Here is a 72,089-nt window from a genome sequence, read left to right on the forward strand (position 1 = left end):
CTGTAACAAATTATCACAAACTTTGTTGATTAAAACAATGGAAATTTATTCTCTGAAAGTTCAGGAGCTCAGAAGTCTGAAATCAGTTTCACTGGACTGAAATCAAGGTGTTAGCAGGGTTGTGGTTCCGCTTCAGGCCCTAAGGAAAAATCTGTTCCTTATCTCTTCCAGTTTCTAGTGTCTGCTGACATTTCCTGGCTTGTGGCTGCATCGTTCCAATCTGCCTCCATGGTCACATTGACTTTTCCTCTTGTCTGTTTCAAACGTTTCTCTGCTTCTCTCTCATAAGGACAATTGTGATTGAATTTAGCATTCACACTAATAATCCAGGGTAATGTCCTCATCTCAAAATCCTTAACTTAATTGCATCTACAAAGTCTCTTTGTCTGAGTAAGGTAACATTTATAGGTTCCAGGAATTAAGATGTGGACATATCTTTGGGGAGCCATTCTTCAGGCTACTGCAAGCTTCATGGTCATTTGCAGAAATAAGAATGGTAGGATGTATCAATATTTTCTTTATGTATCCCAGACAATTGAACTAATTGTCTTCTTTTTTTTCCTTTCTTCACCATCTTCCACTGCTTTATATCTGTTTGTTATAATTGTCTTTACAAATTAATCTGTAGATTACAGGATATTGAATGGGAGATGGAATCATGACATGACCAGAGGAGAATGGACATCACTCAGGGATCCTGGCCTTGGCATGGAAGCAACAAATGATAATGAGACTTTGGGTTGACTGTTTTTTAAATATTAGGACAAAGGATGAGCTTGTTTTCAGTTGGACAAGGGATGGTTGGCTACATTATGTTATGTAGGAACACTTGTTTTGGAAATGTAAATATAGAAGAAGGGTGGATATTGGTGTAGGACACATAAAGGGGTGGACTTCATTGGACACTTTCACCCTTTGCAATTGCCCAGTATCTGAACACTTATCTTATGTTTAGAAGATCCCTTACTTATAAAACAGAATCAGCCTCTAATACTGAAACTGAAAATGCCAAGCATTTGCTTACAACTAAGGCTTCCGCATGCTTTGAATTAGCATCTAGTGACAGGAAGACTCAGGTGCCTTACAGATCCATTCTGGTGAGTCTGGCAATTGTAGTTGCAGCTAATTCCAGCTTCCAGAGGTAGAGTGGAAGAGATTCTAGTGACAGCAGCCAGCATCCAGTGTTGGTGGAATTGGCAGTGCAAGCTGTGGTGACTGTGCCCAGTGGTGATGAAGTAGCATATTGATAGAACAAGTTCTGTAACGTATTTGGGTATTTGAGTTTCTTGGCTGTTGTAGCCTCCAAGTCTGTTCTCTAGTCTCACAAATACTCTGTAAGCTGCCCCAAATGTTTTATGGACATTCTTTTATTGTTTGATTAGCTGGAGTTTGCATCTCATGCTTGCAACTAAGTACCCTGACTGGTACAAACAAATTGGTTAATTTTATGAAAAATACAAGTATTAGATAAAATAAGGGATATTGTCTCAAAAATAGAATAAAAATATGAAGTGGTAAAAAATTGGAGAAAAAAGATAAGAAAATTGGAGGTCAAACAAGGAAAACTAATATATCCAACGAAGAAGAGTTCCAGAAAGAGAGAACTGAGAAAACAGAAAGAAAGAAATAATACAGGAAAGTTTCCCTCTGAAGGCCGAGCATTTCTAGACTGAAAGAGTCCACCAATTACACAGACTGACGGATGTAAAAAGGCCTACATCAAAGCATATTATCTTGAAATTTGGAAAAACAGAAAGAGAGAAAAACAGGCCACAATCAAAAGATAGTAATTCAAATGGCCAGACTACAAGACTCTAGAAGACAGTGGAGAAATGTCATCAAAATTCTAAGGGAAAATGACTTTAATTTAGGTTGTTATACCCAACTAACCTATCAATCAAGATACAAATCAAGAAGTCAAAAAACTATTTTCCCATGTATCCTGTCTCAGGAAGTTACTGGAGAATATTGTTCAGTTAATTGATAGGATAGAAAGAGAAAGACATGGTATCCAGGGACCCGGGGAGCCAATAAAGAAGAGAAATGAAGGAAAGCTTCAGGACAAACAGCTGAGAGTCAAGGTTAGCGACTTACTAGGTCAGGATGAACAGCTCTATCCTCAGGGAGGAAAAATATAACTAAATTAAATGGTTGGAGAGTATGTGAGTTGGATAATTGTTGATAAGCGCATATCAAATCAGCTGGGGCATTTGAAAAAACTTGGAATGCCCACACAGAAAACTAAGCAATGAAAAACAAATCAATAACTAACTTTCAGGAAAAAAATCTTCTTAGGAAGAAAAGAAAGTTGTATGTAAATGGAAATTTAGTCATAGTAAACTCTTTTGGCTTAGAAATAAATATTTACATAATCAAAAATGTAAACACTGTTGATTTAGTAAAAATATTGTGATATGAATAAAGAAGGAGTGTAGGGAGAAAAAAGGGTGAGGGGTTAGGAGTGCAATAGAGCTAAATCCTCGCTTAGCAGAAGTCAGTGGATAATGTATAAAATAGATAAATAAAGAAATAAAGGCATAAGCACATTATTTAGGGAAACGAAGTTGAATACCAGAAGACACTATTAAATATGTTGGAGTAGTTACCTCTGAGTTGTCAGACTGAGACGTAGCAGAAGACAGCTTTATTTTAAGTTTTTTACTACTATTTGATTTAGTTCTTAAGGAAAATTATAAATGGATTTGTATCACACACCCCATTAACTTAAATGCAACCCAGCGTCAACTCTGCTCATCCTCTCTCCCTTTCCCACATCACATTTAAACAGGACCTCCCCTTCCTTAGGTAAAGGGAGCTCTCACCTGAAAGACAAAGAGAGATAAAAATCACTTATTCTTTGCCTTAGAGCTTGCCAATCTTCAGGTTTTGATGATTAAGGATTATTCAAAAGTAATTTTGATTTGGCTTGAGTTTTGCATTAATAATTAATTTTATAACCTAATCCCAAATCATATAAATTGTTGAAAGAAAAGATAGTATTCATCATCATAATAATATTTAAATATTATTGAAGGTTTGTCATGTGCCAAATCCGATTCTAGGCATTTTATGTATTTTATCTCATTTATTCCTCATGAAATTCCTAAAAGTAGTAGCATAATTACCCTCATGTTTAGTGGAAACTGATGTCTAATATCGTCCTTGGATTGTGTGTGGGAAGATTCCCTGCTCTTGTTTGCTGATACCCTAATCTGAAATGAGGCACTTGGATGTACTTGAAAAGGTTGGGATGTTGTGAGTTTCTCATCCGGCATGCACACCTTACAAGTCTGATGATTACGATTCCCGTTCTCTGTTTATGAAACCTTTTACTGAAACATGAAATGGAGCAGCCACAGATGCAGAGCCAGGTTGCAGGCAGGGTGTGTCTTTCTGTAAGTGTTCGAGGTGGGCATGAGGTCCAACAAACTTCTTTAGACTATCTGAGACTGTAATGCCAGGCGTGAATGCTGTAATTCTTTCCCCGTCTGTACTGATGGAAGACACAACTAATTTCTCACAAAACTCTTTCTCTCTGAGTCTGGGCACGGCTTCAGGATTCTTTTTCATGGTGCAGCACTCCACACAGCAGTTCCTCATCAAATGGAGCTGTGCCACCAGGTGAAATCTGTTTGCCTTGCTTAGTCAATGAGGCCCTTATTCAATGTAATCCTTAGTTCTAAACATTTGCATCCCAGTAAGGTCTGGCTTCCTCCCACTCTCAGATAACTATATAGACTGCAAAGCGCTTTCACATATACTGTTTTGTTTTATTAGCATAACATCCCTTTCAGCTCTCATGTATTAAGTATTTATTACCCAGCCAATCTATCAATCAAGATACAAATCAAGAAGCCAGGCAGTCTAAGATATACTAACTTTAATCCTTCCAGGTGGGTATTGTTATATCCATTTTATTAATGGGAAAATAGCCTCAGAGAAGTGGAATGGCTTGCAAGAACCCACCAGTCAGTAAGTATCAGAACCAGAAGTAGAACTCAGATCTCTTACAGGGCAAGTTCTCGGTTTCCTTCAAACACTGTAGCTACCTCTAGGTTTCCGAGCGTTGGAGTCAATTCCAGTTCTTTAGCCAGATGCCTGGCGGAATGCTGTTTTTCAGTGGGAGTTTTACCCCTCCACATACTTCCAGCCTCTCCTTCTCCTTGTGTGTGTGTATGTGCGTGCGTGCATGCTAATCCACTTCTGTTAAGCCCTTGAAATCTAACAAGGTTAGATTTGGCCAACCACAGAGTTTAATAGCCTTGCAAACAGAATTATCTTTCTTATGAGAGCCAGTTCTGTACCTCTTAGAAAGACCTGTATATATAACTGAAAAATAAATACCCAACACTGCTCTTAATCTGTGCAAAGATTCTGCTGACAGAAGCCCAAGGAGTATAACTAAAGGGTATGTAGATGCCTAACCTCATATTAACAAAGAATCAAGGTGAATAAACGTGCAGACAGCCTTTCTTCCATTTTCTGGACTCTGTCTTTGCCATATTATATCTAAAGCATTTGGATCCTTACTGGAAAGGTATGTTTTAAAATGGAAACATGGTTATTATATCAAATTTTCTGTCTCTCTCACCTTTAGGTCTTTCAGTCAAAGTTAGATTTCCAGGCACTTTCTTCTACTGAAATTGTAATACTCAATTCTTTTCTTCTTTCTTTCTTACTTTTAATGCAAGTAGAAACTGTCACAATATGTTAAAGCTGTTGGGTTTTTTCTTAAAAAAATTTCTTTTTAAGACTTACACTTTATTAGAAGCAGCTATCTTGAGGCCAATGGGAGGTTATGCATGACTGTTGTCCTTTTTCTTTTGTGCTTTTATGTATTTTGTAATTAGGAAAAAAAGTTACATAGGAATGTATTTTATTTCAGACCATGCTTTTTAAAATGGTGAGGAATATCTCCTTAGAAATATACATGTGCCAGGTTGTACCTGAATCTGCAATTTTTTTATGTTAAGCAAACACAGATATAAATGAAATAGCAAAATTCAGATGAATTTTTGAGCAAAAACAGCTATATTCAGAGGTATTTGCTTTTGCAAATATGATTTGTACTATACTTGTAACTTCTTTGCCGGTAAAAATTATTTCCGTAGGGCACTTTGGAGGAAAAATCTGAGAAGCACTGAGTGTAAGAGAAGTACTCAAGAAGGTCTCATGGATTGTTCTGAAGAGGATTTCTATGCTGATAGGAGAAGGGTGATGACCTCTGAGATCCCTCTTAAGTCTGAGGTTTTCTAAATGCCTTTAACAAGGCAGGGGGAGCCTTAAAAAAAAAAGCAAGAAGGAACTTTAGATTTCTAGTCTTGAGGTGCTTCTATCTCAAGGAGGATCATTTGTGTTAACTACCATTTACTTATGCATCAATCTATACAAGATCAGGTCATAAACTAAATGATGCTTTTCAAGGGCCAAATACTCCTCCTCCAGTTGCTACAAGAAGTTCAGCATGTTTCCCCACATGTCCAAGACACACATCAACTCTTTAGTTGGTGTTTATGGAGTTCACACCTTATATTTAAGCTTCATAGTCTTAGCTCAAGTTTATTTGGTGTTCTGGCCATGACCCATCTTCTTATATCCCTGGAGCACGGAAAAACAAAAGTGGTTGCGTCGGTGGATTCCCCATGTCCACCACTAGGTCCCACAATTCACTAACAGAACTCACAGGACTCAGCATATAGTGCTACTCATGACTATGATCTATTACAGTGAAAGAATACGGAGAAAAATCAGCAAAGGGAAAAGGAGCATGGAGTCAAACCCAGGGGAAGCTAGGTGCAAGTTCCAAGGGTCCTTTCCCAGTGGGTTCACACAGGACACATAGGTCTCCTAGCAACAAGTCGTGACAACATGTGTGAAGTGTGGCCAACCAGAGAAGTTCATTAGAGATTCATTACCCAGGGTTTTTTTGGGGTGCTGGTGACGTGCTCCCCCTTCCTGCCTCTGCCAGGCGTGCACCCAAAATCCAGACTCTCAGAAGGAAAGTAGGTGTTCAGCACAAATCATATTGTTTGTACAAACAGTGTAGGCATAGTGAGCCACTCCTATTTGCTAATGGTGGGAACCCTTCCAAGATCTAAGTTTCTAGAAGCCAGCCAAAGGCCAACCTTGCAAGCAGAGCTTTCTAAGAAAAGCAGTTCAGGCCTGCTACGTTAATTCTTTTCTGCACAGTAGTCCTTTCGACATTTTATGAAAAAGAGTTCTGGTCTTGTCAGCAAAGGAAGGACCTCTGGCCCTTCTTTTGTAGTTTTCGGAGTGAGTGTAACCAGTGTACAACTTCTCTTCCTTTCTAAACCAGAAAGAACAGGAAGAACTACAGTGGGAGAATCAGTAGGAGGATTTTTAAAAAAATCCTTCAAATGGAACCAAATAAGTAGAGGCTTGTTCACAGGAGCATCCCAGCTTGGCCCAGGTAAACAGCCATAAAAGAGATCCCTCACCACAACCCGCGTCTGCCCTAAGTATGTGTTGGAGCAGGAAAATATACACGTGCAAGAGCCACAGTAAGCACTTAAGAGGTATCGTGCTGGCTTCCTGACAGGGGCTAAATGCTGATTTCAGGTTTAATACACAGTCATCACATTAAACAATGTTTACTTGCCAGGATCCTATTGTGTCTGGCTGGTGCAGCTCCTTGATGTTCTTTCCCCTCCTCACCTGAATGCCCCATCTAGCCCATCAACTCTCGGCCCTTTTAATTGCCTTCTTGAATGCTCTGGGTCCCCTGTGTTGATCCCCTAAGGTACCATCACTCCAGTATCAAGAGAATTGCCACAGTTTCCTTCCTCTGTTACTTACTGGTATCTCTTGGGAAAACTTGGCTCTACCAGTTGTCCAGTAAGGGGATGGTGGTGGGAGAAAGAGAAGTAAGGGGACGGTGATGGGAGAAAGAGAAGCTGGTGGGGAATAACCTCTGAAAAGTGGAATGGGTTGGACTAGATAGAGAATGGCGAATAGGTGACCAGTCCCCTCACTCCAGCCTCCTGGGCTGTTGGCAGTCAGAGGGCATTATGACATTTTTTCTTGTTGTGTCTGATATAGCATTCCAGGCAGCCATAGCCAATTCCTCAAGACTGGCACACAAATCGAAGTCTACTTGTGCCAGGAATAAGTGGCCTTTAAGGTCTTTTTTTAATTTATAATATAAATTAATTATTCTGTCTTTTTTTAACGAAATAAAATTTTAATGTGCTTGATTTTCACCTATGTTGACAGAAATTGTAAAACCAACAGTAGTATTTTAATTGTATTATGAACATCCCCAGGTTATGTTTGTTAAACAAAGTGAAAAGCAAAATGCAATAAAATAAATATGGTACCAGAAATGGTACCTTTTCTTTAGCAAAGGGACTCCATGGACATGAATAAACACTTGAATTTACGGGAACAATAACTCAGCTGCCGTACTGGATTGTTGTATTTGTGTGTAGAAGGTACATTGATCCTGTGTGAAATCCGGTGAATTTGTGTCTCAGAAGTGATGTTCTTTGTGCGAGACCAGGATGAGACTTGAGAACATGCTCAAAATTCTCAGCAAATGGGATTTCATAATATGTAAGTGGAGGCTGATATTCTCACTTTATTTACTCTGAACATAAGTAAATTTTCAGTCTTTGGTTCCCAGAATAAAATTTTTCAGACTACATCTTCACTGTAATATATGCCCATAATAAAAAGAAAACTCTGCCTCTCTGGAGAATGGCTCAGTCAAGAAAAATCCCATTTTTAGGAGGAAGCATGGTTTCCCTTGAAAGGGTTGATTGGGTTGGAATCTAATAATAGTTCCCACTGGAGTATTGATGAGAATTTATCTAATGGTCCTGTATTATTATGATTTGATTTTGATAGGACAAGTTATTATTAAACTGCTCAAGTAATAATTAAAATATTGATTTATAGAATACTTTAACATTTCTCACAATATTATCCCATCACTTACTAATTTTAATTCTCCCTATAGTACCAAGAAGAGGTGTAACATTAATTCTTCCTATAGTATAGGGAAGAGGTGTAGCATGTGGCACTATTCATATGTAACAGATAAAAGAAAGTAACTGTTGAGTGAATCACCGAATGTTCTGGAGCAGTGAAGCAGTAGACCAAAGTCCAGAACTGAGGTCCTATGAACTGAGTCCTGTTTTCTTCTAACCACACAGTTCTAGAGCTCTCTCTCTCTCTCTCTTAATCTCTCTCTCGTTCTTTTATTCTTTTGTAATTTCTTTTTGCTTTCTTACCCTCTCTTTTTTAATTGTGGTAAAAAAAAAACAACCACTCATAACAAGAAATCTACCTTCTAAACAAAATTCTAAGTGTACAGTACAGTGTTGTTAACTATGTGCTCATGGGTGTAGAGCACAACTACTTCATTCTTGTAAGGCTCATCTCGATGAAAACAAGCTAAGCAGCATGGCTCAGTGCCGTGTTTAACAAGGACTGTGGAATATTTGATACTTTTAGGTGAAAGATGGACAAACATTTAAAAATTATATATATATATTTTTTAATGTGAGTAGGATACTTGGTCAACACATCAATTTCATTTGTGAAAGTGAAATGAAGTTTACGTTTATACTATGTTGATTTAAAGGAAAAAGAGCCCAATGAAAGAATATTTAGTAAATAATAGTACATGTGGCAAAAATCATGTAAGTGGTATGCAGTTGATTGAAGTTTGGAAAGGGAGACAGCTTTGGGTTCAAATCCTTGCTCCAGCACTTCCTGACCATGTGAACATGGGAAGATGCTTCACCTCGGTGGGCCTCAGCTCTCTGACCAGTTGAAGGAAGAAAATACTACCTCCTTCCAGCTTTGCTACTACAAGGATTGGATGTAACGTATGTCAAGTTTCTAATATCACAGCTGACATATAGCAGACACTCAATAATAATTAGAATTAATTGAATGCTTACTATGTTTCAAGATTTTTCCACAACTTTACATATATTAACCTAATCATCCACAAAAAAGGAAAGAAACTTATGAGAAAGGTAATATTATTAGCACCTTTTTGCCCATGAGGAAACGGAGGCACAGAGACGTTAAGGTAATATTCTCCCAACCCACACAGCCAGTAAAGGGTAGAAGGGAGATTTGAACCCAGCCAGTCTGGTTCTAGAATCTTGTGTTAATTAATATTTTAACATTTTAAGTCCAATCTACCATCATGTACTAAAGTTTATCAGTTAGGGGTCTTTCTCCAGGGGTACTAGGGTAGTCTCTGACATGTGCTAACATGGACACCTGGAGTATTCAGCCTGGCTGGGAGAGCATGGGACATGTAGGGAAGTAATTAAGGGACATGCTGGTGAATTTGAATGATAGGGCAAGAGGCTTGGAATTTATTTGGTAGGTAATGGGGACCATTATGGGCATCAAAATGCTCCAGATCCATTTTTAGATACTGAGCATTAAAAAAAACCCCAAACAAATGAATGATATGTGATCCAGGCCTCAAAGACCTTCTTATTTAGTGAGAAGCAGTTGGCTAAAAATTCATTGCAAGAAAAAGGGATAGATGCTATCAGAGAAGTGTACATGGAACACAGTGCAGACACAAGGTGGAGAGGGTCACTTCTACTCAGAGAACTAGGAAGAGAGAAGACTTCATAAAGGAGATGGAATAAGCTGATCCTTAAATGGTCCATAGAAGGTTTTGAGCAGAAGGTCACAGTCAGAGCTGTGCATTTCATCAAATAGCCTGTTGCAACAGCCTAGGGAAATGAGGGCCTGACCTGGGGTGGTGGTCGTAAGAATGGAGAAGAGGAACATAGAGGCATGCTTGAGGTAGGATTTTTAGAGGGTGATGATTATATATGGGGTCTAAGGAGAGCAAGCACCTGAAGTCCTGTGACTGGGGTGCTGTTATCAGGGACAGTTTATGGAAGAAGAGAATGAACTGATTTGAGTTTGAAGCACCGATAAGACATAGAGGTGTAGATAAAAGACTACATACGTGAAGGAGATGTTGGCCTTTGGCGACAGTTTCTCTCCAGAATGACTATTAAAAGCCATGTTACTGATAAAGAAAGAAAGGGGTCATTCCTGATTTTTCTCCATTATCAAGGATTAATTAGTTAGCCTTGGAATTGTCATTGGAGGCTCAAGGAATGTAGGAGATAAGACGTGATTACCAGAGGTGAGCAGTGAGGAACCATTGCAGCATCCAGCCTGGGCTGGGTACACATAGAGTCTCTCTCGCTCACTTGCATCTGGGTTTGCTTTCTTGAGGAAAAGAGAAAGGCTATCTTTTCAACTAGGAGATTAGTAACTTTTGAGAACTTGAGTATTCTTTTTTAACTTTCATTTGACAAATATTTATTGAGGAAATGTTTATTATTATGTAGTAGGCACAGTTCTTGTGGTTGGGGATGCTAGAGGCAACTAAACAGAGCCCCTGCTCTCCTGGGACTTATATTATGGAGGCAGGGCAGTAGGTAAATACTTAAAGGAGTGGGCTATACGAATGCCTGGGGGAAGAGGATCCAGGAAGACGAGACATCAAATGCAAAGGCCCTGTGGCAGAAGCAAACTCAGGTAAGCTGAGTTAGTGCCGTTGTGGAAAAAGTCATAAATTGCTCTGCTGGACCATCAGGCCCTCCCTCCTTGAATTTCAGGAAGGGGCCCTGAATTTCTTAGTTACTGAGTGAACAAATTCTGTTTGAACGGCCACCCTGTGACTTAGTCTTGTTGTAGGCCTGATTTGTAAGGTGACAGCCTTGGAGAAGCCTTGGAGATTTTACTTCCTTCAGAGCTCAAATGCTCTGGGAAGCAATCGCCATCTAGTGGCAAAATGAGGAAACACATCTGGTAGATTGGAAGCTCAACTTTCCATCCTTGGCTATGAAATTACTCTGAAAATTTGCTGATTTCCCACTCTTACAAAATCCAAGCAGGTTGAACAATTAGTCCCAAATAACTTCTATTACAACTGCTTCCTGACAGAAGGCATCGTTTCTTTAACATTTACTTGGCATTTTACACCTTTCCACGTTTAATCTTCATAGCAACTCTGAAAACTGGCCATTTTCATAGTCCTTATTTTGAATATGAAGATATCTAATGATTACATCACTTTCCCAACGTCTTACAACTTTTAAATGACAGCGTTTCATTTAACCGTAGTTTGGAGACAAACTTGGGTTATATTGCCTACTTGTAGGCAGCTCTGAGCACTTAGTAAAGGAACTGGTTCTTAACTGGACACCAGCAAGTCCAGTTAAACTGACTCTGAAACTAAGTCACCTAAATCTCATTATGAAGGAAATGCTTAGAACTAGAGAGAAATTACTACAGGTAAACGTCAACTCAGCATCAGAAACTTCCTAGCAATCAGACTTGTCTACAGTAGAACAGGATGCCTTAGTAAGCAGACATGGATGGGGTTGCTACGGGGGGCTGGCAGGACATAGATGTGTTTTGTGAGGCCCAGGACATGTCTTGTAAACATTTGTATCTGAATACTTTGTCTTGGAGTTCTTTCCAGTTTGTCACAGTCTCAACCATTTCCTGAATAATATCCACAGCCCAATTCACGCGTCCACTTTACCTCCCTGGCCTGGTAGGCATTCGGGTTGTTGACTACCAAGTAATTTACGGAAGAGATGTCCTATTATATATTTGATGGACATCAACATTTTAAAACTAATTTATCAATTTGTTTTCAGTAGGAGGGTTCATGCAAATAACTTAGTCCTTTGTTACCATAAACATTTTTTTTTTGGACAAGATAGATAAAAACATAAGGAAAAAAAGATAATAACAATGACTGACATTTATTGAGTACCTTACTGTCGGTGACCATAAGTTCTGATTCTCCTAGTTTTGTCCTTGTCAATGCTGTTGTCCCCATGCAGCTATTAACAGAGCCCTCTGTCAACTTTAAAAGTGTCTCTTACTCTGTGTTTCCCCAATCTCTCTCCTGCCCAGGGGTAAGTTCTTCTACTAGTTTCGTTACTATTTGGGAAATTCGTTACATTTGGGAAATTTCTGTAGCTGTGTAACCATATATACATTCATATATAGCCTTGCTAAAAGAAAAAAATAAATAGGAGCATATTACATTAGACATCATTCTTGACTTTGCTTTTTTCTCACTTAGCATCTTTTTAAAGATTTTTTTGCAGTATGCAAATCAAATGTTAAATTTAACAGGAATATTTGTCATTTTAAAAAAATCTTTTATTTTAAAATGATTCTGGATTCACATGAAGTTGCAAAGATAGTACAGAGAGAACCTATGTACTTTTCCCCGAGTTCCCCCATTGGTTACAGCTTGCACAATTGTAGAACAATATCAAAGCCAGGAAACTGGCATTGGTACAATGTTAGCATATTGTTCTATGTCATTTTACCACATGTGGAGACTAACGTAACCAGCACTACAAGCAAGATAGGCCACTAGCCCATCACCAAAAAGATCTCCCTTGTACGACCCTTTGAGAGCTACACCAACCCCCTTCCCCCCAACCTTCTACCATCCCTAGACCTTGGGAACTATTAATCTGTTTCCATCTCTATAATTTTGTCATTTAGAGAATATTATATAAATGGAATCTTACAGTATGTGACTTTTGAGAGACTGGCTTTTTTCACTTAGCATAATGTCTTTTTGAGATCTATCCAAGCTGTCGTATGTATTAATAGTTCGTTCCTTTTCATCGCTGAGTAATGTTCCATGGTAGGGATGTACTACAGTTTATTTAGCTGTTCACCTATTGAGGGACATTTGAGTTGTTTCCAGTTTTTGGCTGTTACAAATAAAGCTGCGGTAGCAATTGTTTACTGATTTTTTTCTGTGTGAACATAAGCTTTCATTTTGCTGGTATAAATGTCCAGGAGAGCAATTGCTGGGCTGTGTATGTTTCATTTTTTTAATAACTGCCAAGCTCATTTCCCAAGTGTATCATTTTACACCCACCCATAATGTATGAGAGATCAGTTTCTCCATATGGCCAGTGTAGGGGAGGAAGACATTTCCTCTACCCTCCCTGGGTTTGTCTGGCTGGAGAACGAGTTAAATTCACATGAGACAGAATAGCAGGAGAAAATTAAACAAAGCTTTATAACATGTATACATGGGAGAGGTCAGGCAAGCTCAGCAACTTGCCAAAACGGCTGAAGCCCCCACCTTAAATATCATATCCAGCTAAAGACAAAGGAGGATGTTGGGAGTGGGGGAAGTCAGTTACAGGAGGTAACCAGAAACAGGAATAACATTATTATGCAGATTTAAGTCCTTGCCTTTGGTACTGATTAAGAGTTTCTAGAGATAAGGTCATCCCCCTTCTTCCTGGTACAGAGAGGGAGACAACTTTACAGATGGAGGTTTCCCTTACAAATGTAAATGTTTCTTAACAAAGAGTAAGCAAGTTCCACTCCTCAGAGCCTCCTTCCCTGTCCCAGTTTGTTAAAAGTAACCAGCCCCAAATAATCCTCATGTCAAACAGACATATCTTTGGGTGGCCAATGCCAGTCCCCCACACCAGCATTTGGTATTGTCACTATTTTTCATTTTAGCTGTTCTAATAGATATGTAGTGACAGCTCATTGTGGTCTTAATTTGCATTTTCCTTTTGGCTACATTGGGTATCTTCTCCTGTGCTCTCCATATATTCTCTGTAAACTGACTCTTCATGTCTTTTGCCCATTTTCTAATTTGATTGTTTTTAATGGAGCCTTTGTCAGATAATGCAATTTGCAAATATTTTCTCCCAGTCTATAGCTTGTTTCTCTACCCTCTTTATAGGGTCTTTCAAGGAGCAAAAGTTCTTAATTTTGATGAAGTTCTTGGAGATTTTTTAGAATAACAATAATACCTTATTCTTTTTGGTGGTTGCACTGTATTCATTTCTATGGATATAAAATAATTTATTTTATCAATCCTTTATCTAAGTACATTCAGTACATTATTATTCCCAATAATTTGCAAGTAAAAACAATGCTGCAATGATTTTCTGTGGATATTCAACTTTGTGTATGGGTGTAAATATTTTTCTGGGATAAATTCCTGGAAGTGGTGTTGACTGGATCAATAGATGTGTGTATTTTAATTGCCCAGCAACTGCATTACAACAGTTTATATCTGAACTAACAGGACGTGATAACATCTTTTATCCTATACGCTCATCTACATTGTGTTAAGACAATGAAAAGCAAACAAATATTGATGATCTGAGAGATTAAAGTATCTCAATGCTTTTTATCTTCTTTATGAGTGAGATTGAGGCTAAATTCCTATGTAAGCCCTCCTTCCGCTGGCCATGAACTATTCCTGTTGACAAGAGATTTTCACATATTGAGGTATATGGGTTAACTATTCAAGTTCAAAACTGATTCAGCTTGAGCTAGAAAGTGTCAACAAAAATAATCCATAACCAATCTATAAATGAAAATTTGGGAGAGTTTATTCTGAGCTAAAATCTGAGGACCATGGCCCGAGGCCTTTCTTCCCAAAGGAAGAAAGGGCACCAAAGAAGTGAGGTATACAGAATGGTTATATACCTTCAAACAGGATGTTTCACATATGATTGAAATGTCCCTCCCACCATAGTCACAAGATTGTCTTGTGGGCACAGCGCTTGATGGACACAGCAGGTCTGCTATCTCAGCAGGCGTAGCAGGAGGCAAGTCTATTGTCTCGAGCTGGGTGGTCACAGGTGAGTGCAGCAATCAGTTCCTAGCCTAAGGAAAGATGCTTAATCCTTAAGGAAATGCCAATGTTGGGAGGGGGAGGGAAGTTGCACCTTTATCTCCAGGGCCTTTGTTCTTGTCATAGGGAATGTCTAAAGCAGATATGCAATGCATGCTCAATGGCCACGGTCAGGCCCTTTTGGAAAGACAAGGTCAGGCTGAATTAGGTTTACACCAAATGGCTTCCTCATATACTCCAATATATCCTATTGCTTGCCATTTTTATTTGTCAAAAGTATGACTTATGGCCTATCAAACATACAGTGTACATCTGCTTATCCATTAAAATAAGGAATCTCTCTTGAGATAAAGAATGCATAATTCCTCTCCTACGCCCCATTGGTAATGACACCCTATTGATAATGCCCCAATTAGTCCCTTTCCCGGCATCATGGTCATGTTGACCTGATAATTTGCAACTGAATACCTCTTTGAAAGTGTATCCTGTGTTTAATATAGCTTCTTTGCTCTAAAAAGATATAAAAGACTGTACTGAAACTCATGCTTCTCCGGAACGCCTTCTAACGCCTTCCTGGGTCATAATCTTCACTTTGGCTCATAACAAACTCAACCCAATTTTGGTTTATAGATTGATTATGGATTATTTGCATCGACACTGTCACTTGACCATTTTTCTATTGAGCTGGTGGTAATTTTCTTAGTGATGTTAAAAGAGCTTTCAACATTAAAGAAGGAAACGATCCTTTTCCATATGCAAATGTTTTTCCTGTTTTGCCTTGTTTATAGTACTTTTTGCCATGGAGAAATTAAAATTTTTATATGGTCAAATTTTTCAGTTTTTCCATTGTGATTTCTGGGTTTGTGACACGTTGAAAGGAAAAAATGTTTTAAAAAAATTCTCTCATGTTTTCCCTCAGTACTTTAACATTTGTCATGTAATCCGAAACTCTGGTTTGGGTGGAATAGATCCTTTGTAATCAAAGCGTTGGACAGAGAATCTCAGTGTGGGCGTCAACTGGGATCTCCTTAGAAATGAAGGCTCTCAGGCCCTTCCCAAGGCCACCTTGAGTCAGAATCTGCATTTTTACCAAGCTCCCTGGGTGATTCACATGCACATTCAATTAGAGAAACTCTGGAAGAGGTTGTGTATGTTTGCATTTTCCTTTTAATAAACAGTGGTCAGACCCAGAGGACAGACGAAGGAAGACACTGTCAACTCACTGAAGTTTTCACTAGGTGGCGCATGGATAATTTTAAATAATGCTTAAGATTCAAAGATTTAAATTCAGAAAATTGTGAAAACAGACTTGACCTACCGGTCCACTCAGCTATGAGAGTTACAAGAAGTTAAGAGAGTGCTAATCCAGGACCGTGCTTAGCAGAATGCCTAGTTCTACGATCTAGTTTCCTTCTCTTCTGATCTTCAGTTTGAATGTTCCCTCACTGGCTGAATCTGGTGTTTTCTTCCTAATAACTCCATGGAGATTTGTAGAATCTGACTGGTTGCTATTGTCGATGCAAACAATCCATAACCAACCTATAAATCAAAATTGGGTTGAGTTTATTTTGAGCCAGAGTGAGGATTATAACCCAGGAAGTCCTTAGAAGGCGTTCCGGAGAAGCATGGGTTTCAGTACAGTCTTGTATCTTTTTAGAACAAAGAAGATACATTAAACACACCTAGGATACATTTTCAAAGAGATATTCAGCTGCAGATTGGCAGGTCAACAGGACCACGATGCTAGAAAAGGGACTAATCTGGACATTACCAATAGGTTGTAGGAGGGGATGTATGCATTCTTATCTTAAGGGAGTGCATTCTTCACTTTACTGATTAAGCAGATGTACAATGTATGTTTGATAGACCGTAAGTGAGGCTTTTTAGTTCAAGCTATTTTGAACTCAAATAGTTACCCCATATACCTCAATATGTGAAAATCTCTTGTCACTATCAAGCTGTAGAAATGGGGGTTTAGACTTTCCCTGATGGAATCACCCTCTTTAGTAACTGCCCAATCAAAGCTGAGCCCAGCTCACTCAAGCAGTTGGCTAGTTTCCGTCACTGCCCAGCACTGTCACAGACACTGGAGATGTATTTACCTCGCCCTCTCCTTCTTCCACTCAGAAGCTAAAGGGCAAAAATAGAGGGAGTGATTAATGGCAGCCCGCCTTGGGCCAGAAGAATAAATCAGGAATTATCTCACAATCAGGCACTTCCCATTCCACTCGCAGCTAGTCGCACATCACTGTAGAGAGAAAAAGGCTGTCTCTGTCCTCAGACTATACTTGCGAGGAGGTTCTCTTCCAAAATAGTTTGTAAAATTGATTTAGAGAGTGCCCTGGTGCTTAAAACAGATTCCTGAATCCTCAGAGTTCAGGTGGGTGTTGGTCTTTTCTGGGAAGGATCTTTCGCCACTGGCTTTAATCACTCCCTCCAATGTCCCAAACTTTAGGGCCGGCCAAGGGAGTCGCCTTTTTTCTTTGGGGATAGAGTGGCGGCTTATTAGGAAGGCTGAGTGGAAAGGAGGCTGGCTCCTGTTTGGTAAACATATGACACACCAGTCCCCACTGTTGGACAGAGGCGACTGCCAGCTGCCTTGATCCAAATCCTGAAGTTGAGTTTATGCAACCAGACCCAGAACAGTCAAAGGGATAGGGGCTCTCTCCCTGTCTTCCTAGGTTTTGCTTTCTATGCTCTTAAGTCTTTACCATTGTAGCCACAATGGAGTTAGAAGGACAAAAAAGGCAAGCGGGGCGAGGGCGGGGCAGGGGGTGAGCAGTGCACATTATAGTGGTTTTCAAAGTGTGATCTCCAGACCAGCCATATCAACATCACCTGGCAACTTGTTAGAAATGAAGACTCTCAGGCACCACCCAGGACCTACTGAATCAGAAACTCTAGGGGGGGGCCCAGCTATCCACATTGTAACAAGCCCTCTAGGTAATTTTGATCCACACTAATATTTGAGAACCACTGTTTTAGAAAGTCAGTGCTACTCCAAGGAAGTCTGTGGACCAGTGTCATCTGGAAGCTTGTGAGAAATGCAGAATCTTGGGCCCCACCCTCCTGAGATTCTGGTTTAATTGGTCTGAGATAAAGAAGCCTAATTATTAGTAATTTAAAAAGGTTCCCGAGTGATCCTAATTGTCATTATTATGGACTGAATGTTTGCATCCCCACAAATTCATACATTGAAATGCTAATCCCCAAAGTGATGGTATTTGGAGTTGGGGCCTTTGGGAGGTAATTAGGGTTAGATTAGGTCATGAGGGTAGAGCCCTGATGATGGGATTAGTATCCTCATAAAAAGAGGAGGAGACAGGAGATGTCTCTCTCTGCATGCACATGCCAAGAAAAGGCCATATGAGGACACAACCAGGAAAAGAACTCTGATCAAGAATCCAGATGTGCTGGCATCCTGATCTTCCAGCCTCCAGAACTGTGAGAAATAAATGTCTCTTGTTTCAGCCACCCGGTCTATTACAGCCACCAGTCTGTTATAGCAGCCAAGCATGCAGCCGGGATTAAGAATTACTGCTCTAAGGAAGAAACTGTTAAATGCATTTTATATCTTCCAGGAGAAAAGGTAGTCCTTTCTGCACAGGTATTAAAAGATGGAAGTCATTTTCCTTTGCAGATTTACTGGAGCTCAGTTAGAAGAGCTCAGTTATCCCCCTTGTCGGGGCGTAGGAGGCAGGTTTCGGAGGTTCAGCAGTAGAAGATGGCCCAGAGGAACCAGGCCTGGTGTTATAAGTGGCACAACATCAGCCTGCAGGTTCCCTCAAGGGAAGGAAACAGAGCTAAAATCAAGCTACTACAGTGTGAGGTGAAGGCCACGAAAAGCCAAAGTGGGGAATAAGAAAAGGAGGGCCCAGCAGTTCAAATTCAACTCCCACTCAGCCCAGGGTCAGTTGGTTGCCCAGTGGTTGCAACCAAGGAGAAAGGTGGGCAGGTCTCAGCATAAGAGGTGGGGGGACTCAGCCCGGACTCTGCCTGAGGGCCGGGGCCAGGGTTAGCCATAGACAGGCCCAGCCCAGGGGAGAAGGGAAGGCAGGATCTGGGAGTGCTTCAGGACTGTCCTTACCAACTGGAGGGTGCTCAGGAATGACCTGCAGCATCCCCAAGAAACATCAGCATCTTGGTCATTCAGGTTAAAAAACTGTGTTTATATGTGCTATCTTAAGGAAGCTGCAGCTTTGTGATTTTGTGAACACTTGCTCCCATTTTATGACCTGTTTCCAGTGTTTCATAATCCTTGGGGTGACTGGCAGCTATGCTTTGGGTGTTAAATCTTAAATTTACTGAATGCTCCTATTCTTTGCAAGGCAGTGAGTTGGACTTGGCCATTCCCCAAACCACCGCTGGTGCCCCAGGCTTGTGTCTTCTGGAATAAATGCAGTGAATACAAAGGCCCAAACAAGATCACGGAAATAAGACTGCGAGGTCATTAATTTCAATCCAACACATGTTCCTTGAGGCCTCCTAGGTATTAGACACTACCCTAAATATAAAGATGCCTCAGGCATGGTCCCTACATTTAGGAAGGGAATCAGTTAAGACTAAAACAAATAGTCATCATCAACAACAACAAAAATTTGGAGAGGTGAAGAATGTTATATAGAAAAGAGTTGTAGTAAAAAGAACACAGAACCACTAGCCGGGGCATCTGAATATGAATTCCATCAATGTTACCAGCTAATTGTATCTTAACTTTCTTCTCTGTAAAATGGATTTGTCACCATCAGCATTTTCTTTCTTACCTCCCAGGGTTATCTTGAGAGCCAAATAAGATCATGGATGTGAAAATAATTAGTGAAATAGAAACTTTTGTCATATATTGCTTATGTTGTCCTATACAAATAACTTGCAAACCAGTATTTTTAGTTACTTTTATTACTGTGAAATAAGGGAGTCCCAGGCAGAGAGGCTGGAGAGATGAGACCCAGGCGGGTTCCCCAGAACCTCTTTGACAATTGTATTCAGCAGGAATGTCTTCGTGGAAGGATGCAGGCACCATTGGGTCCTGCCTAACCTAGGTTACTATCTTTTGCCACTTGGTGTGTTGTAGGATTGCTTAATGGGGAATGTACTGTGTTCTTTCTTTTTCCTTTACACACATTGAGAAAATAAACCACAGCAATCATGAAATCAGAACATTTTGGTGAAACATATTGCAGAAGAACCGGGAAACATGTTGCAATGGTGCCTGCTGGGTACTGCTGCAAGTTTGGGGGTGAACAGGAGAATCAGGTTCTTATAGGTAAACAGATAAATGCGTACAAGTTTTGTATTGTTTTGTTTTGTTTTGAGTGGTGGCGAGTAGAGGGCATGATAGAGTGACATTCATATATATCATATGATAGATAGGACATTCATATTTTATGAGAAGACTGCAAATGTGAATATATGAGACAGGATTTGGATCCTAACATTTATCATGTGACCTTGGGCAAGAAAAGTAATCTCTCTACCCCATTTCTTCATTCATAAAATGCAACAATACCCACCCTTATGGGATTGTTATGAGGATAAAGAGATACCATAAAATAACCAATTAAATTAAATTAAATTAAATTGGGTTTAATAAATGGTCACCATTACTATGATTATTTGAAGAGTCCTTCTAGAACTAGCTTGCAGATAAACCATCTTTAATGATGAAGACAGATGCTTAACAATATAGGAACTCATTTTCCACTTCGTTCCAACAGGGTAGGTACTCCATTCTGATAATGTGCTGTTCTTGCCACCTGGAGTTAGGTCTGAAAGCAGTATGTTTTCCTAATTCGAAGGTGATAACTGAGGTTGAAAATGATCAAGTGAGTTTTTTTCAGAAATGTTCCTTCCAAATTTAAATTCTTTTTTTTCAAAGACGATGAGAAACCTCGACTTTTTTTTTCTTGCTCTCCAAAGCTCCAGTACAAGGTTGTATATGTTAGTTGTAAGTCATTCTAGTTCTTCTATGAGAGCCAACACCACAGCACAGCGACTGACAGACAGGTGGTGTGGTTCTGTGACCTGGAAGTGAACCCTGGCTGACGAAGCGGTGAGTGCTGAACTTTAACCACTAGGCCTTCAGGGCTGGCTGTCTAATTTTAAATTCCTGAATCGATTCTTTTGCTGTTTCTTAAAATAAGTTCCATTCTTATGAAAAAAGAAAAAATGTCAATGATGTTTATAATGCTTATTAAAATAAAGTCTCAATAGACCACAAGGCCAGAAACTCAGCTTGCAAACGATTTAGCAAGGAGATGAGGCAGAGTTCTCCTACATCTTAGACAATAGGTCTCTCCTCAGGATGGCATGATGGAAGTTTTCTCATTTTGTAAAATTTTCCACATTGATGAAAAATGTATCATCGTTTTATATATCTACTAAATAAAACCATGATGTACATTGTTGACATCGATGATTTCATGTGAGAGTTCTACTTTGTTTAAATCTGGGAAGTCAGGGGCTAGTGCCCTTCTGCCCCTCCATCCCTGTCCTGTACGACATGGCCACGCTCTGGTTTGGAGAATCCACTAGAAGGGCTTCAGAGTTGTGGTGAGTCATGCAGGGTGAAGTAGTGAGCTCACGGCACACAGCATGGAGAATGGACACCCAACAGGAAGAATGTGCCCAAGTGCTTAAACAGAACTACTGTGGGATCAAAATGTACAACACAGTTTATCTTTAATCCATTAATGACTAGGGAGGGATGGGTTCTCAATTTCTTCTTGTTTCTGTCTGGGTCACTGCCTAGGTGACCTAATCCAATCCTGTGTCTACACACAACAGCAACTCCCAGATTTCTACCCCCATGCTCAGGCTCTCCTCTGAACTTCAGGCCATGTATCCAACTGCCAAGTGCATATCTTGATCTTGTTCCTCCCCCAGACTGAATCACCTCAGTGAATGGACGCTCCATTCTTTCAGCTGTTTGGAAAAAAAAGGTTGGGTTATACTTGACTCCTCTCTTCATATCACACTACACACCCAGTCCATTAGCAAATCCTGTGTCCTACCTTCAAAATACACCCTCAGACTATTTCTCACTGCTCCCACCATCCTCTACTGCTGCAGTAGCCTCCTAACATATCTCCTGTTTCTGCTCTTTTGCTTCTATAGTTTATTGTCCTCGGAGAAGCCAGTGTGATTCTTTTAAAATACAAGCCAAATCATAATGTTGTTTCTCTTCTTAAATCTCTCTAGAATCCACAGTCTATGTAATGGCCCATAAGACCTTACATGATCTGTCTCCCTGCCACTTCTCCGACTTCATCTCCTTTCCCCTCCCTCCATCCCCTACCTCAGTTTCTCCCCAGTCACAGGAGCCTCTTCACTGTTCTTCAAGCAAACCTCAGGGCCTTTGCACTGAAATGTTCTTCCTGGAACCTTCTTTTCCTCATACATGGTTTGCTTGCTCACTTCCTTCAGATTTAGTTCTCAGGTCTTCACTAAGAGCTCTCGGTAATTCATCCCCAAACACCAGGGTCTGTCAGTCTCTCTCTATCCCCTTACTTGAAGTATTAGTCCAGTGTCAACGGGAAAGCAGAAATCATTCTGCGTATTTGAAACAGGGGAATTTAATGCAAGAAATTAGTTCTATGAGTGATGGAAGAGGCCGAGAAGCCAGAGGAGACAATGAAGCAACCCAGAAGTTAGAAACAGAAAGAAACTTCCAGTCCTCCTCCCCCCAGGAGGGCAGGAGAAAGGGACCTATATCACCTGGCCAGAGAAGGAACCATAGCAGTTGTGTAGAAGCTGGAGCACTGAAGAGACAGCCACCACTACAGATGCCGCCATGGGAGGAAGAGGGAGAGATGCCCCGGTTTCTCCCATCTTTCTGTTCTCAGGTCTCCCTCTGTGCCTCTGGTTGGATGAACTCACACAGATGCGGGCTAACACAAGGCCTGTGCACAGCCTGCAGGGGGCAGCACCCACCACCCCTTCGGAGCAGGGGAACAAATCCAGAGGCAAACAGGCCTGGCCCTGGCACAACCTGCTCTATTTTCCCTCAGAGCATTTATCATCCTTGCCATATTTACAACTTTTTATTTGTGGCTTCTCTACCTTGACTGGAATATAGGGTCCATGGAGTCAGGGCTTTGCTGTTTCCTGTAGCCCCAGCTCCTAAAAGAGTGCCTGACTCCTAGTAGGTACTCGATAGATATTTGTTGAATGAGACAATATGCTTCAGCAGGCAGTGAGTCTACTATAGCAGGCGCTAAATGAATATATATTGAATAAAAGAGACTGATTAACAATTACAATACCAAGGTAGGTGTCATGTGAAAAAATATGGTGCCAGTCAGTTGAAATCTGTCTCAACAGCTTTTCCAACACAAGACTCCTGAGAAGATCACATTCATTTGAAGAGCAGTACAATTCACGGTGCATTTTCATACGTGATTGCTTCAAATCCCTAGTATCGTATTTCCTGAGGGCTTTTAGCCTCATTTACTTGTCCTTTCATCTTCACGAATTTGTCCAGTTGAAATGTTCCCTATTTGGTTCTTTTTTTCTTCTAAGTTCTAAAAAATAGTTCAGGAAACCTGAAACTTTGAACTCAGTTTGTCAAAAAAATAAAACAACCTTGAAAATAAATGCTTGTACTATTTATTACTAATAAAATTGAACACTATAATTCAGGAAAAAATGGACAAAAATCATTATTTTATTAAATCTCAAGATTAAAACCTGGGGCTGGCCTCGTGGCCGAGTGGTTGAGGTCGCACACTGTGATTCAGCTGCCCAGAGTTTCGCCGGTTCGCATCCTGGGAGCGGACATGGCACTGCTCATCAGGTCATGTTGAGGAGGGGTCCTACGTGCTACAACTAGAAGGACTCACAACTGAGATATACAACTATGTACTGGGGGAACTTGGGGAGAAAAAAAAGATTAAAACCAAATCTGGCTTTATGGTCAGTTAGGCAATAAATACTGCATGAAACCAAATCGTGTTCTGACAGAAACATTTCTGTGTTCTGGAAACTTTCTACTTTAAGGAAGTCTTAAGTTCATTGTTGAGTATCTTGTTTGTATTTTCTTGGTGTCTCCTAGAGATCAAATTCTAAATGATTCATATCAAGAATAGCTGGATTTTTATTTTCCTGTGGAAACTTTGGATAGATAGTGGTATCTGGGTAGTGAGTGAATGTAGACCTAAAATTTATGACTTTGTGACCAGTTTAAGTATGTTAAAGATATTTTTTAGCTACTGATCTTCCTTTTAAGATTCTCTATATCTGAAGAAAAACAAGAGACTGAATTTCAGCTGAAAGATATGTCATGTGTTTAAAATAACTTTAAGACCAAAAAAAAAATAATAATAATCCTGTTTTCCTTTGGGACAAATGACTCATTCAAGTGAGCCTCTTAGGAGAGTCCTCCCATGATGAACAATAGAAAGGTTATGATGAGTTTCTCTCTTTGTCCCCAGGCAAGAAGAAATTCAAATATGTTCTCTCTGTATGAATTCATTTCTGTTACATCTCAGCTGCTCACATCACCAAAATGAATAACTATCGTCCACACAGTCTTGTTCATGCTTGTGTTTTAAGCTTTTCTTTCTTTCAAGACCTGATCACAGGCCCTTGAGAAAACCAGAAATGACACAGCAAACTGGAACAAAGTTTGTTGTTCTGGTTAACTTGTTCCCAGTAAGTGTATGGTACAGCAGAGAAAGAACTGGATCATATTTTATTCCAATTTTGAGAAACTGAGATTGGCTTCTAGTTTTCCAGTTGTTTGTACTTTTGGATAAATTGCTTAACTTACTGAATTATAATAATGATGGCTCACACTTATTGAGCGCTTACTAAGCCTCAGGTACTGATTCTGCATGCGGTACGTGACCATTGTGCAGACTCTGAACAACCCTAAGAACCTAGGTCTCTTACTATCCTTATTTCACAAATGGAGGAACTGAAGCACAGAGAGGTCAGACACTTGCTCAAGTTTCCACAGCTACTAAGTGGAGGAACTGGGCCACAAGCCTAGGTAGTCTGGCTCCAGAGCCCACACCCTTACCCAACCTCTGAGCTAGCAAAGGGAAATTAAAATGTCTTCCTTATGAAGCAAGGTGAAAGTGTATTTTGATGTTCTTCTCTAGGAGAAAAAAAAACACCTGTTAAGCTGCTTTTCCAAGAAAAGGGAGGCCCTGATGGCACGTTTAAGAGACAATAAAACAAAGTTGCAGCATATCTGCTTTATATTTAAAAAGAAAAATAAATAAATGGGAACTGGGGTTCCTGATAGAGGGCGGAGCAGATCAGACAGAGGAGCAGGGAGCTGAAGTCTGGGGAGAAGTGGCTGGGGAGGTGACTTGGGAGGTGGGATGGCTAAAGGACCTTAAGAATTTTTGTCCTCCCAATTGCTTGGTGGAGAGCCTTAGAATCCCCATAGGATTTTGGAAGTCAAGTTTATTAAAATTTCAAAGGATGAGTAATATCACCTGCCCTCTGGGTTATACTTATAAATCTTTAATATAACTCACAGAATTGAGAATAGATGCAAGGAAACAAGGCAATTTTGACCAACATTTTAGAATCTACTACATGTTAAGTCCTAAGCTACACTACTTTTATAGAATGGTGATAATGAAGAAGAATTAACATATAATAAAATTCACTAATTTTGTGTGTATAGTCTTAAAAAATGTATTCAGTAAGGTCACCACTACCATAATCATGATATGGAAAATTTCCATCACTCGTGTTACTTTGTAGTCAATCCCTTCCTCCTCTTCCAGCCCCTGGCAGCCAGTGATCTGCTTTCTATTATTATAGTTCTGCTTTTTCTAATTTTTCATACAATGGAATCATATGATATGTAGTCTTTAATGTCTGGCTTCTTTCATTTGCCATAATGCTTTTGAGCTTCATCCGTATTATTGCATGGATAGGTCATTTATTGCTGGTTTTCCACTGTCTGGATGTACTGCAGTTTGTTTATCCATTCACCAATTGATAGACATTTGGGTTGTTTACAGGTTTTAGCTATCATAAATAAAGCTATCACAAATAAAGTTTATGTGGAACTGTTTATGTGAATGTGTTTCATTTTTCCTGGATAAATATTTAGGAGTCGGGTCATTGGGTCACTTGGTGAGAGTATGTTTAACTTTATAAGAAGTAGTCAAACTGTTTTCCAAAATGGCTGTATCATTTTTCATTCTCACCAGCATTCTAAGAGAATTCCAGTTACTCTACATCTTGTCAACATTTGATATTTTCAGTCTTTTTACTTGTAACTATTTTGGTATGTAGTGGTATCTCATTGTGGTTTTAATCAGTATTTCCCTAACGATGAACGTCTTTTCATGTGTTTATTTGCCACTTATATAGCAAATATTTTGGCCATTTAAAAAAATTGAAATGTTTGTCTTTTTATTTTTGAGTTACACAAATTCTTTATATATTTAGGGTACAAATTCTTTATCAGATATATGTTTTGAAAATATTTTCTCCCAATGTGTGGCTTGACTTTAAATTCTTTTAATATTGTTTTTTTGAAGAGCAAAGGTTTTAAAGGTGGATGAAGTTTAATTCATCAATTTTTTCTTTTGTGGTTCATGATTTTTATGTTTTATCTAAAAATCTTTGCTTAATTCAAGGCCACAAAATTTTTAAAATTATATTCTTCTAAAAGTTTTATATTTTTAATTCTTCCATTTAGAGGTCCATGGCTCATTTTTAATTTTTGTGAACAGTGTGAAGGAAGGATGAATGTTCTTTTTTTTAATATGTGTGGATATTTGATCATTCTACCACTATTTTTTGTAAAGATTAACCTACCATCTACTACATTCTAGGCGTTCAGCTGTACTTGTTAAGATTTACTGTCTGTTTCAAACATGCAATAACTCTTTTCTATACCTCTTTCTTTTAGGAATCTGGGAACATGGAACTCAAGGGAAAATGCGGCAGTGGGGGACTAGCTGTAGGAATTCCTGAGATTTTCTATGCTTATTTTCTATCAGTTGACACCTGCTCAGTCTTTCCACTCATCAGCATCAAATTCTACTGACAATCTCCCATCTTCTGGGTAAAAAAATTTATGAATAAGTTTGATAAGAATTTAGCTTTGAGGGTGTAAAGGTAAAACCTAACCATAAGAATTTGGAAACACAATTAATACATGGTGTAACAAAGAGGACAGGGACTTTCCACCTATAGGTTTAGGCTCATGTGACCATATATCCAATATATCCATATATCATGTGACCAAACACAGGGAGGAAATTTCCGCATTTCTTATTTATTAGTTTATTTATTTAATTTTATTGAGGTAACATTGGCTTATAATATTATGTAAATGTCAGGTGTACATACTTATATTTTGATTTCTGTGTGGGCTACATCTTGTTCACCACCCACAGACTAACTACCATCTACATTCCTTGTATATGAGATCAGTGTGCACAAAACTCGATTTTAAACTCTCAAAGGAATGGATAAATTCATTGGTCTATGTTTGGGGGAGTTGGAGGGAACACTATTTTCCTACTCCTGCTTGTTCTTTAATTGTTGGGGGATCACCTCTAGTGTAACACTTCCTGCATCCCTCTAGGCACTCACTCCTCTCTTTGGGAGGTGAAATAACTTATTTGACTGGTGAATTTGAGAGCAGAAACTGGGCACATGTAGCTCCATCCTTGTGTCTTTCTCCTTGGGCTCCATGCAGCCTGTAGGGAGCTGCCGTTCTTGGGGAGGCCTGGTACTTTCCAGTTCTTCTCATGACTTATGGGTAAGTATGTCTCATTCTAACATTTCATATTAGGAAACTTGCTCTCCCACAGATACACTCTCCAATATGATCTTTATCAGTAATGAAGTGGCATTTTGTTATTTTTCAGTGGGTTCAGAACATGGATCAGGATGAGGAATGCAGTTTATTGGGCCACTCCAACTCCAAAAGTGCAGAGAAACTAGAATGCTAACGATTGGTTTAATAAATATCTTCGGTATTTAGTTGTTATAAGACACATGGCTTCCTTCTTTAAGTGCACAAAGCATAAAATAGGCTTAAAGTACAATGAGAGTTTTGTTTATACATGGTAGCTTCCTGTAAAACGAATCAGGCAGTTCAAAATAGCTGTTGAATCTTTATCCAATAGATATTTAAAACTAGGACTGGCAACTCGATGTTAAAGAATAGTTCTATTCTACTTTGAAGCAAAGTTCAGATTAAAAAACATCTGGAGGTTTATTTTAGGACTATGAATTTATTAATAACCGTAGATTTTTTTTAGCATGTGAACAATACTGAAAATAAGCAAGTTCAAGTTCTTATGATAAAACGTCTCCAGTCCTCCTGAATGTACTTCTTTGCTGATACTAAAATCAGATGATGAGTTTGATGGTTCTTTACATTGCAACCAAGTATTGGTTTTCATCATTCGGGTAATGTTCTTTGCCCTAGGGTCGTATTCAAATTGCTTTGATCTACGGAAGAAATAGAAGAATCCTAGAGAGAGAGAATCATGATTAGTTATCTGGCACAACTATATAATGGTTGCATACTCTTTAATTTTATGAATATTGAATAAAATAATTGAACATTATGGAGAGAAAAGAAACTTGTGTAATTATATAAATACATTTTACTTTACTCCTGTCACATGAGAAATATTACTTTATTTCCTTGAGGAAGAAGCCAACACATGAAATGAATTTCAAGGAGCTTACTACCTTTTTAGCCAGACTGTGGTTTTTGCCAGAGGTTCTCAAACTAGGTTTCAAAAAAGCATCTAGGGAGGGGGAGAAGAAGGCCCCTGTGGGTATGGCCTTAGGCCCTCCATCCTCATTTCTCTAGAGCTGCTCTGCTTTATCTGTTTTAGATTTTGACATTCTGTATTAGATTTCATTGGAATAAAAGATTGTATCACTCAAAAACATTTTTAGACTCCTACTTATTCCATGCTCTAGGTTTTTTTCTTTGAAGACATAGTAGCTGGACTGGTACATTAAATTAGCTGAGATTCTTTTAAAACTGTAGATTCCCAGAGCTTACCCACAATCCTACTGCCTCAGAAACTATAATTTTGCACACAAACCCCAAGCTGTGCATATTAAACTATGTACATTATAGTTTGAGAATCACTGTTCAGTTCATGCGCTTCGTCGTTTTTCACAATTAAAACTCTTCAGGGGTTGTCTTTTAGGGGGTATCTTGGATCAATGATAAGTAAAACTAATTTTGGTACTTTTGGCATAGATTTGAGATAGTGTAACGGAGAACGTAATTCAGGACTTACTGATTCAGTTTGTGATAATGCCCAAAGGGTTAAAGTTAATTATTACTTGTGCTCAAGAGTAGTTAAATCACATTAAAATTGAGATATTAAGTTTTTGTGCTGTCTTCCTTCACAGTCAGTAAAGTCTTCCAAGTATCCTAATTGTTAAGGCATTGCGGCTTACCTTTATGCTGGAAAGCAGCATCAACTCGGAGACCAATTCCTGGAAAGTATTTTAGCACCCTCCGTGGATACCCTTTGTCCATGGTTTGGGTCACTTCATCATACCTGGAGACATGGATTTGGAAGGTTTCCAGGGGATCTTTGTTTTGGGAGCTTAATTCTTCTACTGGCTAGCTTGGAGTCAAGTGAGGATGTGGAGAAAAAGTAGGCTAGTAGAGGAAAACTAATTGGATCAGTAATAAAAATATGCCAAAGATTATGTTTGGTTGAATCATTTATAGTGTCTTGAAAACAAGAAATGATAAGGTAAAGAACCCACATCATTTGCCAGACTGATGTTATTCTGAGTAACTGGTCAATCAATGTGAGGGCTCAGCTCGGAGTTTCACAAATTTTGACTGGTATGTTGGCCATTGGCAATTTGGTTGGCCTCACCAGCTTTATTATTTTACCTTATCTTTATTTTTTAAGTTGGAGGAAGATCTTTGGACTCATTGAAACGTTCTTTTGTTTGATGAATGTCATCACCTGAAATTGCTTTCAACATAATTACTTTAAGAAGACTGTAGGTTAGTTTTATTTTTGCCTGTGTTAAAATGATGCTATGTGGATATTTTTATCCAGAATAAAATGGAGTCAATTTTCTGTAAACTTACCTCCAGCACCAAATGCCCACAAAGAAGTAGGTTTTTCTTGTGTTGTGGTCATAGAGAGCTGCGTCAATTTTCTTCACATGTCTTGGAAAGCCAAGTGTATAGATGGATTTGGGATAATCTGGCAAGACAGCATATCCTCTGATCATCCAGAAGTTGTCATCTGGGAAGAGAGAAAGTGGTTATCTTCTGATCTATTTCCTAGAGGGAGAAATAGATGTCTTAAGAAGTTTGAAAATAATTAGATAATTAGTTTCTCTCAGGTTCAATGCTTAAAGATTTAGTAGTCTTACTTTTCCACTTATTCTTACCACTTTCTTTAGCTGGCTTCTATTGTTAATAGAACACAAATAATATATACCTATAGTTAATAGTGTTCATACCCATGTCAATTGGCTTCACTGTGTTGATTGCTTTTCTAACTCTGACAAAACAGTCAAGTATGTTTGGGCATGTTCTCCTAAATTTCAATACCTAAGTGTTCTCAAAGGTAAGTAATCTGATGAAATCCATGTAAAAACTAGGGTTGCTAAATTAAATAGGAGATAGCAGTTAAATCTGAATTTCAAATAAACAATGACTAATTTTTGGTACAAGTATATCCAAAGTATTGCAAGGGATATATTTACACTATTTTTTTTTGTTGCTGCTTATCCAAAATTCAAAGCATCCAATTTTTTCATTTTCCTAATCTGGGAACCCTAGCAAAAAAGAAGTATAGAAGAGAGATAGGTTACCTTTATTTGACAGAAAAAAGACTCTTTTTTAGTTTTTGTCATACAGGTTCTTTTAGCTCATGTGCAATTGGGATGGTGTTTACCTTCACAGCCACAGAGAACCCTGGATAGTGGTTCTTTGTGATAGGAGTCTAAGGTCAGGCAGAAGCCCTGCCCATTTGGCTCATGCATGAAGATTAAGCTCCTTGCCGCAAAATACCCACAGACCAGTTCAGGCATCCAGAGGGAGAAGAGGAATCACGATGGGCAAAGCTACCTTTAAAAACCAGAATCTTATCTTTGGAGTTCTCATATGCAGCATGAATATCAGCTGGCAGAGATGGCCATAAGGAAGAGATTAATTCAAATTCAACATTGGTGATATCATAATAGATCCTCCATAGGTACCTGTGTTAAAAAAACATACTTTACATATACAGCCTGTATATGTCTATTTCAATGAAAACATTGCGAACATAGGCTTGTCTTTTATCTATTGAGTTGGTACTTTCCTCATACAATTCAGAGCATTCACACAATTTTCCCCCGCAAGTTTAGGGGATTGTGAGTTCTGTTCTACCCTTTGGGCCACCAAGGTCTGGACATGCCTGTGCCTACTCTCTTGGGTACTTAGAGTAGCAAACTGTCCACGGAAATATCATAAAAAGTTCTCATTGTGCGCAATGGCCTTGTTTCTGCCGAAGTAGCAATACCCAATATTCTAAGCCAACATCAAGTATTCTGAGACGAACTTTTCAGTGCTGATGTTTGCTAGAATGAAGAAATGTTATCACGGGCATGGCAAAACATTTCCTCAGATTTTTCCTTCTGGCTGTAAAGTTCTGAGTCTATGAATGAGACTTGAAAGTCCTTGTATTCCATTTCCCTTCTCATGCTGGCAACCCCTTCCTGACAAGCAGTCTCTCAGCCTCTGCTGTTGGGGGCATGGTAGTGACAGCATGTCATTACAGTTCTATACAGCTGTGGGTGGAAGGAGTCTGATTTAAAATATTTTTCCCTTTGCCCCTATATCCTTGTTAGATGGTGTATGTCCTGATGCTTTGTTCTGAAAATATGATCATGAAATACGTAACTGACATACCATGCTGCAATTTAAATCCTATAAATTATACATAGTGAGAGAAGAGGTTTCCCACTAATGCTTTATTGATGTAACATTAAGGAATGGTCTATTGATATGTGTTTAACAACTGGCTCTCCAGGTAGGAAAAAGACCTAAGTTTTATCATTTGATGATTTCCAGGGTGTAAATACTCCAACCATGGCCGGTTTTAAGCCACCAAAGCAATGTGAACTGGTTTACAAAATTCCGGAAAATTTAACAACTGGATCCTGAAATGTTATAAGTCAACTCCAACATGTCACTGAGATTGGTGTATTATTTTAGCTAAGAAGTCACCGAAAGTAGACTCTACTTCACCTTCTTAAACAATGGCAATTTAGAAATTTGCTTAAAAACATTTAAAAATTAATTTATCAAACATGTAGGATATAGACTCATAGTAAAACATTCAAACAGTATGAGGAGTTGTAAAATGGACAGTAAAAGGCACACATTCTCACGATCCCCATGACTCCCTCTTTATCCCCAAATCTCTTGAAAGAAAAGTCTTCGTAGGAAATTGAAGAGCTTAAGGGAATGGGTTTACCTGCCTTTAAAGAACATTACTTCTCTGCGGAAAGTGGTGATAGCATCAAAAGTCAAATCAGGGTCACAGACATGGGGTACAGTGGGTTCTTTTGGCTTAGTAGGTGTCTCAGGTAGATCTCCTTTGATGGAAAAGAAATACCACAGTGAATTAAGAAGGCATGTGGAAATACCTACAGAAGGATCTTACCCAAGTGAATATTTTCTTCATAAAATTTCAAGAAGTGAGTTTCTCAACTTCCTTTCTGGAAAGCTTCCTATTTAGTTCACATATATTCAGATTTGTGATGTTGCTCACCATAGATGGATTGGATTCCACTGATATCATCCTGAGAAAGTGGGTATTTGCTAGGATCCAGGGAGACATAATTTGGGAACATCAAAGCTGTTGGATCATTGGAATGAGAGAGCCCCAGTGAATGACCAAATTCATGAGCAGCCACGAGAAATAAGTTGAATCCTTAACAAAAACAGAAAACACGAATACATGAATCAATCAAAAGGAGAAGGGTTGCATCTGAGATTAGGAAGTAACTAAGGGGAAACAAGAAAGGGCTTGCCATCCAGCAGATAATTCTTGTAACAAATGCACCATCATTTATCTGGGAAAGATTTCAATACTAATAACTGATATTAGTCACATCATGGAGAAATATGACCTAAAGGAAGCAAATGGCAGGAAACAGGTGTTTCAGAATGGATAGTATTTAACCATCAGTTTTGGATTGTTGCTAGGTTATCCTATATGTGATCATGTTTTTCCTACGTATATTCTTCCAAGGTTATCCATTGGCTGTAGAATAAAATGCAAATATCTTAACATGGCTCTCCATGATCTATCCTTGCCTTTTTTCCAGCCTCATATTTTAACTTTCATATTCCATGAGCTGGCCATATTGAATCATTTGCATTTCTCATCAATATCATGTTCTTTCTAATCTCTCTGTCTTAATATCTCCATCTCTTTTGCCCAGAATATTATCTCTCCCACCTCCTTTTTGCCTACTTATCCTACTTCTTCCTCAGAAATCCCCTCTAGAGTCATCTCCTTCATGAGGCTTCCCTTATCTCTCCAGCTCCTATCCAGGCTGTGTTAAATGCACCTCTGGGCTTCCATAGACTCAGTGATAATTCTGTCATAGCACATAAGGGACTGTGTTGTCTATTTCCTTCACCAAGCTGTGTACCCTGTCAGTACAGGGACCGTGTCTTAATCATCTTTTATTCCTGGTGACTGCTAAACTGCTTATCCATAGTGGGTGCTTAATAATGGTTGCTGGATCTCCATCCATGTGTTTATTTGGATGGAAGAATGATTAGATGCATCTCCTACACAAGACCACAGTACCCTGGACTCACCCATACCAGAAGTCTTAGCATGCCTGGTGGAATTGCCTTTTTATCTCTCTTGCTCCCACTAGTCTGTAAGGTTCTAAATATAAAAGACTGTCTTTGGACTTGCAACTAAGCCTGTGGATCCTCAGGAAAAGTCTGAGCCTTTCATGATGAAGACTTGTCCGGTGATGTTTGCACAAAACAAACATGAATGGCAAAGGATTATTTCATGGCCTTTCGTGCTTTTCTGCTCTAGCCTTTGCTGCTGCCCCTTGTCTGACTGGCAATGTCACTGGGTGTGGTTTTGGATAAGGGATGGGACAAGTGACTCTTTGAAAAAATAATTGAAACTCAGGTCATCTATATGAAGTCCAAATCTTTATCTTGGCTTTCAAGACCCTCTGCAGTCTGAATCTTATTCACCACTTAGCCTTCTATTCCACAACATTTCTAATACTTGATTTGGTTAGGTTGTTTTGTCCAGAACACTGTCTACTCCACTTTGCCTTCTGGTTCCTGCTTAGCCTTCAGGTCTCAGATTTGGCATCACTTCCTCCCCTGACCTCTGCATTTGGGTTGGAATTTCTTTTGTGTGCTCCTATTATATGGTTATAGCTCCCTTTAGCCCAGTGTTGATCATGTTGGTTGGAATTTCCATTTGGTTGTGTGTGCTCCCTAGACTGTAAACCTAGGGCAAGGTCTGTGTCTCGTACACTGTTGCACACTCCATTTCTATGACAGAGCCTGTGTCATAGTGGGTTTTGAGTAAAGCATTGTTGAATGACTTCATTTACCAAAAATTTGCAGAGCGTCTATCATGTGCTGACAGTATTATAGGCCATATGATACTGTAGGAAAAAGATAACATCTCTGCTGTCTTGGAGATGTTATTAAATATATAAATCACTCTAATCATCATCATCATCAATGCTAATAATCACCAACATAATTATCAATGTCAAAACAATTTCTGAATGTTCCCTATGGGCAAGTTCTTTGCAAGATGTTTTCACTTTCATTATGGGTAACTTCTGTTATCTTCCTGCAAGAAGGGCATTATCCTTATTCTACAGACAAAGAAACAGAGTAAGAAAAGTAATTAACTTACCCAGGGTCCCTCAGGGAGTAAATGGGAAACCCTGAAAGAAATCAAGGTCAGACCTTGGTTGCTCTTGCCAAATCACCACACATGCACCTGTAAGGCCTGTTTCAGTGGTTTAGTGTGTGTAGCACATACACACTCACACACAGGCTTGACACTGCCCTCGCTTTAAAAGATTCTCAGGAAAATCTCTCTACATGCTTAAACTCCTTTGATATTACCACGCAATGACTTGTCCTTCCCTTAGGAAGTAGTGGCATTAGCAGATGACTTATGACTATTGCCCTTAAGCAAGTTACACTAAGTCTTTTGTACCCTTTCTATAGGGAAAGCCTACATATTCCAAGGAAGGAGATAATCATATATTATATATTATTGACAGTTTTCCTATTAAAAAAATCCCAGTTTTATAGAAGATTACATTTGCTTGAGGTTTTGTGTTTTTATTAGAGAAGAGGAAAATGTTTTCCCTTTTACGTCAATGAGCTAAAAGTTACACGATTGGGTGTTCCCTGGGGCCCGCATTTTAGACCCTGAGGGAATGCAACAAAGCAATTGGAAGACAGCCATTTTGGCATGTTGCCTGGTTATCCACCCAGAACTTGTTGGAGGCCTCTATTTATCCCCTGCCTTGCTCAAGCAACTTTTGCCAACTTGGGGCCCAGGGCTCTTTGCACTTTTTGATAATCCACCCCAAACATCCCCCTTGGCAGAGAGCTTGGAGCAGTGTGGATAATAGTACTTACGACTGAGTATTGGATTTAATAGAGATAAAAGAAACCCCCAGTGAACTCTTGGAGTAATCTCTGCCTCTAGATGGGAAAATAAAGCCTGGCTGAGCAAGGAGAGTTATCCTGATTTTGGCAAGCACTAGGATATTTCCTATAACTGCCTGATTGAACATATCCACTGCCTGTAGCCCAAATCCAAAGAAATATTGGGACATGTCTCAGCAGAAGATAAAAAGCAGTCATGGTCCATTCAATTCCTCCATTGTTTGGATGACAGTGTCATCCTACTTCCTTCATCCTCTTGTCTATGATACTAACTCATTTAGCAGTGGCAGCAACCAAGCCCAGAGTTCCTCTGGTGCCTGAAGTCCAGTCATACTGACTTCTTTACCTTCCTTGTTCACTAGCAAAAGAAGAACAATTACATCACATGTTCAGACTTAGCAATGAGTGGCCACAGACCATTTTGAGTTACAGGCTTTCAATTTCGCAGAAACTATAAAACTGATCTATAGACTATCTGGAGTTACTTGGTCAGGACTGAACTGTGACCTTCTATACCACCCATCAGCAGAGCCACGCCTTCTGCTTTCCTGGGACCCTGGAAACCAAATGGCAGACCCAAGATGACTGTTGTCAATGATAGAAAAACAAAGTGGGGAGGACCTGAGTCTACTCAGCCTGCTCCTTTGATTGGTACACATACTTTTACTGTAGCAAAGTTTTGTTTTTTTGTTTGAAAAGTAATAAAATATCTCTTATTTCAGTGCCAGAGAGGTTCATTAAGAGAAATAAAGTCAAACCACTTGGTTTCAAAGAACAGGTCAAATATAAAGGTTAGGGTCTGATTCCTTGATGGATGGGCAACAGTTAGAAGAGGAAGTTCATGATTATAAATAGTCCTTCTATGGGCCATGAACCCACACACCATCCTTCGATCACTAACTCAAAATTACCACCTCCCTAGAGTCGTCTTTCAATCCTTAAGCCACAGATGACTTTTCCCATTGGTACAGCACACAGCACATTCTGCTTTGTATGGTTGTATGTGAACCTAGGCCTTATATGCCACACAAGATCATGAACCTCTGAAGGGCTGGAACTTTTGTAGTACAACTTTGTGGTCCATACAACACCTTGCATAGTTGCAGGCACATAGTGGAACTGCAGGTATTGTGGATGTATGAACGAATGTATGAGTAAGTGAAGAATGTTCTGTTCATAAGAGGATTAGAAGTTTTATGAGGGTATTGTATGCCTAAGGCTCTCAACTGTACAAGCACAATTGTCTGGACAGATATTGAAAACTCATCCATGTCATCTTAGAATACAGAAAATTGTGGGGAAATTGGGAAGTAAAAAGCAACTAGTTGCAAAGCTATTCTTTTCAGGGATTCTTTAGAATACTAAATTTTGTTCATAAAGAAATTGAACTCACCTACTCCATCCTTGGTCCAATTTTCATCCTCATCGAAGTGAGTGTCTCCACCCAGACCCAGACCAGGAGGAAAGGCATGGCCGAGGACTCCCAAGGGGCCATCAAAATAACGAGGACATCTCCCATGGACTGAGATACAATTCATGGGGGAAAAAGAGATCAGCCTCCTCAAAGCTCCTGATGAATATAGCCATAGATTTCCCTCTGCTGAAAACCTTACCTCGGGTCCTAAAGGCAATCATGATATCTGCAATCCCCTTGGAAATCTTGGTGAACATTAGTGGAGTAACTTTGCTCCACACTTCTAAACCTTTTTGGATAGCCTCGTCTACATCAGCTCGTGCCATATCTGGCGTATAGTTCATGATTCTTAAAAATTAACAAAAATATATCAATTTGTGCTTATACATGCATGTATGCAAATATACTACAAAAAGAAAATCATTTCTATTTCATCAATCATATGCTGCAGCAACTTTTGGTGTGGTGTTATTCTTACATTTGTATAATACTTTACTGTTTAAATAAAGCACTTTTACAATGCTATATAAATCAGTTCTCTCATCTGCCCTATTAATCAGGGAGTGTTATAACACTTTAACAAATGAGATTCAAAGAGGTTAAATAACTTCCCTAAGATCATACCCTGAGTGGGAGAGCATTAATTTCATGTATGTGTTTGCTGTGTATATAACTGCATTATAAATATGTTCTAAAAAGAATTGAGATTTATTTTCTCGGATGGCTTGTGGGAATCAGTCTTGTGTCGTGTATTAAGAGTATAAATACGTGAAAGCCACAAAAAGGTAGTTACTCAGGAAAAGATTTCCCTCCTGTTTATATTTGTCTTCCTAAACCTATTTTCATCTCAATACCTAAGGCTCAGTAAGATGAAGGAAGAACTATCAGAAACTCTCTAGGGCCAGCCAGGAGGGCTGTAGAGTGGTGGTCAAGGTCACTATTTCTATCTCAGGTCACGGACACACTTCATCCTCTTTCTGCCAATGAGCCAGCCCTCTTTGCTTGAGATGTCTGGGGACAAAGCACTCCATACTTCACTCCGGAGTCCGTCTGAGATTTGACAACTCTAACTCACACACGTCTCTAACATGAACTGGTTGTGCTCCAGGGTCTTCTCATTTTCTCTTGAGCACACTGCATCTGTACCTTCAAGCATCTGCAATCGGATGGCAGTGCTTCAGGTCCTGAGCCTATTTGGAGCTGGCAGAGGCCAAAGATTAGAGGATCTCTGCCAGAGCCAGTCTGCTGACAAGAGCTATGTAACCTTGACTGTGGTAAATAATCTGTTGTTTCAGTTTCTCTTTGTTTAAGGTGGTAATAACAGCGGTGCCCACATCACAAGTTTGTTGGGAGGACGGAATGAATGAAATCTATAAAGTGCCGTGCACATAGGAAGTGCGTGGTAAAATAACCCATGATTATTTTTGTTCCTTGGAGATTCTATTCATGTTTCTTTGGATTAGGGGGAAATAAGTGGTTAGAAGCATTACCTGTATGTGAGGTTGTATTTCTTCCACCCAGGGAGAGTGTAGCCATACTGACCCACATCAGGCACCCCACACCGCGGTGTCTTCATGATCTCAAGAGTGTTTGAATCCAGTTTTCCAGTCACCGTCAATCCAAAAAATGCTTGCATTTCCTGAATTTTGCCATCTATGAGACTCTTGTTCTTGCTTTGAACAAGATGACTCCCTTCTATTTCAAGAGAGTAGAACTGGTTGAGATATGCCTGAGCAAAAAGACAAAAAAAAAGAAAAAAAAAGGCACAAACTACAAGAGAGCAAATCTTCACCTCAGGTTACAACAAAATTGTCTGAAATCCTTTTTGACAGTTCGGAGAAGAAAAGGAAATAGGTAATGAGGGGAAGGAAGGAGTGAGGGAAGAAAGAAGAAAAGAAGGAAACAGAGAGGAAAGGAAGGAGTCACCTCATTTTTTTAACTTTCAAGGACTGGTTGAGCTATGCGTGACCCGAGTTGGCCAAACCACAAAGCCTATAAAAATTCAAACCTCCACAGAGGAGAATCAAGCTATTTCTATGTGTTAAATGATCACATATCTTACAAATTTTTGCTATTATTTTCATTTTGTTTTTTCCTTGAAACAAATTCTAGAAGAAATAGGTGATTATTCATTTCACAAATTTAATGAATTTAATCAAATAGGGCAAGTTAACTGGACTAATTTTTAGCGGGAATCTCAAAGCAATGTATTATTCATGCATAAAGAGATAAGGGCTCCAAATTGTAGTTGGGTCCTCCTGGTTGTTATTGAAATGCTTTTATAGAGACCTCCATTTCTTACAGCGCTGTCCTCTTTCTCCTCTCACTATCTCCTCATTTGTAAACATTGCTTAAAGTTGTAGCAAATCCTGCCTTTTCCTCTACCCCGCCCCTACTCTCCACCCCTCACACAGTTCTTTGAGGTCCTTAGGGCAAGGGAACCAAAAAGCAGCTCCTTCTTACAAGAAAGTTCAGGACTCTTTTATAGGAATTTGCTGTCTTTTTACGTCCCAAGACAGTCAACAGAATGAATTTTTTATTAATAGTTGTTAATAATATTTATCGAAACAGTACCTGAGCCAGCTGCATATTTTCTTCATTTTCCATTTTTTGGTCTACAGGAAATGCAGAAGAAAATGTTATAAAGAGCAAACATAGGGGCAGAAGGCTCTTCATTCCTTCCTCTTCTCAGTTGAAGCCTGGTTCTGTTTGCATAGAATTTAGAAAATAATAGTGAGACGTGGCATGCCTTGGCCTCTATCATCCCTTAATTAATAACAGAAAAGGACATTTGCCATGAAGTGTGTCATGATATGCTTTATTTTTTTCTTAGCTTGACTTGGTTTTGCAATCGTGATCCACAGTTGCTTAGGAAACATAGCCATTGTTCATTATTGAATTCATTATAATCGGAAGTCAGCTTCCAATTTACTTTTGTCTTTGCAAGCTGGTGGTTTTCCTATCCATAAATTCTTGAAAGTTTATGAAATAACACTCTTTTGAATGAAACTCTAGAATATCTCGAGTGGCATAGTATCATGAAAAGACAATTGAATTAGGAATCAGATTACCCTAATTAACTAGGGTAAATATCAAACGTTTATTGAGCACCTACTATTTCCCCTATCACTGTAAATGCAAGTGTGAATAAGATGCCACTCTAACTTTGTTGGAGAATTCAGACATTTTCAGAAACTAATGCCAGACAAAAGGGAGGCAAGTAGCAAAATGCACAGTGTTCACTTCTCATGACTGCGTGAAATATAAAGAAATAGGACGAACTCAATTCTCATCTCAAAAATGTTTAGATGAGAATTAGGCCATGAATTTATCATAACTAGCTAGTATAACTAGCAGGTAGGTGTTCTGAGAAGGTGAATCTCCCATCTTTGTGCTTGTGCAAACTGGCATAGGAAGTTCTAGAAAACATGATAGTCTGAAATTGACTGTTAAAAATGAAATACCCTGTTCTTACAGGTCCTTTCAGTCTTGTTACCTTGATGTAATAAATTACTTAAACATCTCTCTCACTTTCCCCAGCACAGCACCTGGGACATGTAGGTGATTAATTCTTGTTGAGTGAATGAATGAATGAAATGATAGTATGTCCTAGTTTGTTTTCTGATCTTGTAAAATAAGTTGAGAATAATGTGCTGACATATTTGAGGGAATTTTTTGATGACATTGAATATTTATAAAATATTTCATGACCTGTGAAGCAATATCTAAGGTTTAATATCAATGTTATAATAATTCTGAGAAGGGAATAAAATGCTGTAAATATATCGAAATTTGCTATTTCTTTTATTACTTTAGATAAACTATGTGGTAGTATCTTAAGAAATTATAGCAGATCATGTCAGTCATTTAAAATATTTATTTTGAACGTATTTAATAATTTTTGAACCAGAATGAGGCGCCAAATTATACTAAATTATCTGTGGATTTAAAAACTTTAATAGAAAAGGAAAATAGGATGTGCTAGTGATACATGTATTTTACAATTCACATTTATTATATAATAAGCTACATGACGTTCTAACAACTACAAATATTATAATGATTTTGGTGTCTAGACTAGTCTCTATCATCCCACAGGTCTTAAAGTTCTTAACAGAAAAGAATCTTTAGTAAACGTATGCATCTAAGCTCAGTTTAAGTCAATTTAATGAGATTTATTGAATTTTGTGCCCAGCGCTGTTCTGTTTGTGCAGACTCTAGTTGTCTGTAAATTGTGTCCTACTGAGTACACCAGGGAAAAAAAAGAAATAAGGAACAACAGATCCAACTAGCCCATTTGCTTAGGCTCTAGAGGAAGAGAGCAGGGAGGAGGCAGGAGAGGAAGCGGTACCTCTCCTATTTGCTGCTCCCCTGGGAAGAGGCTAATAATCCTTATGGGGGTTCAACTTTGCCATTCTGTGTTGATTCATTTTCTTAAGTGCAGATGTACTGTATTATCTTCCTAGGGCTGCTGCAACAAAGTACCAAACTTGCTAGCTTAAAACAACAGAAATTTATTCTATCATAGTTCTGGAAGCTGTGAGTGCAAAGTCAAGGCGTCAGAAGAGCCATGTTCTTCTCTCTGAAGGCTCTAGGGAGGATCCTTCTTTGCCTCCTTCTAGCTTCTGGTGGTTGCTGGCAATCCTTGGCATGTAGATGCATCGTTCCCATTTCTGTCTCTGTCTTCACATGGCCTTCTCCACTGTGTGTCTGTGTCTCTCCTCTTCTTATAAGGACATCAGTTCTTATGCCCACCCTAATCCAGTATAACTTCATCTTAACTATTTACATCTGCAAAGACTTAGTCCCAAATAAGGTACATTCATAGGTACCCGAGGTTGGGACTTGCACATAGCTTTTTTGGGGAACACAATTCAACTCACAATACATATCAGCAATATTTCTTTCCAAGAGTGGAAAATAGCACCAGATTTTCAATAAACGCAAGGAGTACTATCTATCTTGTTTATAATCCTTACTTATAACCTAAATCCAGTGCTAAATTGCATGTAGCAGATAGCCTTAAAACGTGTTTAAAGAGACTTTGGAATATAGGAGCATTTTAGAAGTCAGATAATCAAATAATGAAATAATGAATAGAGAGGTGACAAAGAGGGCTTAATCTCCTTCTTGTGATGAATTCACTGACCTGAGATGAAACACATAAGCACTAAATCAGCCTCTGCAAACAGTGGAATTTTCAAATGTATTTTCACTGAGGATATGTCCAATGAATACAGTGATAGCAAACAACATCATTTATTGTTGAGAAAAGAATAAATAGGTCACAATTTAATGGATACGCAAATTAGATTTCCCTGCAATATTCAGAAAATGGATACAAAAAATTTGATTTTGCTTCAACTTCGTCTACAGTTAAGCCATTTATTGATTCTTGCAACCCTAGTAACTCTCTCAGTATTAAGATCAAATGCATAATAAACTGGTCCGCTGAAGAAAAGAAAGAAGTCTGTAAAAAAAAAAAGAGATAATATACTGAATTAGCTTGTCGAAGTAAGATCTCAGATGTTTTCAATTAAAAAGACCCCACTCCAGTCCCAATATAACATTCAAATGCAAATGTGCTATTTAAAAAAATTAAACAAATTTATTAATAGTTCTTTTCCACTTACGATCTTGCTGGAAAACTGCATCAATTCTGCTTCCTATTCCTGGAAAGGTAGTTGCTATGCTTTGGGGATAACCTGCTTCCATGAATCGTCTTTGGTTATCATATCTGATGAGAAAAAAATATTCTGTATTTTAAGACAAATACAGTCTATGATGATCACAGTTTTCTTTAAATTGCATATACTTTACAAAGTGCTTTCACACATGTTTTCTCACTCAGTCTTCACAACGTCCTATGTACTGGGACTAAGAATGGTTAACTTCTCTACCTAAGGGTCCATTTATACATTTATAAAATATATGAGTATCAGCAATGCTAAAATAGGCTTCTGGTTGCTGGTGCAGTGTTATTTTCAGGAAGAAGAGCTTATATTTTCTAAGGCTTTTACTTAATTGGTACATAGTGTCTCTCTCTCTCTCTCTCTCTCTCTCTGAGTAAATGTAAATAATAAGTCCAACTTGGACATCAAATTCTGTAGGCTATCTGGATAACATTTACTTGAGAGTATTGGAATTTAACTCATAAATGAGAATTAGCCTCTTTGCATCCTACTCTAGTGCTTTATTAAGGTTTGCTCTGTTCCATGATAGAGAATCCTCAATACCATCGTGCAGGCATTTTAATTTTATAAAAATGAAAGTTTCAAAAGCCATAACAACGTCAATCATCTTGTGAAAAAGAATGCCTATAAAGACCACCTATATTTTTAAAACCTTCAGAAGCCTGATTATTAGTGGTTTGTAGATAGGGTAAAGCAAGATGGGTTTCAACCTCTAACTAAAAAAATAGTTTACCTTACCTCCAGAATTGATCATTTACAAAGAAGTATGTTTTACTCCTATAGGAAACAGCTGCATCAATTGCTTGGACACTGCTTGGGAAGCCGTAGTTTGATATGTCCTTGGGATAACCTTGCTGAATGTCATAGCCATTCAGAGCCCAGTATTGGTTGCCTGCCAATGATTCAGGTTATATGTTAGATAAAGTTTTTCCACTCCTACAAAACGTGTACCACTTCTTAGTTTTTGCACAAATTTGTCAGAGAAATGAAAACAGAAAAAATAGCGTTTAAAAGATAGAGGTGGTAGTTAAATTCATTGGGGTATGATGGCCCTCGTGGTTCCCTAGCACCCGCACAAAATTCAGACTTCTTAGCTTGACATTCAGGGCCCCATAATTGGATATCTGATCTCATGTGACTTCTATACAGAGATTAAATTACAGCCTTGGGGAATCTTGGAAAATTATGTCTGGGATGAGGGTGGAGGAAGACCAAAGGTGGTCTAATATGGTTTTCTCATCTTGTAGATGAGAAACCGAGGCCTGAGGGTATAATCTGCTTAGGTTCACATACCATTTCATGGCAGAGATGGGACCCGACCCAGGTCTCTTGACAAAACCCTGGCCGGCGTAACACTCTCTCACTGGCTCACCTCCTCTGAACCCAGAAGGGACCACAAAGAAGTCCTTTCCCTCCATTTAAAATCCACTAAAATAAGATGAAAACCATAGGCAGTTACCTTTAAATAGGAAAATTAGGTCCCTGTCAAAATCCTCATAAGCCGCCTGTATACCATTTGGCAAGGATGGCCAGAACAGAGAAATGAAATTGAGTTCGACTGTTGGCAGTTGGGGATGCCTTCTCCAAAAGTACCTAATGGAACACAGGAGAGAAAACCACATACACAGTTGTCTAAGTAGGCAGCTTCTGTGAGTCTTGGGCTAATACTGGCCCTTATAAGATTGCTGGGAGGATATGACAATATAGTGAACGCATAGTTTCTAGCACAGTAACCAACATATAGCCATGCTTTATGGTGATATTGTCCATATGTTAAGTACTTTACAGTTTTCAAAGGATGTCAAAGAAGTGACCTTATTTGGTTATATTTTGCACTGTCACCTCCTCACACATTGACAAGTCTTATTTTATTAGTCTCTTTGATTACTGCTCCTACAAAACGATGAGACTATTTAGAATATTCTAGCAAAAGCAATACAAGCACACGCAGCCTGTGATTACACAATCACAAAAAAGCCACTGGAAAATTGAAAAATTTAATCAGTTAGATGATTTGTCCTACAGCTTATTAAGTGATCATTTTCATTTACTTGACTGAATTTGAGTGGAACTGAATGCTCTTTTGGTGTCAGATAAACCCAGCTATGGGGCTCCTAAGCAGCTAGAGTCCACATTTGCTTACATCTGATATCACAAACATCTGAATGTTTATGAATGTTTTAGTTTTTTCTTTTCTTTTCATGGATGTTTTTAGTTATGCAGAAAACACTGTAAATTCCAATGAGATGCATGTGCATGGAATTCAAAAGGAAAATCTGAGTGATGTGTGATATGTTACTTAATTAGAATCCAGTTTTAAGTTATGCCAGTAAAATAAGTCAAACGAAGGAATAGTTCAATCTTATACTCGTTTTTAAAGAAAAGTATTTCTCCGCGGAGTGTGACGATAGCATCAAATGTCAGTCTGGGGTCACAGGCGGTGGGCGCGGTTGATCCAGTTGGTTGGATAGGGTCATTTGAAGGTCCTGAAAAAAAAAAAAAAAAACAGTCCAGTGTGACTCAGTGTACTTCAGACCCTGCTCAGGATGGTGTAGCGTCTTCACCTGAAGAGAAATTCTACCAGACTATCATCCCACAAGGCATTAAAGTAACTGTACATTTGGCCCACTTACAGTTTTTGTTTTTTTAAAAATAAGAGTAATGGTGATTTTCAGGGACAGTTCCAGGTTAAGTTGCGAAGTAAAGAAATTTGCATTCTATGCTTCCTCCCTCTTTAAAATCCTAATTCCATCCTTCTCCCTCATCTTGGTTCTTCTGTGTTGTGGTCACTCACTATCCACTTCCTCCTTCCACTAAAATCCACCTTCAGGAAAGGAGTTCATATCAGTCTTTTACCCCACAGCATAAATCTAAGTCAAAGTTTAGCAATATTTTCTTCTATAAGTATTTGTATTTAAATGTGTTTTCTCATTGCAGAATGAAGGGCTATCCTAACAGTTAAGAAAATTTAAAACATGGGTTAAGCAAGGGAAGGAGATGTTTTGAGGAGAAAAGGAGTTGAGGAGTAGAGGCAGTTAGACTAAGTCTTGTCATTCCTGAAAATCCTACTGTCATGAAAAAATTCCCTAGTTGTGGTACCCTGGCATGCTTGGTTTTATAATGCTGTCCCACCAGAGAGAGGAGCATGCCTTTTCCAATTCCATTCCACTCCACTCTTTTCCATTCTCTTTCCTTCCCTTCCCTTCAACACTTTTAGAGTCACAAACTTCTTCTGTGGTTTCCTGTTCTTACTCACAGCCACTAGGAGGCAGAAGGGCAAGAGGGAGGAGAGGTGCAGTGGTCTTACCCAGAAAGTACTTATAACAGGGCCGAAGGCCTCTATATCCCTCCTTGAAAAGTTTCTCTTTCTCTCCATACTCCAAATTTCCATTCCTCACCTTCCCCGACAGACAACAATCTTAATGTGATCAATATATATCTTTTTGTTAGCATGTTTCTTGAAAATGCCAAGTTTTGTCTATATGCATTTGTAATTTATGTAGATTCATATATTTTGTAATTTAATTTACATACTGTGTAATATGTATCATTCTTCTTCATGAAGCACAATGTTTTAAAGACCCTTCTATGTTGTTGTCATATGTACTTCTAATTCAGAATTTCTAACTGCTGCATATTACTCCATGGTGTGCATCCACCACATTTTACCTGTATACTCTCCTCCTGATAGACTCGCAGGTGCGCTCCAACTACCACCACCATAGACAAGAATGCCATGAACATGCTTGACATGCCCAGGTCTCCCCATGCACTGCAGTGTTCTTCAGATGACCTTACCATAGATGGCCTGAATGCCATTGATGTCATCCTGAGAGAGCAAGTAGGTGCTGGGTTCCCTGTAAGCGTAGGTGGGATACATCAAGGCAGCAGGGTTTGTGGAGTGAGCGAGCCCCAAGGAATGGCCAAATTCATGGGCAGCAACAATAAACAAGTTGTAATCTGAAATGCAAGCATGTGTGGTGAATGGCTCTGAGTAGAATCAAGGGTGGTGGAAATATGATCTCAAGGAATGCAGCTTCCAAGCCAAAACTGCCCTGGGGAAACAGCCCTTCCCCTGCCTTTTACATTTTCCCTTCAGGTACCTGGAGAAATGGAGATTGGAAAGAATCAAGATAGGAGTTATAAATTGAGATTAGGTGAATATGAGATTCTCATCAAATCTTAGAAGGAAGTAAAGCTGCCTTCATTCTGATTCCCATATGTCATGGATGTTGACTTGAGGCTTAGAGAAACGATGGCAGAGCCATCACAGGTCTTGTGACTTTCAGAAGCCCTCTCCTCCTGTGCACCCACATATACCCCTCTCCAATCTCCCAGGCCCTCAGCCCCATTAGTAAAGTCTCAGTGAACAGGTAGTCAGAAAAGAAGCCTACCAGGCAGCGGGGTAGCCTCAGATGCAGAGCCAACTCACTGACTCCGTAATCACCCATTGCCTAGCACCAGCTTTTCCCTGATCCTGAGCTTTCCAAGCAGCTCCAGGAACTCCACCAGAAAGAGACAAATCCTGCCTCTTATCCTTCCCTTCCCTCATCTTTTAATTCCCGCAAGCAGAGTGCCTTTCACAAGTGGGAACATAAAAACTTCCAAGACTTGCACTTCCTATCAAATAAAGTCCAAGACTTCTCCACTTGGCTCCAGCAGACATTTGTGGGCTTGACATTTTACGTGAATCCTTCACTCCAGCCAGTTTGTGTGCCATCTTACAAACACATTTTTTATTTCCCTACATGCCAACTTTAAAAACATAATTATAGTTGCAGAGCACTTTCTATAAGCTAGGAAGTGTAATATTATTTAAGCCTCCAACATTTTGATGAAGTATTGTTAGAAATATTCTTAAAGTAAAGGAACTGAAGCCCACAGATTTTATTATTGGTCTTGCAACTAGTGGGTGGTAGAGCCAGGGTAGAACCCGGATATGATCGCAAGACCCTTGCTCTTACCACAACATCCAACTTCCTTGGGATAATTAGCCTAGTAAAATTCTACCCAAGCTCCAAGAATTGCTTTCTCAATCATCACACATCCTTCCATTTTTGCATTCATAAATGCATTTTGAAAACCATCTTTGAGTGCCTGGAGTATTAGGCGAGGGGCTCTGGGGGAATTGTGATGCATAGTCTGGAAAGCAAGATGTGTGCAAACAACTTGAATGTATAGAACAATGAGGAGAACAGTTAGAGAAGGAGAAACAAAGTCTGCTAGGATTCTGAGGAGGAGGCCTCATTTCCAGCTGAAAGAAAAGACAGGGAGCAGCATGCCACACAGCATGGAAAAAGATTTTGAAAGGTGGGGATTGGGGTGTGCGGAAGGGTATTTAGGAAGAGGATAATGTGGACAAATGTAGGGAAATTGGAAAGGACATGGGGTGTTTCAGGAACAGTGAACATGTAATGTGACTAGTGTAAATCAAATATGAAGACAAGTCATGAAAGATGAGATTGGAAAGTCACCAAGAGCCTTCAATGCCGAGTGAAGGTATTTGGACTTTATTTCACCCAGAAAATGTAAACACTGGAAGTTTCAAGCAGGAGAGTAATGTAATCCGAGATGGGCTTTCCAAAGACAAACTTTGCTGCAGTGTTGGGAAAAATTAGAGGAAGCAGAGATTGAAGGTGAACAGTCCAGGTGGGAATCTGGATCATTTAGTTCAGGTAAGAGGGTAATGACTGTCTGAACTAGTGGGGAGGGCAAGAGGAATGCAAAGTAGTGGAGCGTGTTATTTATTTTCTGGTACACATTGCTAGGAGCTATGTGTAGGGACTTAGGTAGAATAAATACTCACAAAAGATATGTTGAGAAAATGGTGGGAGGAACAGGTCTCAAGGAAAGAAAAAAGATGCCTTTCCTATTATTTTCTAAAAAGTGTTCTGTGGTGTATTGTTACCCCATGGCCTTGTGAATTACCATGTGGTCTGGATATACCAGTCCTTATCCTCAATTCTTCCCTTCAGATGGTCCAACTCTTATTATTCTGAGTCTTCTCCTAAAAGGCGTGGTTGGCATACCATTGAAAAAGAGCTCCATGAAGGTGAAATAACTAGATGAAAAAAAAATGGCTGCTCTTCTAAGCAGGACAGTTTCCTAAATCAACTCAATTATTTCTGAATTTCCAAAAATAGAGACCGTTTTCAAACATCATTAAATTTTAGAATATTAAAAAATGTATACTTTAAAGCAATGGTCAACAGACTTCTTCTGTAAAGATCCAGATAGTAAATATTTTAGGCTTTGTGAGCCATACCGTCTTTGTTGCAACTACTCGGCTTTGTTATAGCAGCATAAAAACAGCTATAGATGACACATAAACAAATAAGTGTGGCCCTTTTACGATAAAACTTTATTTATACAAACAGAACCAGGCAGGATTTAGCCATGGGCTGTAGCTTTCTGATTCTTGCCCTAGGAAGCAAGGTCAGTAATTAGCTTCAGGATTCTTTTAAACTTAAACTGACTCAGTATCTTGAGGTAGCAAAAATTTTAAATGGTCAGTTTGTGTGAGTTTGAAATGTTACAATAACTTGGATGTGTGTGTGTGTGTGTGTATGTGTGTGTGGAGGGGGTATTCTAATGTGGCAAAGGTTCATTCAGAATCTGCATGTGGACATAACCTTGTTAACTTACTTGTTCTGTTGTCGGTCCATGTTTCTGCTGCATCAAAATGAGCATCTCCTCCAATACCTGGGCCTGGCTGAAAGGCATGAGCAAGGATTCCATTGGGTCCATCAAATGGAGAATTGTCACCATGATCTGAAATAAAACAATTTGTATTAGGCCCTTGCCGTGTCTCAGGTTAACCAGGGAAAGCAAAATTGAGCGGGACTGCTTCGAGCCTACCTCCTTGGTAAAAAGCAATCATGATGTCTGCTTCTCCCTGTGAGATCTTCTTGAACTTCAGGGGTGATGCTCCACTCCACTCTTTAAAGGCACGCTCAAAAGCTCTTTCAACATCAGCCCTTAGCAGCAAGTGTGGGGTATAGTTAATAATCCTTCAAAATGAGAAGATGTGTGGAGGGTTCATTACTATTCAGAACAGCAGTCTATCAACTGATTGAGTTACTCTGTTTTGGAGTGAGTTGCATACATGAAGTGTTACCACTAGAGAGAGTATAAGGAAGGAGTGCGGGACTCGGGGTTGAAGACAGATGTGGGTTCTAGAGAAATTACTACATGTCTTTAAACTCAGTATCCTTATTCATGAAATGAGGATAGTAAAATAGTATCCCTCTCAGAGGGTTGTTGTGGGGATTAAATACACGTGAAGTATTTAGTTCATACTTGGCAAATAGTAGTATTCAACAAATATTGGGTATCATTATCATCAACAGGAGGCATGCAAGGTGGGGCTAGATTCTCTAGAGCAGTGATTAAGCCTAACACTGCCATCATCCTCTTTAGATTGTTAGAGAAGGAAGACAAAAGCGGCAGGCTTTGGAGTGAAAAGAATCATGGGATTTTTACCCTTTCATTCTCAGACTCATTCACCAGAATCTAAACTATAAAGGCAGGGATTTTTATTTGTCTTTGCTGTATCCCAAGTCCTGGAACATTGTCTGGCACATCATAAAAGCTCAAAAATACTGGTCGAATGAATGAATTCTGAAACCCTAGAAATATCACCTGTAGGTCAGGTTATTTCGTTCCCACTTGGGGTTCCCTGGGGTTATCATAAACTCTCCAGTGTCAGGCACTCCACAGCGAGGTTTCTGCATCATTTCCAGAGTTTCCTCATTTGGCTTCCCTGTCACATTCAACCCAAAGAATCGTTGCATTTCTTTAAGCTTTTCAACAACCATGCTAGTGCTGTTCTTCCTTGCAGCCTGATATCCTTTCCTTGGTAATTGGTAGAAATTTTCAAGGTAATTCTGGATAAAGACAAACATATAAGGAAACTTGCTGTGAAATTACCTTCAGTTCTCTGGGCATTTTGCATTCCTTTCTAAGTTTCTGCAGAGGTCAAACCCGGGCTACTAACCTGATAGCCGCAGGAACAAAACACAAATTGCCAGGTTGACTTTGAGAGAACGGTGCCTATTGGAAAGAACAGCCCCTGCCCAGTGCCCCACTTAATGTTTATGCATAAAAATGGCTATTTCATAAGGGATGAGGCCCAAGTCCTCAAGCAAAATGCTAGTATACAGTCAGGAGACTGTCTTCTTATTTTTATTGAAAAAAATAGCATTAGCATTTATTGACTTCTTGAGGTATTAGTTGCATCAATGCAGATTCTCTCTTTTAATCCTCTTTTCACTATTGTATTACTCATCCTCAGGAAGAAATGGAGGTGCAGAGAAGGAAGGAACTTGCCAAGATGACAATTCAGGTCCCAAGTCACCATGCTGCTTCTCAAATGAAAACTGACAATTTTAAAAGCAGAACTCCAGATATGATTCAGGGCAATAGCAGTATCACTGACATGAGCATTTTATCTACCACAGTCACTCTTTGGAAGGGGCCAACACTCCTGAGGGGGTAAAGGTTCTCGGGGGGTTTAAGCCAACTGTAAGACTTCTTTCTCTTACCTTGAGCAGCCTGTGAACGCCTGAAACTTTGCAAGTGACACGGGACCGAGCACTTCTGTGCTCACACAGCTTTTGGGATCAGATAGGTTTGGGTTCAAATCTTGGCTCTGCCACAGATTGACTATGAGTCCTTGGACATATCACTTAACTGACTTAAGATTTACTTTAGTCTCTAAAGTGGAATAATAATACCCCCTTCACAGGGTTGTGAGGATGAAAGGAGATGTTTGTGAAATGGTTAGCAGGGTGCCTGTTGCAGAGTAAGCACTTAGCTATTAGCTGTTAGCCTAGGGGTTACTATTACCATTGAAAGAGACTTAAAAAAATAAGTAAAAGAAAAAGCAACAAGAATAATGCTTTTCTAAAACTGTAATACTAAAAACATTATGCTTGACAAATTGGTGATAACATTCCCTTGTGTTTCTTAAAAATGTAGGCTGACTTTCACACTGTGAAACAATGGAAAAATATTGGTTTTGCTTTTTTAGCACTTCCATGTTTATAAACAGCTCCATAGTCTGATGTTAGGAAATCTGGGTACACTATGGACTTATACTGTCCCATCCTCATGCTCTCTTCTACACCTGGGAGTTTTGGCTGCAAAGATAAGTCCATATAGAAAGCATCACACGTGTAGTAACTGGGTTGCAGATATACTGAAAGGGAAAATCCTAGGTAAGTGAGAAAGAAAATAATTTAGTTTTGTAATTAAAACCATTTCTCCTAAAAGGCTTCCCGAGCTGGAAGCTCAGCAGCAGTATTTTCCCAGGTTTTGAAGAGCCTGGCTTGTTCTCATGCCTGGCCTTTAGAGGGCCCAGCTCAGAACCTTCCAAATCACTGAAACGAGACATTCAACCTCAAATCATCGAGAGAATTTCTTTCAGTCCATTTTAACTAAAAAGAGAAAGCAACCCACACAATTTTCTAATAACCAGCAAATCAACAGCCCACCAACTGATGGTCAATTTACCTGAACAATTTTTGCCTTCTTCTCTTCTGGGGATTCGGGAGGTACTGGAAAGGCCTTGGAAAGCTGTATGGGGAGTAGGAGCAGGAGTGGAAGCGTCTTCAGACTGAACATGGCCTTTTCCTCAAACACTGCCTCTCCTGGCCTTCCTCTCTGCCCCTCTGAGTAGGGACCTTGCCCTGGTGGGTGCCCTGAGGTTCGCTGCATCATGTGTCTCTCTTCTGGTCCCTTATAAAGCCATGTCTTAAACAATTGCCACATCAGGAAGGTGAAGCAACACAGGTCAATTACACTCTGAAAATTTTGCAATGTTATCAGTGATTTAGTACCCAAAAATGGACGAGTCTTTCAACAGAAAAAAAGTGCAATCTGCTACTCTTTGCTTTTGGGGTTTTTAGATATTTACTTTTGTGAAACTGTCTGGTCAAGGAAAAGGAGTAGGAGGCTAATCCTGAAGTTAATGAACAGTAGTCATCCATGGGTTTACATTTTCAGGGTAGGTAAGATGCCTCGGCTGTGTTAATTTATGCAAGGGAATATTGTTAGATTAGTGGGAGGGGTCTTGGGACCAAGAAGCCCAACTAGAGAATCTCTGTACTTACCCACCTTGCTGTGTGCGAGGAGAGGGTGTGCCTGCATGCACTGTGACAAAGCAGGATTTGTATGGGGTTCCTGGAGCAGCTTCTGGAAGATGGCATTTTGGCATCAAAGTATTAGAAAATCCCCAATCTGCAGGCCGGATTTTCCACAGGAAAGACAAAGAAAGCAATAGTGATGATGATAATAAACATTTGCTGAATATTCATTATGTCCCAGACACATATGGTGTGTACGTATAGATGTATATGCACACACATGTATATTACCTCAGTCCATCCTCACATGGCCTTGGGGGTAGAGGCTATTACTATCTGCATTTTGCAGATGAAATCAAATCCAGAGAAGTGAGATGACTTATACAAGTCACATGGTAAATTTGTGGAGGGGCCAGGCTTCAATCGCATTTGGTATGTTTAGAGAGACTAGCTGGCAGCTCCTCCATCAGGCTGTTTTGTAGTCTCCCACTCGAGTGCCCGGCTGGCCCAGAGTGGAGCAGTAGCTCCAGGCCTGCAAGAACTGGGACGCCTTGGCTTGTGTTCCTGGAGAAGGAGACAAAGGAGAGGAAGAATGAGATGTCATATACTCCCCAGGGAGAAAGATGCTGAGAGGATTTTAAGACAATGTGGCTACATAGGGGGTTGTATTGGTCAGGGGCCCATGGGCATGCTTTTCAAATCATGTTACCTGGTCTCACTTCTTCTGACTCTACCTGCGTGTAGATTATGTTACCACACAGTCTTTGTATATATTCATGTATATGTATTTGTATATGAGGGCAGGTATTGTTGTGTATAAATGTCTATATCAAAATATATGAAGTATAATATCTGTTAATACATAAATAATGTCCCTATTTGGGATGCTGTGGTTAAGTACTTCAGTTTCCTCCTGATGTTTCTTATGAGCTTTGTAAACAATGCAAAGAAATGTGTCTTGGGTTAGAACTTATCTGGACAGCAGATTAATGCTCATGATACAGATTCCTGCATTCACTCAATAAACATTTCCTGCCACCTACCATGCACCAGGTGCTGTGATGTGTGTTAGATTATTGGAGATAAGTTAACAGTGGTTCAGACGAAATGCCGTGGGAGTCTGGAGGAAAGTACAACGGCCAAGGTTGGTGGAATCAAGGAAGGCTTCATGAGGGACATAGAATTTGAACTAGAACTTGAAGAAGTAGAATGTGGACATGCAGAGATGTGGTGATCCATTTCTCGTATGTGTGTTGTGGCAGCTTTGCCCCCCATGTTGTTCAAGCTGTTCTAAGGTCATGATCATGTTAACCCTCCCTGAGTACATGACTTGGTCATGGTATGGCTTCCTCTACATTAAGGCATTAGTGAGAAAACCTTTCCCTACTAATGAGAATGCCCTAACATTGGTCTACCCTATGTTGAGTTATTTTGATGTACAGGCTTGTTTACAAGGTTTATAAACTTACTTTCTTCTGAACATAATGCTAAGTGATTTAAGCAAGAATCCAAAACTTTGGTGAACTCAGTTTTCTGTCATTTGTGTAAATCTTGTGTTAAAAAACAGAATTGTTGGGTATGGATCCCTGACAACAGGTCCAGCCCCAATGTAGGGTGGAGAAGGCCACATTTGTTTTCAGGGCCTCCAATGTCTGCTTTCTGCATCCTTTCTCCACACCTGACCACTGCCCACCTCCATGGTGTCTGTGCCTCATCCCTTCTGGTGCCTGGAACCCAGAATTCTCTCAGGCTCTCTCCACTGGGAAAAACTGCTTCTGGGAAAGGATCAGCTATCAGTCACTCTACACCTCAGTGTGAACCTAGGGTCTTTGTGTCTTTTAAGTCAATTTCTTACCAGAAAAAAACCCAAACAAGCAAGCAAACAAATTTTAAAAAATGAAGGTTTTGTTCCCTATAACATGAGTTTCAGAGCAAGTAAAAAGATGGAGGAAATTTAGTTTAGACAGAAACATGCAAGGCAATGGAAGAGTTTTCTGTCTCGCTAATGCCACCCCCTGTAGGCAGCAACCTAGTCTGATCATCTGATGTGCTTTCCACAGCAGCAATAGCAGGCTGTATTTTTATAGCTGTATTTTAGACCTGAAGAGATGAAACTGATTGATAGAAATATTTTGTTTTCTCTTTAGTTGAAAAAAAAAAGAAGAGTGGGTCCAGACAGCTGGGATGGGCATAGGTAGCAGAGAAAGCTGCCAGGAGGTGTTCATGTGTACCTGAATCTAAAGGATGAGTAGGAGTTTGCCAATGAGGAATGTGATCCAGTAGAGGAACTAGCATGCACGAAGCATACAAGTACACCCAGTGAAGCATATGGCTAATCTGATTCACATAAGCCAAGGCAAAATGTCCTCTGCATCATGCATTTTTGAACTCTGACGATCAGGATGGATGTCTACACACCTTGATCAAGTTAACAGTAAAATTGTCAGGGTCATAACTGTGGTGAAAAGTAAAGAGCATTAGACTTGAAATTATACTAGCTAGGTTCAAATTGTAGTTCTGTCACTTCCTACTTATGAAACTTTTGGCAAGTTATCTAAGGACTTCTGAGCCTCAACTTCCACATCTATAAAACTGGTACATTAACATCTCCCTCGTACAGCATCAAGAGGATTAGATGAGAAAGTATATGTAAAAAGCTCCGTGTAAGCACTCCAGTGTGGTATCTTCTTCGTATTATGAACGTTGTGAAATTATGGCCATGCTGATTCATGTGTCCTTTCTGTGAATTGAGTTAGCAATGTTGAAAGGGTCCTTTTTTGCAGAAAGATAAGTGCTTCAAAGTTAAACCACCAAGTGATGAAGTAACTTCCCTACAGCTTCCTGCAGTATCCAGTGCTCACTGCGGCCAGGGGATATACGCATGTAACTTACACATGCTTTACACAGAGTATAAATGGTCAAGTTAAAATTGCACAAAACGTCATGTATTAAACACTGTGCTAAGCTGAGCTGGCAGTCTTTATTATCAAGTGATGGAAAGGTATGTATTAAGTATCTGCACTTTCTAGGACTCTTAGATATTCACTGTCTGTTATCTCCCTTAAGCTTCATAACAACCCAAAGAAGTTGGAGTTATTATCCCCATTTTAAAGATAAGGAAACTGATTCAGAGATCTGATTCAAACTTACTTTTCCTTTTATCCTTCCTAGTAATCCCCTTTGTTCTTTCAGTGAGGAAAAATTCAAAATAAGGCAATGGTTTGCAGTCTCAGCTCTACATCAGAAGTGATGTTAAAAATACAGATAGGTGGGCCCCATTCTAGCTACTGAGTCAGAATTTCTGGGGTGGGGCCCAGGCATGCAGAATTTTAGAGAGCATCCTGGGTGACCCTGAGAATGAATTAATAAACTCTGTTGTAAGAGAGAATAGAAAACATACAACAAGAAAGGTGAATGTCCACACCTTAAGGGTTTAAAAGAAGAAAGAGTCACATCCTCCTGGAGAGATCAGCAAAGCCTTCATGGAGGGGGCAGCCCTCAAGGTGAATTTTGAATGATGAATTGAATTTTGGTATTGAGATTAGAGTGACTGAGGGTGGGATTGCAAGAAACAAAGAGCAAAGGCAGACAGATGAGAAACTTTGTGTTATGTGTGGGAATTAACAAGGTTATGGGCGAATAAGTGTAGCATTTATAGAGAAGCAGGTTGGAATGGTTGGCTGGAACCAGATGGCGGAGGGAAAGGAATTGAACATCTAAAGGTCAGTAGCGAGCAGTCATTTTTGGCTCCTGGGTCAAGTGAGGATCTGAGCTGAGTTAATAAAGCTAAGCTGGCCATAGAGTCTAGGACAGACTGGGGTGAGGACAAGCTGTAAGTAAGGAGAACAATTCAAGGATGCCATAAGAGTTTCGGTGACAGAATTATGAGGACATCGCAAGGATGAATGGCAAAGAAATGAGGTTGAGGAGGACAGAGGGAAACCTGGGGCCTCACACCACACATCTCCAGGGGTAGCCATTCACATCACAAATATACACTAGGGAATCCACATTGGATAATATCAGCTATCTGGATAAAGTAAGAGCTGTTGTTTTGGGTAGGGCAGGTGGAAGCCAGGTTAGAGCTGAGGCTTGAAGGAATTGGAGGTGACTTACAAAAGCTGTGGTAGTAAATTCAACAGGCAGATGAGGCCAATAAAGGCTGGCTGGGTAGCTGTGATGGCCCGGGCAAGTGAGAGGTAGCTACAGTCAGCAATGAGGATCTAATCCCTGCCGTTTTAATTAGCTTCAAATATTTCCATTTCTTCCCCTACTTCAGCTCTGCTCCCAACTGGAGGATGTTGAGGATAAGTCAAAATGGAGGAAATGACCCATTGATAGTCAATAACCACAAAGGAGTTTGCAGAGACCCATGGGAACAGACCATGACATGATAAGTGTTTCCATTCCAAGTTGCTCTGTTTTTGGAGGCAGGAAACTGCTCACTGAATTTGCCAAACTTCTCCCTTCTCCATCATTCCAGCTCTGTGGCTGGGATGTCTCATTTTTCATTTTTCTTGAGGTATATCTCTTCTAAATCTTTTCCACTCTTGATAGTCTAATCTCATGCCCAACTATACCAAGAAAATTATATTATCTCCTATCTTAGGCAAATTGCCTCAGTTTCTTTCATTTCCACCCATAAACAGTCTCTAATTTCCCTGATCCTGATTCCTGATAACGGTCCTCTAGTGCATCTATGGGTCTTTCTCTGCATTTCTATACCAGAACCTGTTTTCTTTATACATTCTCCCCACTCTTTTTCTTTTTCCCTCATCAGCACCTTACCTTTGGCCTGCAAATGCCATCAGCCTTTCTCTATTAAAACAAAACAAAACAATAGCCTTCTCTCCACCCTGCTCACCCCTTAAGTTATGGTCCTTGCTCTCTTTCCTCAAAGTTAGACTTCTTGGAGGCCTAGTCCAGAGCTGCATGTCCTCACACCTCCCACCGCTCCGTACTCCCTCCCAGCCCAGCCTCCACATGACCTGGCATCGTCAGAGTCTAGGAGAACTCATCTGAATTAACTCTGTCTCGTGGCTATAGGGCCCCCACTGTATACTGTTCTCTCTCGGCTTGATCAATGGTTTTTAACTTAGTTTCATTTTTTTTAGCCTAAAATATCAGAAAGACACCACATACACCCTTGGATGATTGGCTTATTGAGGACAATATATTAGTTTCCTGTGGCTGCTGTAACAAATTACCACAAGCTTAGTGGCTTAAAACAAGACAAATGTCTTATCTTATAGTTCTGTAGTCAGAAGGCTGGTGTGGGTCTCACTGGGCTAAAATCAAGGTGTCAGCAGGGCTCCATTACCTCCTGGAGGCTCCAGCGCAGAATCTGTTTCCAGCTTCTAGAGGCCACTCATATGACGTGGCTCATGTCCCCTTTCCCCTATCTTCAAAGCCAACAAGGTTGCTTCTCTCTAACCCTTCTTCCATCATCCTGTCCCCTCCCTGACTGCATCTGGGAAAGGTTCTCCACTTTTAAGGGCTCGTGTGATTAGATTGGGCTCACCTGGACAGTCCAGGCGACTCTCCCCATCTTAAAGTCCTTAACCTTAATCACACCTGTGAAGGCTCTTTTGCCATGTAGACTAACATATTCACAGACTCCTGGGATTAGAGTGGAGACACCTTTGGGGCCATTATTCTGCCTCCCACAGGCAATAATTTTCAGCGAGAAGAGATCGGGGGCGGTCAGTAAATGTGTGTAGTGACTGCACAGAGAACGGCACCTTAGGATCTGTGGGTCTGCGTGTGGTTTGAATAGGCTTTTAGGAGATTATGCCCTATAATCCTAGGAAAACCTGTACTCACCCTCGTCCCCATTTTGATTTTCAATGCCAAAAATATATATCATTTGAGCATTTACTGAACACCCATTTTAAGCCTGTAGTAAGTGCCTTTGCAAAGTCACTTTCATCTCTTAGTATGGCTTTTTTAAAACAATACAGAAACTGAAGATCAGAGAGGTTAAATGAATTACCCAAGGTCACACAGCTGGCAGGTGTATAAATCGAGGTGGAGTTTGGGGTCCAAGTTTGGTTTCATAACTTTGACTCCAAAGTTCTCTCCATTAAAGCTCAACGTAGTCATAGACTGGAGTTGATCTTTGACCTTAGTAGCTCCTTTAGTTCAAAGGTTGCACTAAGGTCACTGTAGGAATATTCTAACCCTTCCTTCCTCCAAATTCTGCAAACGTGATTGCCTAGTGCTGAGGACAGAATGTCAGAGGAGCCTGAGGCAAGCCTGAGGGCCCTCACAGGAAGCCAGCTTATCTTTTGCATGTGAGTAGAAATCTGGAGACCTGGATTTGACCCCTTTTACTTGACCATGGACAAGTTCCTTTATCTCTGTGCCTCAGTTTCACATCCCTGATTAGCTACTTACGGCTGTGGGACCCTGAACAACTCACTTCATCTCCCTAAGCTTCAGTTTCCTCGTGTGTGAAATGGTGGTAATAATAGCACCTACATCATAGGAATGTTGTGAAGATTGTATATTGTGCATGGAAATGTTTAGCACACTAGCACATAGTGCAAAATGAGAGAGAAGGATTACAGTTCTTGGACAATTGGATATGAAAATGTCTCACAGGATAGCTGTGTGTTCTAAAGAGGTAATGGATGAAAAGCAGTTTATAAACTATGAAGTGCTGTTCAAATGATTTATTTTATTTTAAAAATCATTTATTTAAAAATATTCTACTATTAGGGGGCTGGTCCTGTGGCTGAGTGCTTAAAGTTCTGCACACTCTGCTTTGGTGGCCCAGAGTTCATGGGTTTGGATCCTGGGTACAGACTTACTCCACTCATCAGCCATGCTGTGGAGGCATCCCACATACAAAGTAGAGGAAGATTGGTGCAGATATTAGCTCAGGGCTAACTTCCCCAAGCAAAAAAAAAGAGGAGGATTGGCAATGGATGTTAGTTCAGGGTGAATCTTCCTCACACACAAAAAATATATAAATATAGGTATGTATTCTTCTAATACAGGGGCTGGCCCTGTGGTCTAGTGGTTAATTTTGGCAAGCTCTGCTTCAGCAGCCTGGGTTCAGTTCCTAGGTGCTGGCCTACACCACTCATCAGCAGCCATGCTGTGGTGGTGCCCCACATAAAAAACAGAGGAAGATTGTTACAGATATTAGCTCAGGGTGACTCTTCCTCAGCAAAAACAAAATTCTATTAATACAGGAATACATGCTCATTTGTTGAAAAAAGAAGAAAACAATTTCAAACACTCAGAAGTATGAAAAGTAAATGTGAAGCTTCCTAAGGCCCCCACCTCACTTCACTGCCTTCCTCTAAAGGTGAACACTGCTAACATTTTGACATGTCTCCATCTAGATATTTTTCTATGTCTTAACATCAAAGATAAAAGATTGTTATTGGTTATAGAAGTTTTCAGGACTATAGTATGCCCCCAGTGTAAAATGTCAGACGCTCCAAGGGTAGGCTGGTGTAGAGGAGAAAGAAACAAGGCCTAAATGAAGTCATGAAGACAGATACTTGTCCCTCTTAGCCAAGCTAGTGGTTGTCACATCCAGCTAAGACCAGTAGAGGACGCCCAGAGTCCATTTGAGCAGTGAGCTATTTGGTTAGGTCAATAGTCTGAAACTGAAATGTAAACGCAGATGATCACTATCTTATTTAATGAGGATGAGCCCAGGGTTTGAACAAGGCAGGATAGTTGGCGAACTGGGAATTAGAGACTCAGCCAAAGCTCATGAATATGCATAGTTTGCTATACATGAGAATAGAGAATAAGAAATTCCACAAAGTGGCCACAAAGTCCCTAAGCACACAATTTTGACTTCCATTGACAAAAAAACATCTTCTTAATGTCCTGTTTTGGGTAGCAGTTTTAGAAAGTCACTGTTAGGGCCATATACGGTCACACAGTGGCCATGACATAGCTTTTTTGAACATGCTTCAGACATGGCTTGTCCTACGACTGCTTGAGACTGGTCTTGAGGCAACAAGATGGCGCACCAGCACCTGAAGTTTTGTCAGTTGAGAACGGCTTCTCAACAAATTCAGTGGATGGTGAATCGGAGATGGATCTTATATGCAGAGGAGGGTATTCCCCAGAGTCCAGACACGTCACAATTTGCTTTGGGAGCATGGTAAAAGAAAAAATTTAACTCTGTCAAATAACACCTGAAGACTTAATGGCTACCTATCATCACCAGGAAAGAGGCCCAGCAGAATCTGCAAGAAAATTGGTATTTATGCAAAGAATAGAAGGAAACATAGAAGTGATTCTTTTGTGTGTGTCCTCCACTACCACCTTGGTCTGAACCACTATCATTGCTTTCCAGGACAACAGGCCTTGTCGTTTCTATTCTTACTATTCTACAACGTATGCTCAACGCAGCAGTGGGCATACACTGCTTTGCTCAAAATGCCGCAAGGGCTCCTAATTTTGATTTCACCCAAAGTGAAAATGAAAGTCCTTACAATGGCCTACAAAGACCTTTCTGATCCGGCAGTCTATTACCTCAACTCCTGCTCTTGGCTTTCCTCGCTTTGCTGGAGCCACATTGACCATGTGGCTTTTCCTTGAACCCATCATGCACACCTATCTTAGGGCCTTTGCGCTGGCTATTACCTTTGCTTGCACACTCTTCTTCAGGTATTCACGTGGCCAGTTCCTGCTCCTCCTTCAAGTCTTCCCTTAAGGGACAACTTGTCAGTGCATCCTAACCCAACTATTCTAATTAATACAGCAATTGATCAGCTGACTCCCCCTCCCCAGCACTCTTCATTCCCCTCATCCTGTGTACTTCCCCCACAACATTTGTCATCTTCGTACATACTTTGTTTTTAAATTATATTTACTATTTATTATCTGTCTTCCTTGAACAGAAGTGTGAACCCAATGAAGATAGCTTTCATTGTTTTTTTAACTGATGTATCCAAAATGCCTAAAACAGAGAATCCACACAGTAGGTGATCAAGAAGTACTTTTTCAATTTATGTCTACATAGAGACTAGTTAATATCATGATATTTGCCATGTGAAAAATTCAGGCTATAAAAAAGTACATACAATATATTTTCATATTTGTAAAGAAAAATATAAGCTTTAAAAATATTAGTTTATGACCCAAAATATTAACAATGCTTATCATTGGGTGGTAAGATTATAGATGATTTCTGTTTTATTTTAGGAATGTTGAATACTTTTCAAATTTTCTTTCATTTTCCTTCCTCTCCTTCCTCCCTTTCCTTTCTCTTCGCTTCCTTTCCATTTTCCATTTTTCTTATATATATATTTTTTGTTTCTTTGAGCTCAGACATTCATTTTGTTAATCATAACCCTCAATTCAGGACGTAGGCTCCTCATTAGTCTATACATGACTGCTTTTATGATTTTTCTCACTGTTTTCCTTCTTTACCCCAAATGGCAACTCAAATACTAGCCCCCCACCCATGTATTTAATATATATCCTTCTGGTTTTCCTTCCAAATGTGCGCATACTCTTAAAAAATATATAGTGTTGCTTTGTGTGTGGATTTTATTTTTTAATAAATGGCATTGTACTTTACATTTTATTGTATTTATTACCTTTTTGGTGCTTCATTTTTGAAGTCAGTTCATGCTGCTCTAAAGTCATTCTGGTGTACTGCTCCTGCATGATATTCTGATATAAATCACACACCTGTTTATCAGTTCCCATAAAGGCCACCCAGGCGATTGCTAGCTCCCTGCTCTCACCAATAGTTCTTTAATGGTTATCCTCCTACAGGTCTCCTATGGACCATGGTCAGAATTAATGCCCAGGGGAGGAATTGTTGGGGTTAGGATGTAGGCATTCTTACAATACAGCCTGATTTTGCTTCACAATGGTTGTACTAATTAACACTCCCACCAACTGTGAATGAAGGTTCATTTTCCCCATGTTATTACGAGCACTTAATATTGTCAGAACTTCTACTTCCTACCATTTTGATGGGTATAAATGTTTGTATTTATTCCTTCCTATTTGTATCTTGTTTACATTCATATTTCCCTGATTGAAAAGCAAGATTGTTCTTGGCTGCCCAGGTTTCCCTCCTGTTAATTGCCAACTTATTTCCTTGGCCTGTATTTTTATCTCTTTCATGTTGAATTGCAGGACTTCCTTATATGGACCACATATTAATTCTTCCTTAATTTCATATGTTGCAAACATCTTATCTTACAGTTTTTCTTTGCCTTTGTTTTCGATGTCCTTCATTTAATATAATTCTTTAATTTTGATGTAGTCAAACCTATCAGCTTTTCCTCTTATCGTTTATGCTTTTTTGGTGTTGTTTGAGATAGTCTTCCCCACTCTAACGTGGCAAAAATATTCTATTGCTTTTTCTGTTGTTTTTATAGTTTTATGTTCCACATTGAGATCTTAAATACATTCAAAGTTTAATTTTGTCCATGGTTTATATCAGGGATGACAGGATAAATTATTCTGTAATTATAAGCCCTGAATCCTTTAATGTCTCTTTTTTTTTTTCCTAAGAACTTGTCGCATTTTATTCTTATTCTCCTTTCAGGCACACTCTATGACATTGAACTCAAGCATGGCCTTACTACTTGTTTTGGCCAAGGGACTGTGTGTAGAAGTGATGGCACTTTGGGATGCATTCTACTTTTCCAGTTATGCTCTGGTGAGGAGTGATGATGTCCCTGATGGAGAGTGTTCCATTAGTCTTCAATCTGATGAAAGGATAATTCTAGCATCCAATGTCCATCTAGTTGCCAAGATCCAGAACTAGTATCATATTTCATGTATGTTACTTCAGCAGTCTCAGCCACAGGTAGAGACCCAGGAGAAATCCAATCATATTGTCAACAGTCCAAAAGTTTGACACTGCACTTTGCTGGTGAAGGCATGAGGACACAGTTATTCTTTTGCAGCATTAATGGGTCTAATGGTGTAACTCCTGTCAGGTTCTGGGTGCACCTTGATGAGAGGTGAGACCTCTCCAGAGACTGAGACATTGGTGGTGGCCACAGTTGTGACCCAGCACAGGTGCAGTGACACAGACGCTGGCCTTTAATGTTTCTTAAAGTAACAAAAGTTTACTTCTTGCTTGTGCTACATGTCCATTGTGGTTAGACAGAGGGTTTGTGAGAGTGACTCAGATTCCTGGGCTTCTAGAGGAGGCACAATCTTGAATTCTGTCAGTTGTTATGTTGGATGGAAAAAGATGCCTGAAGGATTTTGCACAGGCAATTAAATAAATGTTTCAGCCCAGAACAGCCACATGTCTCTTGCACTCATAAGTCATTGTCTAGAACCAGTCAGGTGGCCCCAACCACAGCAAGTAGGCTAGAGTGTGTAATCTTTCCATTTGTCCAGTAGGTGGAGAAATGTTAATCATGAGCACTTGATGCGAGATAAAAGCTTTCTTTACTTTTTTCCACATAGCACACCAATTTTCTCCGAACCCTTATTTAAGAATTCATTCTTTTCCTTCTAATTTGTGATGCCTCCTCCATCATACCAAGGATACGTTTCTTGACTCATATTTGGTTCCATTAGCTTCTATCTCTGCTCCTGTATCAGTTCTATACTGCTGGTGCCATGGTAGTTTTGTAAGATGTCTGAACATCTGGTGGGACTCTCTCTTTGCTCTTTGTCAAAATTTTTAGCTCCTTGTTTGTATTTATTCCTTCATAAAGACTTCAAAATCAATTTTTCAAGTTTCTCAAATAATCCTATTGGGATTTAATTGAAGTTTCACTATATTTATAAATTAATTTTGGGAAAATTATCATCTTTAGAGTATTAGGTCCTTCTGTACATGAATATGGCATTCAGCTTTTCTTGTATATTTTAATAGATTCTTAAAATTTTATTTTTTAAGATCTCATTCTGCTTTTGCTAGATTATTTTCTAGATAGGTCATAGATTTTACTGTAGCTATTAGTAATTTATTTAATTTTTTTTACTTGTTTATTGTAAGTATATAGGAATATAAATAATTTTGATATGTTGATACTATATTTGGAAACATTGAAATGTCTGTCCTGTCTGAAGATCTTTGCTTTTTTGAGTTTTTCTATGTAAATGATTAAATTATCTGCAAATAATGGTAATTGAGACTCTTCCCTTTTGATCCTTATACCCATTGTTATTTTTGTTGTCTTAATTTTTGTCCAGACCCCCAGGATTATTGAACAAATACCAGCAATAGTGGGCATTGTTCTCTTATTCCCAGTATCAACAGGAAAGTGACTAAAGTTTCTCCATATGTGCTGTCTGGTGATAGTGGAACATGTACTCTGTTTTCTCTGAAAGAGTTTGTGTAAGATTGGAACCAACTATTCCTTGAAATGAATCTTTTGGCAAGACCATCTGGACTCGGGTTTTCTTTGTGGGAAGATTAGTAAACCATCGTTTTAAATTGTTTTAGTAGTTACATAATGGTTCAGACTTCCTTTTTTCCATTAGTTTCTTTTTCATTTGTGTATTTTTGAGATATTGACAACAGTGAAGTGCACAAATCTTAAGTGCGTAATTCAGCGCATTTTACAAATGTATATGCCCATGTAACCCATTCTTGATGAAGAAATAGAACTGTTCTATTGAAAGTTCTCTGTGCCCTCTTTCAGTCGATCCTAATCCCTCCCCAGGGTCAACCACTGTTCTTCTTTCCCTATAGATTCCTTGTCCTAATCATAACATTCACACAATGGAATCAAAATCATGTACTCTTTTGTGCCTGGCTTCTTTAGTCTGGAATAATGGTTTTTCGATTTATCTATGTTGTGTCTACTAGTAGATCACTCACTTTCATTTTTCTATAATATTGTATTGTATGAATGTACTATTCCAGATTTAGGCTACTATGAAGAAAGCTGCTATGAATATTCTTGAATAAGCTTTTTGTGTATTTATGTTTTCATTTATCCTGAGAAAATACTTAGAAGAGATCATAGGGTAGATAAATATATAAGTTTGTGAGCAATTTCCATATTTTGTGAGAGTTCTAGATAGCCTAGCTCCTCATCAACATTTGATGTTGTCGGTCTTATTAATATTAATAATTTTAGTGATTTTGTAGTAGCACCTTATAAGAATTTTATTTTCTTAATAACTAGTAATATTAAGTACTTTTTCATGTGTTTATTGGCCATTTAAATGTCTTTCTTTGTGAAGACTCTGATTTGAATAAGACTTCCGTGTATTTTTAATTGGATTGTCATTTTATTATTGATCTGTAGGACCATTTTACATATTCTGGATAAATACTCTGTCAGATATATGTATTATAAATACACATTTCCCCTGTGATCTCACATTCCCACGAGACTATCATTTTCCCTGACCTCTTTAGATGGGTTAAAGCCTGGGTCCTGGCTTGTTCTCTTTGTGAGTTTAGGGTCTGGGATAGAGTTGAAGCAGGATATGGTGCTTGGGGATAAAGTCTGGACCCAACTACTCTCATTTTTCATCTTCATCAGTGATCCTCCCCTCAGGGACACCCCAGAGATTCTGTCTCAGGCTCTGAGATTTCTGGGGGCTGCTGCTGTGCCTGTAATTTTCTAGTATCTGTGCTGGGAAGGATGGAAGGCAGGAGTCCCTCAGGAATTGGTCAAATCGACTACACACCTTGTTATTGACTTCCCAGGTTTGCTGGCATCCACCACCAATTTTACTTTCATTTACTAAAAATTTTTATTGAGGAGGCTGGCCCCATGGCTGAGTGATTGAGTTCGTGTGCTCAGCTTCTGTAGCCCAGGTTTTCACCAATTTTGATCCTGGGTGCCGACCTAGCACTGCTTATCAAGCTGTGCTGAGATGGTGTCTCATGTAGCAGAGCCAGAAGGACCTACTAGAATATGCCACTATGTACTGGGGGACTTTGGGGAGAAGAAGAAGAAAAAAAAAAAAAAGATTGGCAACAGATGTTAGCTCAGGTGACAATCTTTAAAAAAAATTTTATTGAGCACTCACCTGGCTCTTGAATTATATCAATAAAACAGAGAAACAAAGCAAAAACAAAACAAAACAAAACGAAAAATTAACAATGGGCCCTGCCCTCATGGAACTTCCATTGTGGCAGGGGAAGGCAAGCAATAAACAGTAGACGTAACAAGTGATTAAATTATATAATATGGAAGAAGATGATAAGGGCTATCTATGTCTGTGTGGAGGGGAGACATACATTGTAATATTAAAAAGAGTAGGCCAGCGAACCTCATTGAGAAGGTGACATTTGAACAGAGTTGGAAACGAAGTGAGGGAGTCACCCATACAAATATCTGAGGAAAGAGAATTCTAGTGAAAAGGCACTGAAGTAGGAGTACATCGCACATGTTCCAAAAATAGCAAAGAAGCCAATGTGGCTGGAATGGAGCAATCAATGGGGAGAATATTAGAGAATGAGGTGAGGGTGTGAGCGTAATGGGGCAGAGCACATAGGCCCTTGTAGAGCATTGAAGGGACTTGAGCTTTTGCTGTGTATGAAATACGGTTACTTCCCTGACATTTCCCCCTTGTATCTGATGATCTTGCTGCCTTCCTTGTCTGCCATACAGACACAGGGTCCATAGCAGCATATTGGAGAGAGAGGATGCAAGTAGAATGTGCTTCCCAAAGGTTTTCCCCAATTGGAGGAATCTGGCCCCTCCCGTACAGGATGTTATTTCCTCCCCCATGCTGGTTGGGTCTGTCTGCCCACTTGAAAGCTTTCTCACTGTTTATGTCTGGTTCCAGGATTCATCAACCTCCCCCTTACTTCTGTGGCATTGGTTTAGAGGAAGGAGCCCACAGCTGGATTGGCATGTTGCCCAGAATTTCTGAGCACACATTTATTAGAAAAAAATAATATTCAAAAATAAACATTTTACAAATAATTCACTATAAAATTGAGGCCCTGTTAACCACAGAGCTCCACTAGAAAACCTGTGAGATGACTGAATGAGCAAAAAAGACCACCTGTGTAGTGTTGATTCTTTTTCAGCAGCAATGGCTAGCCTATGCAAATTCATATCTGCATAATGCAACTTGAAGCCCACGCAGAGTGTTCTGTAAGGAAAACTCCTTGGGGTACAAGACCCATAACGCTAATATTCAGGGATAAGATCCTAACTTGAGGAAGACAACTAGGAGAATAGCTGAGAAGTCTAAGCAATTTACTCACATTTATGCAGTAGGTTTAAGGGTGCAGAGTATGTGCTGGCATCGGTCTCTGGTTTTTCTCACAAGGAATTGGAGATAACTTTCCACAATGGGGCTAAGGGGATGCATAAAACTACATGATCCCACTTATGAGTTGCCATAAATAACTCTCAGCCATTGAGCTTTCCCTTGCCCCAGAAACATGCTGGGCCAGCCAAAGTGCTGGTTGGTTGATGCCTTCAGGAGCATCCCTCAAACAGTCAGGGGAAAAGTTCGTGGAAAGCACCCCAGATCCCTTGCCTTTTGGTTGGCCAATTCTGAAGGATGATCTATAAGCACTTCAAAATGTTTGAAGTGGGACTGGGCCCCATTGCCCACAGTGGTAAACCTGCTTATTGGCGCACTCCTTGTTGTTTCTGCTCCCTTGTCTGTCTCACTTCCTTACTCCTGGATCATGCTTCGTGGGATCACCTCCAAAGCAAACTATATGCACTCAAATCCTTGTGTCGGTACTTGCTTCAATCTTCCCCCTAAGAGGCTAAAGACCTTGCACAAATCTGTGAACATGTCCAGGTTTCAGTTTCCTCAAAGGTGAAATATCATGGGAATGCGCTCAGTGGTCCCTTTCAGTGCCAATTTCCAGTTCCATCTGAACTCTTCTTGTCAAATGGAACATTTCCCTTACATGATTGTTTTAGAGAGGCTTTTCATGACATACTGGGAGCAGGCCATTAAAACAGAAGATGAAGGGAGGAAGGAAAGAAGGAAGGGAGGTTGGAAGCAAGAAGAGAAAGAGGACAAGAGGAAAGAACAATTTAACTTCTTCTAGTACTTATCCTCGAATATTGATTTTTACTGATACAAATGAAAGTGTATTATAACAATATCCATCATTGTCTTGCATTTTTCTCTTGTGTAGATATTAAAACGTAATAGTAAAAAACACCAAACATTTTATAGGAACAGGGAGACTTGTTGACTCCTTTCAAACTCCCAGCAATTTTCATCTTTTTGGGGATCACAAAAGTGAGAAGTCATAGTGCTTTACTTACCTTTTAAGGGATCGGTTTGGTGGGAAGAGGAGGCCAGTTCTTCACATGTGAGGGGGACCTCAGCCTTTTTGAGTCCACACACTGCAGAAGGAGTTCTAGGATTCTATTCCTCTCTGAAGGAAAGCATTGAAAGTGACTTCCCATAAGTGCCCAAGGGGGGGTACTCATGAACTCTTGGGGATTCTCCTCGCAATGTCTTCTTCCCTCTAGACCTTTAGGGAGCAACAGAGGCCTGTCAGAATCCCAGGCTTTGGGATGGCCATCTTTTCCATGATGGAAGGGAAGATACAGAAATAGTGTCCTTCCTGCCTGGGCTCTGTGCCCCATTGCTCTCAGCCCAGGGTAGAGATCTGATTTAAGCAGTGTTGTTCAGCAGAACCTATTTGTTCTAACTCACTAACATATTTATCATCCTAGAGAATGGAATAGTGAAAGGAATTGGAAGACCATTTCTTGCTCCATCACTAACAAGCCTGTGTTCTTCAACAAGGCATCTTCTTTGTGTCTGCCTAACTCTATACATTTCTATGTGTGGTAGTAGTTGAGCGGGGGTCTCATAATAGCTTTTACTTCATGAATTTGCTGACGATTGAATGACTTATCTGTGATAAAAATTTTTGAAGAATAATTTCATGCAAATGCACTATTATTAAAATTATAGATTAAAAATGTATTATTAAAATAACATACAGAACATTTAGTAAAATGTCAGAACAACTTAAAAATATGTCAGTGTTGATGATTTTTTCCTTTTTCTCAATCTGTCTTTAAAGAAGAACGATTCCCATGAATTTTGGTTATAGCATCAAATGTTCACTTGCTATCCCAAGCTCATGGTATTTGTGGCTCTTTTGGCTGGATGGGATTTTTGAAAGGTCCTCAAAAAATAAATAAAGGTTCTGAAGTAAGGTTAAGTTGGCATATTATGTTAACACAAAAACACTCTGAATGGGGGCCGGACCAGTGGCTAAGTGTGCACGTTCTGCTTCTTGGTGGCCCAGGGTCCACCGGTTTGGATCCCCGGTGCGGACATGGCACCGCCTGGCACACCATGCTGTGGTAGGCGTCCCACATATAAAGTTTAGGAAGATGGGCACGGATGTTAGCTCAGGGCCAGGCTTCCTCAGCAAAAAAGAGGAGGACTGGCAGTAGTTAGCTCAGGGCTAGTCTTCTTCTTGAAAAAAAGCAAACAAACTACTTTGAATGAAGGATCTTTCTTAAAGGACACAGCTATTTATTTAGCATACATATGTAGGCCAAAAATCACTTGTCAAAGCTGCTTTTCTTTGTGATCACCATAGATGGCCCGGATGGCATTGCTGTCCTTCTGAGATAGCGAGACTTCACCACAGTATATGTATCTGGGGTCCATCAAAGAACCAGTGTCATCAATATGAGGTCATCCAAGGGAATGGCCCAATTCATGTGCTGCACCATAATACAAGTTGTTCTATAGAAAGACCAACAAAACATGTTTGCAATTATTGGAATGCTGTTTTGAGGAACTCAAATAGAAATATGTCTCCAAACTGCAAGAGATTTATCATTGGCTCTGTGCAAATTTGGTGTGTATTTGTGGTTTGTCTGTAGGGTGTGTGAATGTTTATTTAATGAAAGAAAGGAGAAGGGCTATATTAATACTAATGAGGGAGCCGGCCCCATGGCTGAGTGGTTAAAGTTCCGCGTGCTCCACTTCGGTGGCCTGGGTCTGTGGGTTTGTATCCTGCATGGACCTACTGTCCTCGTCAGCCACGCTGTGGAGGTGTCCCACATACAAAAAATAGAGGAGGATTGGCACAGATGTTGGCTCAGGGCTGATCTTCTTGAAGCAAAAAGGAGGAGGCTTGGCAATGGATCTTAGCTCAGGGCACATCTTTCTCACCAAAAAAAACCCCCCAAAAAACCCAAGGAGGATGATTAAAATCTGAGTTTCTGAGATTGGGCTACTATAATTCTTGGAAAAAAATCAGCTAACAAAGAAAAATCCCAGCTTTTATTAATAAATATCATTAAATAAGGTATAAAAGTATATTTTAGAGGAATAATAGCATTCTATTAGCCTTTATTATTTTTTTGTATTCATAAATCTTATATATTCTCACTTGTGAAAATCTGGATAACACAAGAAAGTACCAAGAAAATCTCCCCAAAATCACTTTGCAAAGGTAACCAATTTTAAATTTTGGTATCTAATGATACATGTGACAATATGATTTAAAATATCCTAGTAATATTTATAGAGTAACATATTTGTGATTAAGATGATATTACTTACAGAAATAATATTCTCTTACATTTTTACTAAATGAGACAGACAAGCCATTGCCTTTCTAAGCAATTATAGTTTTAACAAAAGCTATTTACTAAAAATATTTAAGGCTGATCACAAAGTTGGTTCATTTTACTAAAAGCCTTCTTTTATTTATCTATTTTTTTATTGAGGTAACTGGTTTATAACATTACATAAATTTCAAGTGTATAGCATTATATTTTGATTTCTATGTAGACTACATCATGTTCACCACCCAAAGACTAATTATCATCCATCACCCTGTACTTGTGCCCAGTGACCCCTTTTGCCCTCCTCCCTCCCCGCTTCCCCTTCTGGTAACCACCAATCTAATGTCTGTATCTATGTGTTTGTTTGTTGTTCTTATGGTTGTTTTTATCTTCTACTTATGAGGGAAATAATATGGTATTTGACTTTCTCCCTGTGACTTGTTTCACTTAGCATAATACTCTCAAGTTCCATCCATGTTGTAACAAATGGCAAGATTTCATTTTTTTATGGATTAGTAGTATTCCACTGTGTATATGTAGCACATCTTCTTTATCAGTTCATCCATTGATGAGCACTCAGGTTGTTTCCAAGTCTTAGTAAAAGCATTCTTTTAGATAAAACAAGAAATATTGCATTAAACCATGAAAGGGAAAAATAAAAATGGAGGAAGAATTTGTTGACTCACTTCTGAAATCGTTGGTCCATGTTTCTTTTTCATCAAAATGAACATCTCCTCTAATACCTCTTTCTGGTAGGAACGCATGAGTAAGTCCATCCTCAGGTCCATTAAAAGGAGAGTTGTCACCATGACCCGTGAAAAGCACAATGCAGCAAAGGCAAATGCCCGTTTCTACTTAGGCTTACCCAGGAGAGACAAGAGAGCGGTGATAAGGAGCCAAAGGGCATTCTTCATCTGTGAGGCTTCCCTTCTTCAGCCCATAAAGTCAGCAACACTTAAATAAAGAGTCATTCTGACAGCAAAGCTGAGCAGGTCTGGGACCAGCAGGAGGTGAAGTTCAGAACGGTTTTGGGAGACAAGAGTTTACCTCTCCAGATAAAAGAGGTTTGTGTCTGCTTGACCCTCAAAGACCTTGGTGAAGGTCCTCACTAAGGCGTTATTCCA

General features: G+C 39.5%; 2 protein-coding genes across 4 annotated transcripts; both read right to left on the reverse strand.

Moving 5' to 3' along the window:
• Positions 1 to 27,800: 27,800 nt before the first annotated feature.
• Positions 27,801 to 39,430, reverse strand: MMP27 (matrix metallopeptidase 27). 2 transcript variants are annotated; one of them, XM_046686000.1, is made up of 10 exons: positions 39,313 to 39,430; positions 38,229 to 38,467; positions 36,938 to 37,086; positions 36,718 to 36,846; positions 32,410 to 32,496; positions 32,113 to 32,233; positions 30,720 to 30,850; positions 29,730 to 29,889; positions 29,075 to 29,178; positions 27,801 to 28,121 (listed from the first exon to the last, which is right to left on the reverse strand). In XM_046686000.1, exons 1-10 carry the CDS (start codon positions 39,412 to 39,414, stop codon positions 27,883 to 27,885), a joined length of 1,461 nt encoding a protein of 486 aa, XP_046541956.1. In that variant the 5' UTR covers positions 39,415 to 39,430; the 3' UTR covers positions 27,801 to 27,882. The 2 variants fall into 2 exon arrangements, with proteins under 2 accessions (XP_046541956.1, XP_046541955.1); XM_046685999.1 differs by having other exon boundaries at positions 32,410 to 32,571.
• A 1,232-nt stretch (positions 39,431 to 40,662) lies between these two features.
• MMP8 (matrix metallopeptidase 8) lies at positions 40,663 to 52,140 on the reverse strand. 2 transcript variants are annotated; one of them, XM_046684684.1, is made up of 10 exons: positions 51,945 to 52,140; positions 50,073 to 50,317; positions 49,290 to 49,441; positions 49,077 to 49,202; positions 46,230 to 46,391; positions 44,800 to 44,917; positions 43,891 to 44,024; positions 43,170 to 43,323; positions 42,372 to 42,475; positions 40,667 to 42,208 (listed from the first exon to the last, which is right to left on the reverse strand). In XM_046684684.1, exons 1-10 carry the CDS (start codon positions 52,053 to 52,055, stop codon positions 42,099 to 42,101), a joined length of 1,416 nt encoding a protein of 471 aa, XP_046540640.1. In that variant the 5' UTR covers positions 52,056 to 52,140; the 3' UTR covers positions 40,667 to 42,098. The 2 variants fall into 2 exon arrangements, with proteins under 2 accessions (XP_046540641.1, XP_046540640.1); XM_046684685.1 differs by lacking the exon at positions 46,230 to 46,391 and having other exon boundaries at positions 40,663 to 42,208.
• Positions 52,141 to 72,089: the final 19,949 nt, after the last annotated feature.

Source organism: Equus quagga, chromosome 14 (genome assembly GCF_021613505.1).
Source record: "Equus quagga isolate Etosha38 chromosome 14, UCLA_HA_Equagga_1.0, whole genome shotgun sequence".
Lineage (NCBI taxonomy): Eukaryota > Metazoa > Chordata > Mammalia > Perissodactyla > Equidae > Equus > Equus quagga.

What these genes read in the sequence shown, in the direction of transcription:
- MMP8 (XM_046684684.1), bottom strand. Translation starts at nt 52,055, where the DNA reads ATGTTCAGTCTGAAGACGCTTCCACTCCTGCTCCTACTCCCCATACAG. An exon ending in ATGGACCGACAACAGAACAA is followed by an intron (nt 46,392 to 49,076) that starts GTAAGTTAACAA and finishes CTTGCATTTCAG; the next exon opens with ATTACAACTTGTTTATTGTT. An exon ending in CCTAATTTTCCTATTTAAAG is followed by an intron (nt 43,324 to 43,890) that starts GTAACTGCCTAT and finishes AATCATTGGCAG; the next exon opens with GCAACCAATACTGGGCTCTG.
- MMP27 (XM_046685999.1), bottom strand. Translation starts at nt 39,414, where the DNA reads ATGAAGAGCCTTCTGCCCCTATGTTTGCTCTTTATAACATTTTCTTCT. An exon ending in TTGGACCAAGGATGGAGTAG is followed by an intron (nt 32,572 to 36,717) that starts GTGAGTTCAATT and finishes GTTTTTGTTAAG; the next exon opens with GATTCAACTTATTTCTCGTG. An exon ending in TGCTGCTTTCCAGCATAAAG is followed by an intron (nt 28,122 to 29,074) that starts GTAAGCCGCAAT and finishes CTCTCTCTCTAG; the next exon opens with GATTCTTCTATTTCTTCCGT.